Source organism: Pelecanus crispus, chromosome 10, assembly GCF_030463565.1.
Source record: "Pelecanus crispus isolate bPelCri1 chromosome 10, bPelCri1.pri, whole genome shotgun sequence".
In the NCBI taxonomy this organism is placed as follows: Eukaryota; Metazoa; Chordata; class Aves; order Pelecaniformes; family Pelecanidae; genus Pelecanus; species Pelecanus crispus.
Window position 1 is genome coordinate 990,973 of NC_134652.1, and position 71,873 is coordinate 1,062,845.

Sequence of the window (71,873 nt, forward strand, 5' to 3'; positions counted from 1 at the left end):
GGGTTTCCGGCATCAGCAGCACGCCATGGAGTGTCAGTGCAGAATGCCGGCGGCTCCTGCACCACGGTGAGGCTCACCCATCTTCCCTGAGTGGAGAGAGGAGGAAATCTGGCACAGACACGCTATAAACCGCTTCTGCTACAGCACAAAATAGTGTTGATCCTTTGATGCTGAATAGCGGGGGTTTTAAAAGCTGTTTCCTTCCATTACAAATTATTTTGGGATGTGGTTTAGTGGGCATGGGGGGTGTTGGGTTGATGGTTGGACTGATGATCTTAGAGATCCTTTCCAACCTTAGTGATTCCTAGTTCTACTTTCATTAAAAAATAATCCAGCCACCAAGCCAGGAAACACAAAATTGCTACTCTCCCCTTAATCGGTTCAGTGGTGGACTTGGTAGCGTTAGGTGAATGGTTGGACTGGGTGATCTTACAGGTCTTTTCCAACCCCAACGATTCTATGATTTATTTGTGATAAAATCTTTTGGAAATAAACTGGATACTATGCATTTTACACACACATATACATACATAGATATATATGTGCATAGAAGAAGGCTACAGCATTTTCTTTTCATGTTGGATTTTGAAGCAGTGTGTAACAGAATGAGAAGATTTATAATCAAAATTATTTGATTACTCCTACACCATTCAAAAAGCAGCACGTGACAGCATTGCCTTGGTTCTTGTACTCCCACCAGAACAGGTTAAATTTATCTATTTTAATCATGCATTGCTTTTAGAATAACAGCTGGTTCTGCACTGAAACTGTTTGGTTTGCCCTTTAGAAACCTGGTTTATGTTAATCGCTGGTATCATCCCCAAATTCTTGGGTGTATTTAATTTGGGGAAATGGTGCTTATGAGTGAATTTGTAATATGTTTACATATACTTTTCAAATAATTGATATTAGAATGCTTTTTAAAAAGACAAATCTATTAGAAGACAGTCATTATGGTATTGGAAAATATGGTACGATAGCTGTAAAATATTTTTACATCTTGTGTTATGTATATATTTGATAATATCACTATTTGTTACATACCCACAAGACGTAAAGAGCACCAATTTGTTTTCCAACTAAAGAAAAGAATTTAAAATACTCGTCTTCTATATTTGCAACAATGTGGATTTAAAAAACTTTCTTAGCACTTAACCCTTACAGACATCTCTATTTGTAATGTACAAGCAGTAAGTTTAGGGCTGGAATCCCTTACGTAGCATATGCATCCATCTGCTGCCGCGGCTGGAGGGGCTGAGGAGGCCCACGAGGATGTAAAGCCTTCAGCTGGGAGAGTCCCCACGGGCAGCTGGGGATTGATCGGGAATTTCATATTTGGGGGAACTCTTGTGAAAACGGCAGAGAAGCCACTCAGCTCCACGCAGCCTGGTCAAATCGCTTGTAATGGATTTTTTTTGTACTTTCAAAATTAATCTGTAGAAAATGGAGCCTTTTGACGGCAGCGACAGGCAATGGCAGAGCTGAGTGCGCCCGCCTTGGCTGCTGGGGCGGGCGGGTTGGTGCCGGCTGCTGCCCGGGGCTGGGGCTGGGCTGCAGCATCCACCCCTCTCCAGATCTGCTCACAAGCAGGCGTTGCAACGGGCCCTTCCGCCGCGTTAGGAGAACACGTGCTCCGCCGCTAAATTCATGGCCAAGTCTTCCGTACTGTTGGAAAATCGTAATTTCACAACGTAGCAAGGAATAAAAACATCCCCCCGGTTCACCTATTCCATGCTACGTCGGCTCTGAAGGGCAATGGGAAGAAATCATTGAAACAGCTCTTAAAGATAGAAAAATAATAAAAACATGACAATCCGTCAAGAATCTGGCTGCTTACAAGCAGCGAGCACAATTATTTCTCATTATAGATCACCGGGTTGCAGATACGAGATCGGCTGCAGCATAACACGTGCCATTAAGAAGGAAGGGTTTCGAAGCGGTGGGGAGCCTAGTCAAGCTGCGAATGCGGAGCTAAGGCAGAAAATGCAGGCTGACACCCCGACTGCAGCTCGGGCTGCTCCCGGGGGAAAGGCAGCCCAAGGGCGAGGGTCGAGGGCGAGACGCCAGCCCCCACCTCAGCCCTGACGAGGAACGCCGGGGTCCTCTGCGCCGAAGGCAGCTGCTTAATCTTACCGAAACGTAGCTCTCTTTCCTAGCTGACCTTTTCACGACAGTTTTTAGGAAACATAGCTACAATTATCGCCCTCAGAAATCTGTTAAATTATAAATGTGCAGCCCAAAGGATTCCACAGGCGCTCTCTTGGTACAATTAGTGTAGGCTGAAAAGGTTGCTTTGATTTGATGATGTGTGAGTGTCTTTCAGTCCTCTTACCTTTGTGACCATCATAGCATTGCTAACGCATGCTGGTATCTCCTTGACAGCCGTTCTGACACTCATTTCATCAATTTGTTGTATCCCTAGGGTGTGTTCTTGTTTCTAACAAGAAGGAAACTGGCCATGGGGGCAATCTGTCTTCAGAAAAAGCCATTGGCAGAACAAAATTTCCTGCATCTGCCTCTCCAGATCTGCAAAAGGCTGCTACAGGTCTTAGTTTCTCGGACATAGAATCATAGAATCATAGAATCGTTCAGGTTGGAAAAGCCCTCTAAGATCACCCAGTCCAACCATTAACCCACACTACCAAGTCCACACTAAACCAATCAAGGGTAGACCAGACTGAACCATGTCCCCAAGTGCCACCTCTGCCCATTTTTTGAACCCCTCCAGGGATGGGGACGCCCCCACCTCTCTGGGCAGCCTGGTCCAATGCTTGACCACCCTTTCCGTAAAGAAATTTTTCCTAATTTCCAACCTAAACCTCCCCTGGCGCAGCTTGAGCCCATTTCCTCTCATCCTATCGCTAACTACTTGGGAGAAGAGACCAAGTTCTCCTTTCCTGGGGGAGATTTCTCGGGGATTTCTAATGACCCAGCCGTGCGGGTGCATCCACTCTGCACATCAACCCCACCGCATACAGGCGCTGAAGACCACCTGCGCGCAGGCAGCCACCGTGGTGGGCTTGGGATGTGCAGGACCGGCGGCAGGCACGGAGGTGGATGAGGGGCTGACCTCGTGAGCTGGACACAGCACACGCATGAGGGAAGCCCTCACATTCGTGCCACCGTGCAGCAGATGGGAGGTGCACGGAGACATCCTGCTCCCTGGATTCAGCAGAAAAATTCTCTTTGATTTTAGTGGAGTACGGTGACAGCCAAACCCTCTAAGCAGCAGGGTTTTATGGAGGAAACAGAGCACCATGCCAGCTACACCCTCACATTAACCTCCTGGTGCTGTCTGTCTGGAGCCGTCCCGCGTCCGACCCACCCCCCGGCCAGGCTGTCCCCTCTCTGCCCTCAGGCCAGCACCCCTGAACCCCAAACCTGCCTGCAGCGGGGTCAGCTGGGCAGGCAGCCACACAATGTTTCTGCGTCTGTACAAAACCAGACCAAAACCAGAAAACTGGAAGTTTAAGACTCGATAACACAGCATCCTAGTAGCTAATAATGCTAAATAGTAAGTCAAATTTTCATTATTCCCACCTAATTAGCTAACCAAAAATCTTCAGAATTGTGACTCTTCCCAATACATCTCAAAACAAAATCTTCACAATACGTTTTCATGCTTCTACATATGCACATTATAACAGCATTGGAAGGGATACGCAACGTCTCTGATATGACACTAGCAAACAGCTGTATCACTTTTTCAGGGCTATTACGTGAGATCTTTATGAATAAAGAGCATGAATTCACAAAAAGTTGTGCCTAACAGCACTGTGAACTAGTCACAAAAAATTAAGTTTAACCTAGCTAATTTGCATTTATGCTTAAAATTTGATTCCATAGATAATATTTAAGTGTTTTGTTGTGCGTCTTGGCTTTCTATCAGAAGTGAAACGATGAGGTCCCTGACAGGAACCAAGAAAAGGTTCCTGCTCATTTATGCTAGAGTATGCTCAAAAATCTATTTTTTTCTTGCTTTGCTATTGCGTATCAGTGTCACAACTTCCCCAAAGGGTTTGACTGCTGCAAGCCTTGCAAATTAATGCTATGCATATATAAATATATTTGTATATATATGTAGGGTGTGTGTGTACACAAACATATTAATTTACAAATATAAAGCATTTTTTAAAAAAAGTTCGCTTTATAGTAGATTTTCCAGCTAATTAATTCTTCAGGCTAGTACTGAGTCTGGTACATTATAAAAATCTGTGTCCTTGTTATTTACAAGAACTCAGCAAGAATAAAATTAAGGGGAAGAACACTTCAGATTTAATGACAACTGAATCTGCTATGCCCAGGAGTACTTTGGAAAAGGAATTAAATGAATTATTTTCTTTAAAACCAGCTCCGTGGACCAGGCTTTTACAATGCAAATCTCAGTTCTGCACTGAGTTATGCCAAATGTCTATTTCCATTACAATTACTGATTTGTTGTTTTTCCCCTAACAAAAACCCTACATTGCTGATATGATACAGATGTGAAACAAATAGTCGCTGCGGAGCGTGTCTAGTCCATGAGGCATGCCAGGAACTGGTCAGTTTATGTAGAAATGGCTCCATGGGGATTTGTTCCAAACTCCAGGCTCTGCCGGGAGCATGTCTGCAATTTTCTTTCTGAGAGAAAGATATGGGATGGAAGCTCCCGAGGTTTTGAGGGGGAAGCAGACATGACACAGAATTGCTGCTGCTGTGCACAAATTTACAGGATCTTTACACTCCAGGAAAGCTCTTCACTACTTCTCACAGACATAAGAACACCCGTATGAATTACGCTGTGTATCAGATACCCCTACAACAAAATAGGAATGTGAGCTGCTGGATCATAGAGAAGGGAATGTAAAGAATCGCCCCAGGTACTGCCCTTTCTTAACCTGGTGTCCTGGTTTGGGCTGGGATAGAGTTAATGTTCTTCCCAGGAGCAGGCACAGTGCTGTGGTTTGGATTTAGGAGGAGAATAACGCTGATCACACGCTGATGGTTTAGTTGTTGCTCAGCGCTGCTTATGCCAGGCAAGGACTTTCCAGCTTCCCCTGCTCTGCCAGGGGCACAAGGAGCTGGGAGGGGGCACAGCCAGGAGAGCTGACCCCAACTGCCCCAAGGGCCATTCCATACCATCCGGCGTCATGGGCAGTATAGAAACTGGGGGGGTTGGCCGGGGAGCAGCGATCGCTGCTGGGAACTGGCTGGGCATCGGTCGGCGGGTGGGGAGCAACTGCATTGGGCAGCACTTGCTTTGGATATCATTATTATTATTATTTTGTTGTTACTATTATCATTATTATTTTACTGTATTTCAATTATTAGACTGTTCTTATGTCAGCCCAGGAGTGTTTCTCACTCTCACTCCTCCGATTCTCTCCCCCATCCCATCGGGGCAGGGGCAGTGAGCGATGGCTGCGTGGTGCTGAGCTGGGGCTGGGGCTGAACCCCGACACCTGTCCAGAAAGCACAACGAAAAGTTACTGCCTTAATAAAACAGAGGTTCTACTTAGAAGGAAAATCTCGGCAGGTCTGCTTCAAAGTGTTTTCCCGTGGGAGTCAGCAAAGCAGTAAACAGTAGCCTCCTTATAAACGGAGACCTCTCCATGATCCAAGAGCCTTCCCAGAGGCGCCTCAAACCTGCACTGTGCCCAAGCTATCCTTAAGCACCAGCGATGCCGTTATTCCTGCCCGAGGACCTCCATCTCATCTCATCTGTAAATTCAGACTGACATTGTCATTTTTATGCATTTCAGTTTGTAACAACCCCTGAAACGTTAAAGCAGAAATACTGTGCAATGAGACAGCCTACGCTTCTGTATAAATTGACAATTATTAATCTGCCGGAAATCACTTTATTTTTACTGAGCCAAATTCTGCTCTTTACTGAGATCAAGAAAGTCACACAAGATTTCCATCGCAGTAAAAATGAGCATTCTTTGAGTCATTTCCTCCGTGTCTTCCCATGAATGCCATTTACTCAATTGGAGTCGTCTTGGTGGCTTGAATTGCCCCTACACAGTTCACTTCAAACAAAGATGTTTTGGGTCACCCTGCACAGCAAAGATTTGCCAATTAGTATTCTAATGATGCAGCTCATTAGCCTTATCTCAGTACCCCTGTGAAGAAAGCCATTTACAACCCCTCTCAAAATGCATGAATATATATATCCACGCAGAAGGCAGCTGACAGGACATTACAGGAAAATTTAAGCTCCAGTAGCTCATCACCTCCCCTGTGGATCATTTCTGGAAAAATGTGCCGGTGACCTTAGAAAAACCCAACCTCTTCTGACAACTAAAGCACACCAATAAAAAAGCAATTTGATTATGGGATCAATGTATAAAGTAATTTAAAGAAAAGTAATTAGCTACAGACCCAACAGGCTCGCATGGGCAGATGCAGCACTGGTGCAGAAGAAGGTGGCCCCAGCGGGAGCTCTGCAGGCGTTCGCTGGGAGAAATGCCGCCCGCCCCGCCGCCGTGCACACTCGCACGCACTACCCACCGCTAAATGAAAAGATCAGAGTCTGAAGACTTGAAGTTGGTGTCTCTAATTGCTGCCCACTGTAGGAAACACGTTGTATATTCTTTCTTAAAAATGTTAAGACCACTTCTAAAAAGAATTAATACCGATGTAGGAAACACAAGGGCTAGAGGATCGGAAAATGCATGGGTCACTGTCTGAAATCATTGTCCACGATGAGCCTAGAGCTGGTTCACTGCCAGTCAACGTCAACAGTTCTGGGGGGAGAGGCATCTCCCCACGCTTCTGGAGCACGTGCTGCTCCACAGGTGCCAATTAAACACGGCAACCATCTTTTAGACTGAGGTCTTCCCTCCACCCTTCTGTCACTGAAAAATGTGAATAATCTTCTTTTAATATTAATATTTTCAATGTTTTAAATTAAGATTAAAATAATTAAGAATCTAATTACAGTACTATCTTACCAACAGGAAACTGTACAGTCATGAATCAAACTGGATCACCGCCCAGATGTGGCCCTTCTTCACGGAGGGAACATCTCTTTGTAAAGGTGATCACAGGACCTATTTTTGTCATTCCAATTTTATCCGTGTCAGTCTTCAGTCCAGGTTAACATGATGTAAGGCCTCAAATGTATTTATCAGAAGGAATTTATTCACAAAAGATATTGCGCGGTAGCGATGGGCAACTACTCCTTTCCCTCAAACGCACACATTTAGGGACTCCTTCAAGTTCAAGTCTCACAGCTCTCCATTTTACATACGTGTACACACCCCCCCCAAGTGTATGATATTAGGTAAGACTTTTTAGCTATAAAGGGAATAATTGCATCAATACACTGGAAACAACAACCTAACAGCCTACTCTGTGTTTGCAACAATTTTTCTTACTCAGATAGCTAATGCTGGCAAGAGCAGAGGAATCATCACCAACACTGTACAGCCGCCCCCATAATTTCTGCTACGAAGCTCTGCCCACCCCGACCATGGAGAAATTTGGTCTGTGACCACCCCCTGCTCAGCAGAGCTGGCTGCGGGCAAGGGCGTTGCGCTGGAGCTCTTCCTTCGTGTTTATTTAAGTCCCAGTCAGGGCCTGGGGGTGATCCTGACTTTGCATGCGTCTGTCTCTCCGCACCCCCAAAGCAAAGGCAATGCGGGAAGGGTAGGGAAGGACCGAAGCTCCTTCTTCCAGGGGCACAGCTCCCCACCGGGTTGGGGAAGCGGGACACATCCCCATCGACCTCCCATGCTGTTTGGGTCCCTGGGGTCCCCCCTCCTGCCGCACCGGTGGCCCCGGGAGCCTTTGGGACCACGGGGCGTTCCCCGAGGAGGCTGGGGGAACGGGACGGTCAGTAGCCACCTCCTGCAGGGCGGTGGATGGGGCCACAGACCGGAGGGGTGTATGCACCTTGTGAGGGCGAGGGGAGCGGGACAGGAAGCTTGTAGACAGCAAAAAAACCCCAGGGAATGGGGAAAATTGTCTTCTGAAACGCAATAGCATCATGTCCTGAGCAATTCCAGCCCAAGGGACAGGCTTCCTTCTGATGATATGCATGGTCTTAGGGGTGTGCACCTGCAGCCAGAGCGCCCTTGGCCAGACATATGAAATGTGAATAATGCTGGGATGTAACTCCCAACGTTCATTTAGGATTTGACTGAGTATATGCTTAGACACGTGCCACTGAATTCCTTCAGTATGTGCATTCAAGGACAAGCTTGTGCATCAAGTACAGATTTTCCTTACGGAAACCTGGGCTTCAGCATGTTTCAGATGTTATTTCTTTTGAATAAACAAATATCAAATAGAGTTACAAGAAATGTTGGGGTTTTTTAATTAAATTAAGATAACTGGGAAAAAAATTTTTTTGGGATGCTCGAGCCCTTCTATCAAGAAAAAATTCTCTTAGCTTAACTGACAGCTTATGTATCTGGAAATATGCGAGTGCTACCTATCCCTGGGATTCTCCAATCTCCAGTATGACTTAAACGTATACTGAAAAATAACTGAGATAACTGCCTGGAGCAACTCCCTAGAACTGCTTAAAACAGCAAAGTAGCCCATAAAGCAGCAGTTTGTTGCCCTACAGCACGCACTCTTTCCAGTTTCCTTTCGCCTGCAGCACCCTGCAGTGACTGATCCCGCTGACCCTGCCGTCGGGTCTCTCTGCGGTTCGGCACCCCCGGGCTCCCCCGGTTCTGCCGAGCCCCGCTGCCCCACGCCCTGTACGGCGGGGCGGGGGTGAGCCGCGCTCTGGCTGCGGTTAAGTTCAACCCAACAGGACCGCTTAATCTTGTTGTGAAGTTTAAATTTGGTGCATCATTAATGCATAAATTTGGTGCATGAATAATACTTTTATAAAATACTTGAAACCGCAACTTTCTCTGTGCCTGCACATCTATATGTATTTATCCAAACACATATTTATATCAAAATGTTGTTAAAAGTATGCTGAGTAGTTAAGCAGTCATAAACTAAGAAAAGCCAGAAAAAAGGCACTTTGACCTCAACTGGCCTCCTGCGCCGGTGCCAACTCTGACACCACTGTCCTGCCTTGCCCCCAGCACCCCGTGTCACTCACAGCCTGTGATCCCTATTCAATACTTCTCCCTTCCTTTCCCATTTCTCCGGAGCACATTCCAGCACATCCCAGGCTGCACCGAGCACCCCGCTGGGAAAGGCTGGGGTGCAGCCCCCCTGCAGCCTCCTCCGCACCAGCTCCCACCCATCGCTTCAGCCCCCGCCTTCGCTGGGAGATTGTGCCGCGGTGCGATTCCCGCTGCACACGAGCGCTCCTGAAACATGGGTGTGTAGGTGTGTTGAGGGTGTAATAACGGTATTATCCTGCAAGCCTCCAATAATAAGCACACATTAAGATCTATCAACTCAGAGTCTATAGGTTTGCCAACCCCATGCACTTAATGTTTGCTTTAGCACATGTCCACGTAGCAAGGCGGAGCAGTCTGAGACCCGGAGGTTGACCACCCTCCGGCCAACGCTTCCGGAAAGGCTCACGCCACGTCCCACATGAAAGAAAGACTTGGGTAAGTCTTTCTTCTTGGTTTCAGTTTGCCACCTTTGTAAATCTGTTCTTATTTTTAAAAAGCCCTCCCATTGTCACATACTCATCTCAGCCATTTCTTGATTTAAATGATTTGCCTCCTTTGACTGCATTAAGGTTCTTTTTTGGGTTACTAAACACATAGATCTCCTTGATCTTACTGCCCAGGAAACACCAGCCCCTCAGAGGCTGGCGTGACACTGACAGACACAAAGGATTTGGACCCCTCTCCAAAAACTAGCAGGGCTGAGATGTACAACTGCAAGTTTTGAAGAAGAGCGGGCATCATCGAATCTAACCCTGAGCACAGATTACCTCAGTGAGCACCATGTAAGACAACTAATTCCCAAGACTCCCTGTATGCACCCCTCTGTATGTAGACATCCTATGTCAGATTGACTTTAAAAGCAGCAATCCTATCTAGAGCAGCAAATCAATGACCTGCAGCCAAACACCTTAAGATCCAAGAGATGTTCAAATTCAGATTTGATAGACATTCTGCTTAGAAATACTATTTGAGGGGGAAGAAAAGAGAAGAAAACTGATGGGATGAAGTAGAGAGAGACAAATCCTCCTTTAAAGCAGAAACAAGTCCTGTGAGAAGCACTAGGTGTAAGTATGACGTTAACAAGTACTGGGACAGCCCCAACAAAACCAAAAAAAGAAACGGCCTCCAAGCACCATCACGAGTGCTCCGACTTGCCTGTTGGTTTGCCTGCTGACTGAGTTATCCTGAGCATTAGCCACAGCAGTGACTGGAAAACAAGAGTTCTATCCCAAGTTGTTGTTTTTTTGAGATTTGAGTATTTTCCCTCATTCGGGGAGAGAGATAACGGAGTCCAGAGAGCACTAGTCTTTCTGGGCATGACAAACTCCCGCAGACTGCGGTAGCAGTGATTTCTCGTCAACAGTCTAGCTGGGTTCTGGTCCCCTGTTTAATTTCCCCATATTCTTAAATATTCTTGAAAAAAGACAGCTTCAGGCAGTGCTAGGGTGACCACTGCTACAGTCCCCCTCATGTTTACCAGCCAAGTAACTCATTACCAAGGTAAATTAGGAAACAAAAGTGCAAAAAAAGAAAAAAAAAATAATGAATTAAAATACTTTTCTGAATACTATTTGTCTTTTCAATCCAAAATGAAAATTATTTCCATCCATTGCATTTAACATACACATTTTTAAAGCAGCATGAGTGCTTGCTGTTCGTACAAATTTGACCATGCATTTCAGTACCTACCTAGTACTTCTTTGTTAGGAGTGACCACTGAGCTAAAGAAATAAAGTTAGCATTTGTGATTATATCATACTGAAATTCAATACTTAAATTACTAAAGTAAAAGAGAGATAGATAAGTAAATAATGTTTTCATAAAGTCTTTGGTAATTTCAAAATTTTCTCTGCATTATTATCAGAAACATTTTAACTTGAGCAAGAGGGACTAACAGCCGTGTAAAGGAAGTTGCATAGTGTAATATAATAAATTGGTTTCCAGCTAACCAGTCTTACCTGTCCGGAGCTCTGGTTTTGCTTCCTGCCTCGTGCTTCCAAGGGACAGGCAGCTCCCGCCTGCATCCTGGGCCTCGGGGACCTTCGTGACACCGCAGCCATGGAAAGCTGTGGACGGGAGCTTGTTCTTGCCCTTCCTCGATGCCCCAGGTTTGTGCGCTCGGCCGCAGTTCCCATTTGGTGACTCACACTGGTGGGATTTCTTCCGGATTTTCCCTCCTTCACCTGTTTTCCTAGAGGATCCTTTTTTCCTTCCCCGCTCCTGTGCCAGCCTCCTGGGCTCGGGCTCTGTGGTACTGGTGCTCCCTTGCCTCAAGGTGATAAAATCTCCTGTTCCCTTTTGCTGCCTCCTCCAGCCCAGAGCATGCAGATCAAGGATGATGTGTTTTCCGTTCACTCTTTTCCAGGTTGAACTTTTTACTGGGACAATGTTAAGTCTTTTGTCATCATTTAGTGACAGCAAATTATAAATTATTGTGCCATTTTTCTCATCACGCTGTGGGCCACGGTCTACTGAAAATTCCCCCCCAAATTACAATTTCATTTCTTGAAGGGTTCAAACATAGCTTCACGTTTTTCCCTAAAACTGGGCTTGCGGGATATTCAACCAACCATTGGACATACCCTGTGTTATGAAGAAATACCTCGGAACAAAACACTTCATTTTCTTTCACATTTATCTTTTTGTGAGTTGCTCCTCTGGAACTCTTCCTAAAATCTTCTTTCAAGACAGATTTTTAAATAACTATGAATAACAAATATAAATGCGTGACATATAAAACAGGACATGGTCACTTCTACAGAGAAGCAATTTACTGCCTGCTTAGCAGGGAACCAAAATATATTCAGTTTATCTGAATTAGTATACTGCTCCTTACGTAAAGCTGAGAGCTATTTCAAGCAGCAGAGCCAGGACTCCCACTGAAAGTCAGTTCAAGCAGCAGAGCCGGGACTCCGGAAAGGAGCCTGTGGCTGTAGGAGAGGGAGGGGGTTTTTGGCTTTCTTCTTTGTCGGCTTCGTTCTAGCTTTTCAGAATGCTCAGTCAGAGGTTTCAGTGGTGCAGACACCACCTGTGCAGAAATTTCCATATTCCCTAGTTCAGCTTCAGTCTGAAAGGGTCAGAAAGATCGCATCTTCCATCACCAGTAGCAAAATATGAGAGATATTTGGGGAGATATTTGGGGTTTTTGAAACGGCAATGTCTCTTTCTCTGTCTTGGGCATCAGTGCTGTCTTCCTGTTAGTAACAGTAGAAGCAATTCCAGCTTCCTCAGTAGGCTGAAACAAAAAAAAAAACCAAAACAAAACACATGGATAAAAAAAAAAGTATACCTGGGCAAAAATAACATGCACGAAATTTCTGTAAGGTTTATATTTATAACTATCTGTTTGAATTGTACAACTGATAAGGATTTGTGTTGTACTCTGTTGACTTTGATGACTAACGGGGAACGTTCCCCTCAGTGCCATCCATGACCTGGCAGTTTCTACCATCTCTGGAAGCACAAACAGATTGGCATTTTATCTCCTATTTAAATGGGAAAAAGGTGGGGTTGGGCAATATCTAGGGCCCAAAGGCATGATGCTGGGAGAAACACACATTTGTAAATGACATGTCCCCCCCAACCCTGCCAACCATTCTGGGTTTTTAGCCTGAAGATAGGACAAGCTAATGCAAGGGGTTTAATCCAGCTGTGAGCGTCAGACAGTCCAGCCGTGCAGGGAGAAGGAGCAGTGGCTTTAGAGGTTTCCATTTTGGGGTCATCTGGGGCACCCAGGAGACCCCCTCAATACTGCAGAAGCTGGAGCAGCAAGGGGAAGGCTCTGATGCTTTATAAGAAGAAGAGGGGAGACCAGAGGTGATCCGAGGGCTTACCTTTTGCATGTGGCCTGAAGGACTATGACCAAAGAATGAAAGCTAAAGAGAAAAATAAAAACAAAAATAAAAACTGAAAAGGGGAGGGAGGAGAGGAAAAAATGGAAGAGAAGAAAGAGAATAAGAGTTTACAGTGTGTTTAGCTGAGAAATAAGCTGTGGTTACAGACAGAGTGCAACAAGATTCTCAGTTGAAAAGAAATATAAAGTGTGAAGTAAGCTCCGAGGGCTCGAGGCTCAGCCCAGCTCAGCCAGAGCCCAGCAACCCTCGGACTGACGAGAGTCGTCTCCTGCCCCAGCCCAGTCACAGCCAAGGGCTCAGGAAAAATGGGGAGGAAAAAATTAGCTGAATTCTTCTGATACCTCAAAACCCCCCCCAAAACCTTCTGATACCTCAACCCCCCCCCCCCCCCCCAAAAGCCACACTGCTAAGGTTTGGGTTTAGTTTCAGGTGAAAGTCCAGCTCAGTCCCTGTTGTACCTGAACAAGTTCTCCCATGGCAATTTCACTCAAAATAGATGGTTTCAGATGGGGGGAATTTTAGGGTAAAATTCAACAGTTATGGCTTGACTGGAGAAAGCTCGATGATATTAACCACGGTGACAGCGACTGCTGTGGCTGCAGGAGAGGAGAGGAGAGGAGAGGAGAGGAGAGGAGAGGAGAGGAGAGGAGAGGAGAGGAGAGGAGAGGAGAGGAGAGGAGAGGGAGAGGAGAGGAGAGGAGAGGAGAGGAGAGGAGAGGAGAGGAGAGGAGAGGAGAGGAGAGGAGAGGAGAGGAGAGGAGAGGAGAGGAGAGGAGAGGAGAGGAGAGGAGAGGAGAGGAGAGGAGAGGAGGGGGAGCCTCCTCATTCCCTTTGGGGAAGGCAGGTCAGTGCGGCTGCACGTGCGGATGCTGGAGATGGGAGGGAGAACAGATCCCTGGCTCCCTCCCCGGAGCACCTGCAGACCTCAGCCGTCAAGCAGCTCTCCGTCAGTCCCTTTCCAGGGCAGACGGACCCCTCCATCCTCGCCAAGTCCTGTGTTTCAGACTTTACTGAAGGATAACAGAAGGGAAGAGTCAGTTTAGGCTGGTGACCTGTCCTTCTCAGAGGGACTAATGCAAACGCAAAGTGGTTTCCTGGAGCGCTCTCACATTAGCCCACTGCACTAACACAAACTTTTTATGAGATTGTTTTCTTAGCCAAGGTGAAATGAATATATGGTCATGTGCACATACAACAACCGTTTCATCTGCATTACCTTACCTTTTCTTCTAACTCTTTTATTTGTCTTTTTTGGCCTTCAATTCTTTCTTCCAGCTCTTTAATTCTCTGTCAGATTTCAAATAAAAAAATATTTATTAACCAACCAAATACAGATGTACTCAGAAGATGCATTATTTTTGGAGATATAAATTGTATGTGCTGTGCTTCTAAAAAAAAAATAAATTGGGTTTTAAGCCATAGATGAGTCGTCTGTGTATGTCACTGTGTATGACAAATTCATGAAAATCGAAACGCCCAATTTGCAGGGATTATCCAAGGCAAATCAAAACCTGGCCACAGGACCAGCCATTTCTGGTACAGCTCTATGAGGAGATGCTGGTGCTCACAAGTTGATTACATTTCCATCTGAGGGACCGCCCCACCCCAAATCTCGTCGTGCCCGTGCACCGGCGCCTACCTGCTGCGCATGCTGAATGAGCTCCATCCTTTCTCGCAGGATTTGGGCGTCCCTCTCCCGGAGCTCGCTCATCACCTGCCGCTTCCATTGCTCTACAGCGCTCTTCAGTTTCTCTTTCTCCTCTTCTGAAAGAAGTTCGGAAATTTTGGCTCCAGCTTCTTGCTGCAGGGCATCATAGAGCATGGCTTCTAATTCCAGAATTTGCTAATCAAAAACAATATAAGGCTGTCAGCTTGACCTTCTCTGGTCAGATGAGGATTTTGTGAGGAACTGAAAATCCTACCCGGGTAAGGCAATGGGAGCGGTAGAGGGGTTGGTGCTGAGCCTCCCGCACAGGACAATGCAAAAAACTCAATCCAGGGGGAAAATACTTCAGGCTGCACTCATCCTGTGGGGCTCTCAAAAAATACACGGGTGTCAACTTCTCCTTTCTGAAGATGGGGAGGTGGCCGTGGGGAGAGAAGGCAAAAAGAAAAAAAAAGAAAAGGGAAAAGGGAAAAGGGAAAGAGGTTCATAAAAGGCTCGTTTTGTGAGTTACAGATATTTTTTAAAGGTAACGTTCAGTCTCTGGGTTCACCTTTCCCAGCTATTCTGTTCGCAGCAGCAGAGGATACGGCAGCACCAGTTCATGCTCCTGCCGGAAAGGGACACCCTGTTGGGTGCTTGCAGCGTTTTGTACCGACTAGGTTAAAATGCCCCACGTGAAGGTATTTCCAGCACTTCCTCTGGCAGAGCTGTCAGCTCCAAGAGGCTTTCTGCTCAAGAAAAATGTATCTGGTAGCTGGGCTCTGTTCCTGCAGTCTCAGGCTGCAGAGCCTGTACTTCACTCCATCTGAAAATGTCTCTTGCACAAAGATGGATGTACCCTCCAGATTTATTGATATAGAAGTGTATAGGAAACGCACCGGCAACATTTCCGCGGGGTCACCGGGCCTGGTACCCTCCTAGGGCAGACAATGTCTTCTGCTTCAAAGTACAGCATAAATGCTATTCCTTCACGCAAGCCAGAACCAAGACAAAATCTTTTTTGGCAAATTTGATACAGAGCAAGAGACAAAGCAGCGAATGATGGCACCTTTGCACACCCTCTCCAAAGCTGGTGGCATCTTGCAGAGCTCTCCGTGGCTTCAGGAGAACAGGACTGCTGCGGCTTGAACATCTAGACAGGCTGTTTGAAAATGCGATCTGTTGTGGTAATTCAGCTCAATTCAAAATCGACAAGTTTTTCCACCTGAGGCTGCTCGTGGTGTTTTCTTACTATGTCTTAGCAGAGTCAGGACAGAAGAATACAAGCATTTACAAGAATAACAGCATCATGGCAGGAGTTACGGATACCGATAACTGAAAGACAGCAACCATGGTACCTCTGTGGGGAAGAGCAGATCATATCTCAGAAGATTCTGCTTTCACTTTTAAAAATAACGCTAACATCCTTGCCAACCTTAACTGTGTCAACAACATGCTGTTATTTGAAATACAGATTTCTGTTGGGCCCCAAACCTCAATTATACAACTGTTATCCCTCTCTGATTATATTGACTTGTGAAGAAGGAAGGGTGCAGGGAAATTCACAGTCTCCAGACCAGCAGCAGCATCAGGAGTCTCTGTGCGAGCCACGTGCTTCTTGGAGCAAAATCCCCTGCCAGCAACCAAAGGGAGTGAAAACCGTGCAAAAAGCTTAGCGGTTACAGCTGGTAATCTTGTTGGCTCTAGTTAACGGGGGAAGATTAGCGGTTCCTCATCTCAAGGGGCACAAAGGAAACATGGAAGTGAAACAAATTATAGAAATCAAAAGAGCTTTTGACACTTGAATTTCAGGGCAGAACAAAGCTTTCTTGCTGCTTTCAGGCTGCATTTGTGCTCGGGAGTAAAGCCCACCGCTTTGCCTGGAGACACGCGCGTGATGCATTCAAAGAACACAGGAGAACGCAAATAACCCTCAGCTACTTCTGCATGGGCTGCAACACGTTCATTATGCTCGTTCCTTCTCCACAACCTGCAGAGCCAAGTGGCAGGTAGTTGTTGGACCCTTTGGTAAATTTGGGATCCTGGAGCTGGAGATCCATCTCATGGATGGAGAGTGAGTGGCTGGCCACGAGCTGCAGGAGTGCCAAGCACACCCTAATCGACAGCCACGGCTCCGCGTCTGAGCTCTCCTGCAGACTCCATGACGTTACCAGCAGCTTCAAGCGATGCCATATGATTTTTCCCACTCTGCTGCTGTTGCAACTTTCTGCATACTCAGATTTATGGATCTGTTTCAGGACTTGCCCAAGACCCACAGGATCACCTCTCTCCGGGCTGATCTTTGAAGATGAATCCCACAGGCTCAGCCTTTGGCTGCACCAAACTGCTTCTCAGAGCAGCTCAAGGCTGCAGGAGATTATCTGCCATTAGGGCTGAGATGGCAGGTAAGAGAGGCTTGTGTACTTTCCAGGGTTTCCACTGTGCATAGACAGTGGTTCCAGACAGACCTCAGCATTTGGCAAAATCAGTCTTAAAAATCATCCTCACAGGAGCAGAAAGTGTACTGCGTAAAAGCTCCCCCAAATGGTTTGAGACACAAATAGAATCATAGAATCATAGAATCGTTCAGGTTGGAAAAGCCCTTTAAGATCATCCAGTCCAACCATTAACCTACACTACCAAGTCCACACTAAACCAGTCAAGGGCAGACCAGACTGAACCATGTCCCCAAGTGCCACCTCTGCCCGTTTTTTTGAATGCTTCCAGGGATGGGGACTCCCCCACCTCTCTGGGCAGCCTGTTCCAGTGCTTGACCACCCTTTCTGTGAAGAAATTTTTCCTAATATCCAACCTAAACCTCCCCTGGTGCAGCTTGAGCCCATTTCCTCTCATCCTATCTCGTCCTATCGCTAACTACGTGGGAGAAGAGACCAACACCCCCTCCCTGCCCCCTCCTTTCAGGTAGTTGTAGAGAGCGATAAATAGATAATAGGTATCCAGAAAAAGAGGCATAAATACTCATTGCTTCTCAGAAAGAGTAACTGTGCTAAAGATTTAAATGGAGCTGAAAGAACGAGATAAATCAATATGAAAATCTATGCATTTATGTCTTTCATGAGTATATATTGAACTTTTCTCTGACAGAAGGAAACAAGACAGCTGATGACTGAAGAGATGGTGAAATGGGTTAGGATCAGCTAATGATGAACCTGACCTAAAAGCAGCTTCATTTCAAATTTACAGAATCACCTAATACCTCCAGCTGTTTTGATTACAGAGGCTGTAATCTAAGATCTAAGGAAATGTCTAGGTCAAAATCTCTGTTTTGGAAGGAAAAGAGAAATTACTGAAAACGTCGTTTTCTTATCAGTAATTTACCAAAACCTCTGCTAAATTACAATTTGTGTTTAATAAATCAGTATTTAGGTCCTAATCCTGCAAGGACCATGCAAACACGAGGAACTTGGTTCATAAGGAGCTCACTGTCAGCTCAGGATATAGATTGTTTAAAATTCAGCCGATTTAGTCCTTGGGTCACTCCATGAGCGGAGAGTTTTTCTATAGAGAACAGACTACACGTATTACACAAGGTAAATTAATCCAGATGGCATAATTCCGTCAAGACTGGTTTCCCTCACCTTGTGAGCTTGGTCCAAGGACTGCTTCCTGAAGTCGAGCTCATCATCCAGGTATCCCTTTTGCTTGCTGAACAGCTCCTGGGGACACAAGGGAGGGGCGGTCAGTGCAACGGCCGCCGCCCTAACGCCACTGCTCCTCCTGCTGCCCCTCCCGCCGGCGCGCCGCCCTCCTCCCTCCGTACCTTCTCATTCTCAAGGTCCAGCATCTTCTGCTGCAGCGCGGACTCCGTCACTTCTATCTGCTGTAGCCACTGTGCACAAAAACAGAGATGGGGTGCTTAAGCCTAAAGAGCAGGGGCAGCACGCCTGCATATTCGGCTTTCACTGCGACTTTAGGGTGTGTCAGCACACGCTGCAAGTACTTATTTAAATTCACTAAATAAAAGAGGAAAAATTAACTTTATTATTACATGTTTTCTTTTGTACATATATTGGTGATGGAAAAAAGCATTATTTCAAAGCCTTGCCATTTACCTTCTAACATCATTTTGCTAATTAAGTAACATTTTAAAGTAAGCAATGTCTGTCTGTATTGCCTGAATGTTGCCTTTATTTTGACAAAAGCTAGTGTAAGTGCAATTCCACATAAAGAATCAGGGCATTTTGTGTTGAAACTATCATTTACATCACCAGTGCCTTCAAGTGAGCTATTCTGAGAGGGTGAGATGCTTTCATGACATGCATTTACTGAGCGATGCAGGATGCAGTTATTACCTTTTCAGCCAACGTGAGAACTGTCCTTGCTTGTATGACAATTACTTGCTCCTCATTGGTCAGATTCTGCACCAAAAGCAGAATATAATTACAACAAATCCCAGTGTCTTGTTATTAATCCACTACTTGGGCTACTGCTGTGTTAAATACATATGAAATCAAATACGATCAAGGAACAATAAACTCAGGCAAAGAAAATTAGTATTGTAACGCAACATTGTTGTAAAAACAATTGTAACTATTCATGCTGAACTGTTATCACACATATAGTTAATTCTTCTAAAATTTCCACATTTACCAAAAAAAAAGATGTTGAGACTGGATCTGCTTTTTCCCACCAGGGAATAAACACGCAGTTACACAAGACAAAATCAAGCTTAGCACAACGTGCCATTAAGAAAAGAGACGCACTCTTAAGTCTTCTGTGTTCCATTATACGCACAGCAGGTTAATACACAGTCCTTATTCTGCACAGCCAAAAGTCGTGATTTTGGCAAACACTTGTTAAGATGTTAGTGTTTCAATTCATGTTTTGGGTTTTTTTGTTGGGTTGGTTTTTTTTTTTTTTTTAAATGAAAATACCGAAACTATGTTTTGCATTTCATCCCAAACCTCGGTCTTACTCTGGCCGCATCTACAGTAGCAGAAGGGAATCCTTCTAGTTTGGGACCCATATTAGCTCGGATCTGGAGAGCCGAGCCTGACCCAGGGCTGTCAGGTGCAGGGGCATGGGCCGGGCTCCGTGTGTTCCCATTCCCACAGGGTGATTAGGAAGTCGGTGAGAAGGGTGGCTGCGGTGAACTTCAGTTCAATGCACACGGCTGGGGACAGTGAAAGCGCTGTCTGGCAGGGCTGGGAGGAGACCTGTCCTGAGGACCCCTGAAAATCGCCTCTTCCATAAATGTAAGTAATTTTTTTTTAAAATAAGTTATGTCACATTAAAAATGAAACCATCCCCATAGAATACTAGCGGTGTTCTTCCCTGTTCCGCGAGTTATGCCCTGACTCCCCTGTCTGTGGGGAAGAGGAGGGCAGTTCCTCAGCCCCCCTTTCTCTGTGCCCGTCCCCAGGGACCCCGTAGGCTGCAGGGGATGCATTGCACCCCTCTGACCCTTGCTGCTGCTCTGCTCCTAGAGGTTTGCCTTACTCAAAGCAACATTCAACTCATGACAGTTCAGCGGGAAGCAGCGAGAAGCTGCCAGGGGGCTCTACAGAAATGCACGTGCGAAAATGCTCAGGAAAGGATGGAATCACTTGCACGCAGGCGGGACACAGGTTTGCTTTCCCAGACTCTCTAACAGCCAGACATGAGAACATCACCCACGGGGCAGAGTCTGCCATCGGTGGCTGAGTCTGTGGTGCTGAACATGTGAAAACAAGGGAAAAAACAAGTGATAACAACGGTCTACAGTTATCTTAAAGCTATCTGAGATGAGAACTGCGAACTCCCCCTTGTGTCGCATCTGGAATTAACTTCTTGTATGTAACACACAAAAAAAAAAAAAGTCAGGAGGAAATAACATTCTAGACTAGATATCATTAATATAAGTAAAGAAGCCAAGAGGAAAAGAAAGGGAACAGAAAGCCAGAGAAAAGCTATCACTTTTCTGTTCCTTTTTGTCTCCAAGTTGCCTGTTTGGGATGCTGTCCCAAAACACTCTGCACCGACTAACCTGACATTAGTAATGCCATTGAAGACAACATTAGCACAGGCATTAGCAGATTAGTGGGTATTATCTTTCTGCACCTTAGTAGGACCAGTCTTAGCTCACTGGTGATTAAGCTTATGTGTATCTTTTTTTATTCTTTGCACACAAAAGATTTTAGGATTCTTCATATTTCTGCCAGTGTGAATATCATTAACTGCAGCAGTGGTGAAGATGGTTGGGCTGATGATCTCAGAGGTCCTTTCCAATCTTAACAATTCCTAGTTTTTACTTTCATTAAAAATAATCCAGATGCATAACTATAGGTATAATTAATCACTTCCGTTTGCTAATGGAGAAACACTTTCAATTTTCGTATTACTTGTTTCTTCTTTTCATGCTGCTGTTGTAATTTTTTATTTAATATCCTGTTTACTATTGAAGGTTTATGGGTTATTAGGCAAAATTAAAATACACAGCTGCTGGAATGCAAAAGCAAAGCAAATGCAGAGTAAGCAAATAAACCACCATGTGTGAACAGTGACCAGAAAAAAAACCCCACCAAAGTTTCAAAATATTTTCCAAATCATTGAAAATTTGTAAGCAATATTGTGACACCAAGATCCCACATGGCGCTGCTCAGACGGCTATTAACAAAATCTTAAAAAGCCAGAAAATGCTTAGCTCGTAGCCCAGTACTTTGGCCACAGGGCGGACAGGTTGTGCAGTAGCAAAGCAAGAAGGCTTTGCTAACATAACATGAGGACAAATATTTACCAAAGCATGCACAATTTATTAAAGGAACATACACTTACGGCGTTATCCCCTAAAATGTCCAATTTTTTCATCAGCTCTGCTACTACTATGTCCTGACAAGAGAGAAACGGAAAACCAGGAGTCAGAGCAGAGCGTCTGATTTTGTTTAGGGAAAGGAAAGTACGAAACGAGAATCCCTTACTGTTACACCTTCTGCCTCGCAGTAGACTTGGAGAGGGCTCTTCCCCTCTGTAAAAGGACCGTGGTGGAAGTTGATGGCAGGCGATCGTCTTTCTCTCTCCTGAAAGGACATTAATTGCTTGGTTCCCTACCACAGTATGATACAAATGGCAGCTTCGCCAAGAACTTGATAAATATGGCTCGAAAAAGGCTCACTCCAACCGAACACGCTGCAAAGCCGTGCAGTGGCTTTAGTTTGGGTGCACAGAGCACGGAAACCCTTCCTCCTGCACCCTGTAGCTGTTGGCACTAACAGCCAGGGGCAAGAGCCACTGCTCTGGCCAGACCGTGTGCGTTTGTGGGGGCACTCAGGGCTGACAGCGAAGACCTTCACCTCACTGCAAAGCAGCGTAGACATACGCATCCACAGCGCGAATATTTTCCCACCATGCTTCTTCGCTGGGCACTGATCATGACCGCTTACCTATTATTTTGACCACATAATATATTTGAACAAAACTATACACTTATACCCAGTATAATATAAATAGCATTTAATTTTTTCTTGTAAGTAGCTGCTTTGTTAATCTCTCTTTGGAGAATTTGGAAAACAGTTTCCAAGAGCTTATAGATTCTGTTCATACAGGTAATGATATGGAAAGCAGAAGGCTCAGTGCAGTAAACAGAGCAGTCTAGGCCACGCGATTCCTCCTCTGCAGGTTTAGCAAGAGGTGAAACACAGCAATGATTTTTGGCAATGAAAAAAAGTTCCTTTTTCTTGTTCTTTCCCACATATGATCTGTTCTGGTTTTATCTCTTTGCATTGTCAGAACAGATGGAGTACAGTAAAATGTGGATCTACTGCATGCCAGTGCCAACCTTCTGGATCTTAAAATTACTCAAGTAGTAAGACTGCCAAAACAACCTATCAAGAATACCAGTATTGATCCCTGGGTGTTTTCTGGTTTTTTTTCCCCTCTTTTTAGCACTTTGTACCAAACCCTTTGGCCTCGTTCAGGGCAATGCAGGTCTTCAGAGTAAACGTGGGCGAGTTCCCACGGCCACGGTGCCCCCGGCCAGGGCTCATGCAGCCCAGGTCAGGCAGGCAGGACCGTGGCTGCAACACGTGCTTACTTCAAGCTCCAAGATCCTGAACTCCAGGAGCTCGTTTTGATCCTTAACGTCCTGGACATCATGTTTTAAGCGAGCTTCCTCAGCTTCCATTTGTTTTATCTGCAAAATAAAGCAACGCGTGTTAGCACCGTTCGCAGGGCGTCACTCAAGATCTGCTGGGCTTTGGCCGCGCCGGGGAAACGCCAGGCTCAGCGCGAGCGCCGAGGGTCCGAGCCCACCCCTGGGGTCAGCACGAGTGGGGACTGCAGCGCCAGTGGGGGAACGCGGGGCTTTTCCCCACAACCACGTCCTGACACAGCCTCACAGCGGGACATCTTATGGGGCAATAGCGTTGTCCAAAGCTGACGCTGCTGGAGATGGCCGTTGCAAGGCTCTACGCTGACTACGCTTTTGTTCGCTGAACAGATTGTCCGAGAGCAGTCAGCGTGCCAGGCTTAAGGCTTTTATACAACGTGCTTTGGTTTAGTTAACAGATCGCCCGAGAGCAGAAGTCTAGGTGATGCATTACTGACTTGATCGGTAAACCATGAGAAGTTGCTTAAGATCTGCCAAGAAGGAAATGAGGGGAAAGGTAATTCCAGCGGGGGAGATCGCGACCACCGACTCACGAGCCCCCGACCGCAATTACACCCCAGACTCAAACTGAAGGACAAGGGAGCATGCTCATTAATTTAAATAGTAGGCGAAGAGATTTTAACCAGTCATGGCACTGCATATGTATTAGAGAATTAAATATAGTAATGAATGTCTATAAATAGAGGGTGACTGGATGATTCGGTGTGCTAGCTTTGTGGAATTGCCACCTAGCACCCAAACTTGTGCAACTTTGAGAATAAAACAGTATCTCGTCTCACTGTGTGAAGATTGGCTTATCCACACCGGGTAAACGAGCCCTGTTTGGGACAATAGGGAATGCCAGAAAACCACTTTTTCTGGAAGTTTTATAAGGATCTTGTTATTACATGTGAATTATTTCCAGCAGAGTTGTGCTCCTTAAACTACAAATACTATTTGAATAGTACAAATAGAAACACTGAACACCTTTTCTACCAGTTCTTGATTTCTTCTATACAATGCTTGCTTCTCCTCAATCCACTTCATGTCCTTGAAAAAGAAATGACCAATATTGTAGGTGAAGCTGGCAATGTTTAGCACAAACACAGTGGCAAGTATTTCATTAAGTCACACATCTAGAGAGGAGGGACAGAATAATACTGCACATGAAATTGTAATTCTATTATTTCCTATCATACGAAAGCTCACCCTTTCTGTCTTACTTTAACAGTCTGTAGCATACAAGTGGAATAGAAACACTCCAATGATTAAAAAAATGCTTTCAGATAAAAGATTGGTTTACATTAAAAGGGATATTTCTAGCTATGCAGTTACTATTAAATTTCAATTATACTGAATACAAATTACATATTTCTGAACACCAGGAAAAATAAGCCTTATTTTGGAAACTAAGTTCTTAGTTTGATGGATATATAAAAGCCACAAATCCCAGAATATTATTTATCAGTACGGTTAACAATAATGAGAGGTTAAGCTGGAAAAGTAACGATCAAATGACCTAGTATTATTTTAAAGTTCTCAAATAACGTTTTATGTTTCTGTGTTTGGTTTTCTGGTTGTTTGGTTGGGTTTTGTTTGTTTGTTTGTTTGTTTGTTTGTTTGGCTGGAAAAGTAAGACACAAGCTAGAAACAGCCTGGGAACACTTCCTGTATTTCCAGCTGGGGGTTGGATATTTGCAGTCTGCAATATTCCATTCTCAAGGCTAGAGGCGTGCCTGTTTCTTTATCACCTTCGGATGCCAGCGTGCAAGGTGGTTTTAAACTCTGTACTCTTCCAATTTAAGGTGCATTTTCCTTTTACCGCTTTCCTGTGTTACACCGTTTTCCGCACACCTCCAGGCTGTGTAAGGGCGGTGCCAGGACTGGCTGGTTCACCCCAGCCACGAGGAGGAGGGGGTTGCGGGCTGGAGTAGCGGTGCTTGGCTTGAGTTGCCACCCCGCTGCCAGGATGCTCCCGATGTCGGAGGTGTGGATGTGGGCGCAGGATCCTCCTGCATCCCAGGGACTGCGCAACTGCAGTGTGAGCGCTCAGAGCCGCTCAGCTCTGCAGGCAGGGAAGCAGGAACTCCCGACGCCACAACGCCTTTTCTGTTCGGGGAACGTGATGAGGGAGAACTTTCTAACACCAGCTAGGTAAGGACGTGTGTGAACGGCAAATACTTGGACCTCAGCACGGCAGTCCAAAGGGATCCAAATGGCGTGCAACAGCCACATGTGCATGTGCAACACGCGGTCTGTGCCAGGGGCTGTGTCACCCACCGAAAGCTGCGGTGGCACCCAAACCTGCCAAGACCTTGAGCGGGGCTGGCTTTGCAGAGTGAAATCCCAAGGTCAGACCAAGGTGACAGAGTGCAAAGCCAGCCCTGAATGAGCCAGTCATGCAAAAGCAGACACCTTGCAGTGAATTCAAATTAAAGAAATTAAAATTACCAAGTGTAAGCCCTAAAACATCAAAGCAAAAAGAAGACATCTTAATAATGCCTGATGGGTTGAAAAAGACAGCGCTCAATGTCTATTGATGTTTGGCTGAATGTGATATGCTTCATGTTAATCATTTACACTAAATTTCCTAGAGTGCAGTTTCATAGATTATTCAATTGTATCTCAAATTAATCCTTTCTGAAAGAACGACTGAGATGATTTGACAAGCCATTGCATGAACAGGCTGCCCGGTGAACTACACAAACAGCTGAACTGGACACTTCAAATAGCTCTAATACACAAATTTGCTCTGCCCCTTCCCTTGAAATGTTTAACCACTTTCTAATTTAACACCCGCCTTTCTCCTTTTAAGAAAGTAAAATCTTGTGGAGCTACAAGGAAAGCTGCTGGGAAGGAAAGCTTACTTTTACATTCACTAAATAAATGTTTCGTTAGAAAATAAATATAATTCCTTTATTTTACCTTCCCAATTTTCTCCTAGGTATCAAAAATAGTGGTAGTCTGTGAGGTTTTAGAGGAGACCAACTTCTTGCCAAACGCAATTGTTCCCTCTCTTTACCATAATACTTTCCTGGCATTTATATGCATCTTCAAATTGACAAGGGAACTGACCTGTTATTCACTGATTTAATTTTCAGGAGATGCATAATAAAACACCAGAGCGCAATGTTAAGCTCGGGACAGTAAAGGGATCGAGGAGGACTAATGGCACGGCGGTCCGCTGGATGCAAAGCAGACCCTGTGCTTTGGGACTTCAGGCAGTGACGCTCAGCATGGGAATTCATTTCCTCTCTGCCTGTGGAGAGAAATTCCCAGTGTCCTATAGAAACGCTGCACCTGGTTTGACTTCACAGCTGCACGCGTACCGAATTCAGGCACTCCTTCAGCTGACTTCTGCCTTCCCTTACTGTAACACCTGCGCATCACGGATCCTTTCACGCAGGCATCGTCCGCGGCTCCCTCCGTTACGCTGGAGCAAGCGAGGCGTTTAGGCTGAGACCGGCAAAGATCTACGGGGCTTTAGTGGGCGCGGAATTCAGGAGTTGGCTCGGAAGCACTGACAGGGACCTGGGGCTTTGGGGACTGATGTTTGAGATGCTAATGCACGAAAATGTGGAGCGTGGGCTGTTTAAAAGCCCTTGCATGCCTGACTCTCCTCGAACCCAACTAGACCACATGTATTAAGTGCTTTCCTTTCAATTCATTGGCGCATTTATTGAAATAGTACTCGGCAGGTTGCAGTAGTGCCTCCTCAGTCAGGGGTGCCGTGGTGACGGGGGTTGTACAGGGAGGGTCACCGCAGCACACGCTGACGGGAACGCCGATTGCTTCCCTAGTGTGTCCGCTTTGTAGGAAATGAAACAGCTCTTGAGAAGTCGCATCGGGATTGTTCTATACATAGATAAACACTCACTAGCATCTGCAGTATGACAGGGTGACACGAACAGGCACCTTTGGAGAGCCCCCTCCCGCCCCCAGCACGACGGCTGGAGCACGGGCCGGCGCTTGGCCGCGTGCATTACCTGCCCCTGCTCAGCGAGGGCCTTCTCCAGGTCTTCTATCTGAGCCTGAGACCGGTGTATTTCTGCTTGGAGCTGCTCACGTGTCTGTAGGAGACGAGGGGAAAAAGAAAAAAAACAATAAATCAAACTTTCTCTACAAGACAAAAGCTAACACAGGTGCAGAAAATACTTAAAACATCAAATACTTTTAACAAATACTTTTTAAAGTTCATTGGCAGAATGAATTTGCAGCTAAGCACATAACATTAGTCATTAATGATAAAAAGAAGTCTGTAAGATAGGATAATAATTTTGAGACTCAAGTCAAGATTAACATTAACAGCATCCCATTAGGCAGACAGGAGGACAGCAAAACATCAGTGGCTTCTTACAGCTGGTCATGACGCCTGCAGTGAGCAGCCTTCCCTATTCTAGAACAAGGTGTTTAAAAAAGCCAGGGTAATGGAAAGATTCACTCCTCCATGAAGACAAATGAAAATTATTATGCCACAATTCTGGGCACACTTGATTCCTTTAAGTTTTTGATGAGCTAAAAAGCTCAGAACCGACCTTACATATGTAACATGACAAACTGGCAAACTGTGCTCCTCCTTATCCATTTAGTACCCTATCTTATGGTCTTACTGTATTGTGTGGAATTTTTTACTATACCTGTAGCTTCATGCTTATTTAAATACACACCGCCTTCCTACATGTGTTTTCTGGAGAATAAATGTCATTATTATTAGCTGTTTTATTTGTTAAATATTGTCTTATAGAACATTTTCTTTCCTCAAATGATTTATCTGCTATTTATCTTGTTATTTACAATGAAAACTATCTTATTTGTTTGCATTACCTGCGTTGTTCCCTCTTCTTGTCTCACTACGGAAAAAGTAAAATCAAGTAACTTTTCAAGTTTGGCATGTCCTGTTCCATCACGATTTTCTTCACATGTGCAACCCCTAACACTTCAGAGCAGAGCGTGTGCTTCTGGGAACATTATTTTTAATGCAGTTTGAGCATTCAGAGAGAGTGAGATGATCTGATTGCCAAACAGGGAGGTTGCTGGGAGACACGGGATGCTGCTAAATCTGGGTGGCTGAGAGGTACTCACCAGTGGAGACAGTGGTGAAATTAGAAGTTTTTTAATTATTCAGTAGAAGAAAACCAGAGTAGTTATATAGCTAGGAAAGCCAAAATATTACTGTGATGACGGACTTCAGCTAGAGGAATTTGGCCTTTTGTTTTGTGTCCAGCCGGGGTGAGGGACCTGCCGGCGGCTGGGACAGGCGCAGCGGGGCGGTACGCGGTGCTGCGCCGCAGCTGCCGGAGGCGTCCCCACCGGCGGCACCAGGTTGGATGATACGGGCGTCTATTGTCAGCCTTACCTTGAATGACCGCAAGTGGTCCTGGATAACACGTTCACACAACAGATAGAGACCCCAATTAAGACTTTGCAGCTACATTTCTCCTGGTAAACTCCAAACAGTTAGTTAGCTCAGAACAGAATTTGTCCCTTTATTTATTGTATTCACCCTTGCATTCTGTCCATGGTAAGGCCTGCCAACTCCTTTTAATATAAAACATACTCATAATAAACGTAACATTTTATGCCAGATGTTTGAAGCTACGTGGGCTGTGTGAGGCAGACAGGCAGGCAGAATAGCACAGGACACTTTGCAACTTGATTAAGAAAAAGAATCTCAGCTATAAGCCTTCCAAACATTTTATAAGGAATCATGTAATCTCACAGAATCCAGAAGGAATTAAATACCAAGCATTATATATTTAAGGCTATCTGTCCTAGATTTCTATAGAAAAAGAGCTTAATTTTAAGGATTTCCCATAAAAATTCTCTCTGAATTTCCCTTACACTGATCAGAGGTGAAAAGATCAAAGCGCAGCAATGGTGGTTCCTCCGGCGGCCAGCGCTCCGTGGGGGGTGCCGGACACGCTGGCTGGAGTTAGAGACCCTGGAGCCCACCCCGGCAGCAGCCCGGCCGGGTCCCCTGCCCCGCGCTCCCAGCCGGCAGCGTGCTGGAGGGGCTGGCTGACCCCACCTTGGCTTGAAAACAACCTGAGCAAGTACAATTGGAAATCCCCATACAATTACAATCCTTTATTTTCATGTAATATAAGCCATTTAGACCTTAACTTCTCGTTCTGCATCCAATGTTCCTCCGACCTGTTCTTGCAATAGGGCGTATGCTCGTTGCAGAGCCTGGTACTCCATCGTCAGCTGCCGAAACCGCAGTTCTGTCTCTTCCTTGGCCATGCCCTGGGATTAAAAACAAATATGCATTGCGCCAGTTGCTTTTTTTTCTCCACAATGGAAGTAAAAAATATTATAAGAGTGGATTACGTTTGCTTTCTCTTAAAAGTCCCAAAATTATTACTTTCAAAATGCAATTTGGGAAGCACAGTACTAAGGACCTTGTTTACGTGCCCTCAGACCATTTCTCTTTTGTCCCTTAAACATCTCTTGCATATACTCACTTCAAGAAAATGCAATATGGAAAAAAAAAAGAGAATTCCCCCTGCTTTGGAAAGATAAAAACTTGCCATCCATATCATCCATATAACATACTAATGACTGAATTGCCCTTTATCACTGTAACAGGCAAAGTCATCACATTTAAAGATGAAAATACAACTTTCTTGAAACAACAAAAGGTTTCCAATCTGGAGAGTCAGCCAAGCCTGACAGTCTCACTCAATTATTAAAACACTAATCTAGAGTTAATACTTGTAGAAATGGTGACATCAACGTGAAAAGAGCCCTTCATCTTCTCCTTTCTCCTTGCAATATCCCGCATTGAATGCTTTCATGTCAGGTTGACCGGAATATTTCATTTGACATGAAATGAAATTATACTGCTGGTTGCATGCATAAACCTCATACTATCTGAACAGGGAAAAAAATGTCAATACAGGAATGAAAAATAAATAGGCTTATACATACAAAAATACATTCCGATTCCCTGCAGTGCCGCACACACCTGGTAACCAGTCATGCATCTTTTATGACGGAGATAGGAATTCTTTAGGTTCCTTTTTAACAGATCTAATTACAACCCATGAAACAGGTGAAATGGCAGATGAAAAATTGCAGCCAGCGTACCACAAAAAGGCTGCAAGTCATTATTAGCAATTTTTTGTTTATTACAAGATTCTTGTTAAACCCAGAAACATGTAGTGGTGCAGTGATCTGACACACGCTCAGGAACGCATTTGTAGGGAAGCCCTGCAAAGCACCAGGAACAATCACTTCTATTTGTATTACCAGCTAACTGTGTGCTCTGCGTTCAGAGCCTCAGACAAGTCACGACCTCAATCTAGGGGTGAGGAGACAGCCTTTCCTCCGCAGACGGGTGCTTGCTTCTCCTGCCAGAAACACAAACCTTGTCGCTTAAGGCTGCGCCCCGTGCTGAGGTCAAAACGCCAAATAGAAGGACCTGAACCAAACCACACGTGCACAAACCTCCAGTAAATCTCAGTGTGAACAGATCTTCCTAGGGCTGTCCAGCTTCTCAGTCTTTTTAGACCTCTAACCTACAAACCCATTGTAAGTCTAATATTCTTAGGATGTAATGTCTCCAGCTTGGCTAGAAGTTGTGAAATTACTGAAGACTTGAGATCCAGAGATATTAACCAACATGCACAGTATTAAATTTAACATAGATTTTTAATTCTCTGGTCAGAGGTGACAAACGAATGATACGGCAGACCAGGAATTTCATTAAAAATTAGTAGTGAGGTTTCAAAACAAAATAACATGTATTTTTAATGAATACCTCTTCCAAGTCATCCTCAGGAGTGCAAGGGGTTTGATCTGTCCGGTCAGTTTGGTATGAGATAGAGGAACCATCAGACTCCAAGGAAGCTTCTTCATCGTAGCCAAAAAACGTCTCCACAACCGGCTTCTGACGGAGACAGGGGATGAGCGAGTGCGGCCGTGCCGCGCGGCCGCGATGCCATCGGCTGCGCCAGCCCGACGGCACCGGGGGGACAGCAACAGCTCTGGCCGCATGGCTAAACCCTGCGCCTTTGTACGATTTGAACATGCACGCCCCCAGAGGAACCTGAATCCCAGATTATTGGTAATTTTCGTTCTATTGTTTTTTGAAAAAGCACCCAGTTCTTTACATATATTCTGTAAAGCTTTCTCACCCCAACGGTAGTGCTCTAACGATAGCTAAAACTATTCAAATCACAGAGTTGTCGTATTTGTTATTGGGTATGGTGTGCAACCTCAAAGCCCCTGTCTTCTTCTAATGTATTTTCCTCCCAATTTCTTTTCTAAGGAAGATCACCCTTTTTACTTCTTTGTGTGTTCATCTCAGCGTGAGGTGGGAGTTGTGCATTGAAATGTCTGTTAATCCATCATCATCACCACGATGTCCCTCCTGCCATTACCACAACTGTCACATGAAAAGTTAGATTTTCAAGAAATATTCTACTTGAAAATTTAATCACCGCAGCAACGTTTTTACAGTTTGAAGAAATCAATTTTTCCACTCAAATCTGCTTTCTGTTTAAAAGAATTAGTGTAGTGCTGGTAAAAAAAGATTTACTGTTAAATGCTTGAAAGTCAAAGACAACATTTCAAACACAGTTTTAAAGATATTTTTAATTGTTGATTTACAAAAAACATGTCTAGATTTTGGCTTTTTTTTTTTTTTTTCGATTTGCAGTGGATAACTTTTGAAGGAGACGGAACGTAACTCTCCTTCAAAGGCCTGGCTGCCATTTGCAGGATGACAGGAGGTAAGGGGTTATCTCACATCGCCCGCAATTTGTTGTTTATAGATTCATTAGCTCCATCACCGCCTTAATTCTTCCTATGTAGAGCACAGCTTACTCTCAGGTCACTGACATTATACCTTACGATGCTGTTACAGTGTTAATATTTATATTAACATCCTGCCAAGTCTTCATTAACTAACATTTTTTTTACCCTGAGCTCTAACCATTGCTCCTTGTAACCAGCAATTTTTGCATGTTACTAAACTCCATAATGAATTATTTACAACCTACAAACGTTTTCAGGCAGTGCCATTAAAAGATCATTTTGAGACATGCTAATTCACAAAATCTGTCTCATCTTCGGACAATCACACACCACGGAAGTCCCACGGGACAGCGAAATTGCTTGGGGAATGCGCAACGCAAAAGGTTCCCCTACCCCTACCAGATCTTGTCTGAATTATCCCAATACTGTCTATGAACGTCCTTGACCCCAGATTTAAGATTAGGACCCATTTCTAGACCCTCGAGGAGAACATCCCCCTGCGTGGCTCTGAGGCTCCGAGCACCCCGGGAAGCCACCGTGCCCGTCAGCATGTCATGATACAAGCTTTTTTTTTTTACCTTAGGAATTCTTGTCATTTTTTTCCTTTGCTTCCTATACCTTAAGAGCTTATCACGTTCCTGAAAGAAGCAGATAGGTACATTAGCTGTTTCCAGAGAGCTGTTAGATGAACGAGGTCAGCGCTAGCAGTCATGAGGCAATCAAGCAGTGATGTCAGCGCTGTGCCACTACCTTCAGCCCAATGGCAAACCCTACCACCAGCAGCAGCGACAGAAGAAAACTGAGTACCTGTTCTGCTTGACAACACAGGCTTTGCCGTACACTTGGCAACGAAGACAGAACAGTACACATTTTATCTATACAAATTAGTGGGTTAACTTCACAAAATTTTTACCGATAATAACAAAAAGCGATGAGTCGGGCAAGGGCAGTGGCTGAGAACGTGCCAGTATGGGTGAGACAAAGCTAGTGGCAATCAGACTCTAAAAAAATTCCAATGCGGCAGAGCTGTCCCGGAGATGGGGGACACTCGCTATCAGCCATCAGGACCGGTGACCACGCTGACCTTCGCCCTTCGGGTAATCCCATTCCTGGTGGGAAAAAGCTTTCCTCTCTCACTAGAGCTTTCCCCACCACTATCACTGATTTTTTCTCTGCTGGACAACTTCTGCTGATACAGCCTTTGACAATATCTATGTTGAGAAAAATACTGTGTTACCTTGCTGCCTGAATGGAGACGTAAGCGATAATAAATATTATTCTATCCTGCATGCTTTTGATGAACAGCAATTTAAAGCATACGAAGATGAGGATGAAGTTAACATCATTCTTACCATGACACTCTTCACGTAGCCAGCAGTTTCCAGTGTCTAATGAAAAAGAAGGAAATAATGTCAGTAAAAGTACAGACTTATTAAAAAAAAAAAAGAAGGTATTTTCTTGAGGTGTATTAGGATTTCAGTATTTTCTTTTTCCAATGACTGAGAACATGTTAACAAAGCAGCAAAAACCCAAACACAGCATTGCAGAACACCCTCCTTGTACACAGCAATCTTTAGCCTTGCTGCTGTCTCCGGCTAAGGGGGCTCTGACATTGTCTCTCATGGGTGCAGGGTCCGGCCATCGGCATATCTACTGGACGTGCTGCAATGGTTCTGTCACGCAAGGGCAATGTAGATTGAAAGGATTTTTCCAAATACTATGCTACAGATAACTTATATTCAGTTCAATTACTAGTAGTCATAGAAACACCTACCATGTTCCCTTGATGCGAGCTATGCCCCTTATGTGTTACGCCCCTTAAGTGTTCAAAAAACGGGCAGAGGTGGCACTTGGGGACATGGTTCAGTCTGGTCTACCCTTGATTGGTTTAGAGTAGACTTGGTAGTGTAGGTTAATGGTTGGACTGGATGATCTTAAAGGGCTTTTCCAACCTAAACGATTCTGTGATTCTATGATTCTATGATTATCACAGAACCCCAAGCACCCCTTGCTTAGGCTTCCTGTTCTGCCTCAGTCGACCTCGCATGAGAGCAGCAGTATTGCACCTTACCTTGGAGAGCTCATCAATGATATTCTGCTGTTCAATAACTTGCAGTCTCAGGAAATCAACTTCTCTTTCTTCCTGGCTGTGGTCAAGGTCATTTAAAGAGCTCGGTCTCCTTATTGTTCCAGCTCTTTGCCTCTAAAAGAAACCCACACGGCAGAAGAGGAAATGATGAGGAGGCTTTGCCAAAGGACAGCACCCAACCCTTCCCTGTACAGCTAGCCATGCAGCTAACCTAACAGCTGTTCTAGCAGCCACCCTGCTCCGCTTTCGCTGGGCGATACAGCTAGACTGCAAACACACCGGGTGCTCCTGCTCCTCAGACTGCCACGAGAAGCTCACGGTCACCGGGGAGGGCAGCGAGCACGGGGGCTATCGCGCCAGAGCGAGGGGCTAGCAGCACCTCAGCTGCGCCTGCTCTTTAGTTCTGCAAGAGCTCTGTGTCTTGCTCTGGGTGGAGAAGGAATTCAGGGAGCTGGGACCAGCGTTGCTTCTCTCCGGGACCAGCGTCGCTTCTCTCTGGGTTCCTCTCGCTAGTGTTGATCTGCAGCAGTCCCGCAGCCACGGGGATGACCCCAGCCCTCCTACATTCGTGCAATGCCATGGCTACTTGCTACCGGCTATTGCCCACTAACTATATCCAACTGGAAAAAAGGGAAGGGAGTCACAAGTGCAGATCTCCTAGGGATTCCGAGGTGATTCTGGTACAAAAGCCAAAGGTGGAGCGGGGTGATTTGTGCTCACGTGGAAGCTGAGCAGCCAGTGACTGAGCAGTCTGATCAAAATGCGCAAAGCTCACGTGATTTCTTTTCTTCAGAACTATTTGTTTTTAAAGATAAAATAAAACATTTATGTAAAACAAAACATGTTCAAGCCACAGACCGCTCAGTAGTGCACCACAGAGCATCTCAGCAAGCACTGGAAAGGGGAAAGCTTCCTATCGAACTTGCAAGTTTGGGATGATGCCTGACTTCATCAGCCCCGTGAGTACTAAATTACACGTTCTTCCCGGAGCATACAGAGACCTACCATTGCTATATTTTCTTGTGTTACAAATTTTAATTTATTTTCCATTCGACGTAAGGCATGTGACAATTCTTCATTCTTCCTACTAAGGCGTTTATTTTTGTCCAAAATGGGCTTATACTGACTTTCAGCTTCTCTAAGACGTTTTAACTGAAAGATAAACAGAGAATTAACACCTCCAGAGCTGTTATTTTTCATCAAATATATTAATCATTTTCTTTAACCAGCACACTAGCAGTATTTTCTCCTAATGCAAAGCAGAATTGATCAAAAATTCTTGGTATTTTCCATTGGGAAGCAGATTGTTCCTCCTTCATGAGGTATTCAGTCTGTGCAACAAGCATACCATAAGGGGAAGGTATTTATTTTAAAAAAATAAATAAAAATTATTCCAGCTAATGCCATCTTAAAAATTTGTTGTTATATAACCAAAGATGAGTGTAACGTGGCATACCACCAAACACAGAGTGTAAGGATGAGCCAGCTGCTCCTGCAGTGATTTCAAAATGGCATAGAGGAAAATATCTCGATATTTTGGGGGTAAGGCACTGCCACGGCAGCGCATTCACGAGCAGCCATTGCCACGCTTCGCCGCTGCTCTCACCAGCTCATTTCTCTCCTCCGACAGCAGCGCGTTCCGGTCCTCCAGCTTCCTGATGATGGCACTCAGCTCAGCGATTTTAAGTTGGAAACGCCGGGCATCCTTTTCATCCAACTGCTGTTCCTAAAACAAAGATCAACTGCAAATAACTGTTCATAAGTTTACACGCAATATCAATATTTTTCAAAGCTCAAACTTTTTCTTATCCCAAATCCAAACATTCCAAAACATTACACGGCAGAGTGTAACCTACGTAACCTAACTGACCACTGAAAGCTGCAGGATGAGACCAACAGAAAGTTAGGAGTGAAAATGTAACAAAGTATGCAAATGCAGAAGTATGTATATGCAAATACAACGTCACAAATGGTAAACTTGGAAAGAGAAAAGAAAATATCAAAAATTAAGGCAATGTTTCCAACGTATGCCACTGTTGAACTGAGTGCTTCAGACACATCACCCACTCTGAGGACTTTGTTATAAGAAAATGTTATTAAAAATACTGAAGTACAAATGGGGAAAATCCATGCAATTATACCATTGCATAAGCTCTTCTTCCATAAAGCTGTGGCCCTTGTTGGGTTCTAAAGGGTCACTCGCAAAGCCAAAGGGGTAGCACTTCATCTGAGTGAAAATGCTTAAATCGAATTCTAAATGAATGGAGGTATAGGTAGACATGTTCTCGTTCAGAATCAGAGAGAAGTTACATCTGTTTACAAATGTGACAGACTTTTCCCCCTTCTCTAGGCCTTGTTCTGACGTTTGGCAGAAGTCGAGGACAAATCGAAACAAGCAAATTAGTGTCCGTAGTGCTGGTGGCACTTTTGGGGGGTCTACGGTTCCTCATTCAACAGGTGCAGGAGAGGCTTGGGACAAAGAATAAAATAGATTGGTTTGCTCATGTACAAGTATTTACACTTCTACTGAGAAAATTAAGGCTGTTGCAAAAGAAATCTTGATGAGAATCAGCAATGAAGAAAATTTGCATACGTCAGATATAAGAGGTCAGTTAACCGAGGGTTTTTTAATATTAGCAAATTAAGGCAAAAGCAGAAAGGTGCCATAGTTATATTAAAAAAGCCATTGTGAAAGGGTGACTAAAATTTAATGTTCTGGATATTGCGTTGCAGAAGAGAATTAGGAGAGAACAGGTTAACAGGTGTTTAATTCACTTTCTGGTCCACTGAAAGCGAGAGCACGTAGCAGCATGAAAACCCGAGCTAGCAGCGGTGTTTCAGGAGGACCAGGGGACTTCCCGCACTTCCATGCACCGATTACCTTCCCCCATTTCCCTTTGTAAACTGGCCTTGTACATCTGCTCACAAAATCCATTGTTAGCAGTTCTGAAAGCTAGCACACATACATTACTTGGTTAGAAATGCATTTGCATCATTTGTTGGCAAAATCGTGTCAAACTGTCAAATTAAGGCAGGTGGCAGAAGTATGGTACAGTGAGGAAAAGGAAGAGAAGAAGAACAGAAAAATTTCACCCTGCTAACAGAACCAAACCAAACAAACCGGGAAACAAAACAACAAAAAAGCAAAAGCTCTCCCATAACAAGGTTTGATTTTGAATCCCAAAGGTTTGGCTCGCGAACGAGAGCGAGAAAGCGGTGCCTGGGGGTTTCCCCTGCACGGCTATGGGAAAGCTGTTGCTCAAGGGATGCACTCATCAAGATTCTGTCACTTTGTGCCATTTTGTCACTCCGTCTGCTCGTTTGCGTAGGTGAAACCACGTGAAAGTGCTTACGGGGCTTCCCGAATGATCTGAAGCGTCTCCTGCACCACTTGCATAAGGAAGTTCCCGCTTGGGGCTGCTCAGATGCCGATCAGACTCTTTGATCTGGGAAAGTTGTTCATCTAAAGCCTCCTTTTGGAGCTGCAGTCTCTGAGCATGCCCGGCTTGAACCCCTAACTCTCTCTCCAGCACGTAGACTGCTCTGTCTTTAAATTTAATCTCCTCCATCTACAAGGAGAACAGAACACAATCACACAGGCAGGCAGCGGCTTGACAACAGCAGAGCATCTTACGACCCCAAACGCGGCCAGAGAACAGTTGCACAGAGCCGACACCCCTCAACATGGAAAATACAACAACGGCCTCTTGGAAATAGAACAGCAACGAGTATTTGACAGTGAACATGTGAACCGAATCGCTTAACCAACTCGTGAGCATTACTCTTCCTTCGGAGGCCACCCAGAATAAAATCTCTCTTTTCAGCAGGATTTTTTTCGTTAAAAGGACTGGGAAATAACCCACATTCTCAGTACCATTTCAGAATACCTTAAAAAAAATTAAAACCTAATATTTATATCACAATTTGAATTAGTTCACTCAAACATTTCAATGATTTTGCAGCATCTTGCTTGAACATCACCATCTGAAAATCTGGATTCATCATTTTAAAAGAAAAATATTAAAACCTGAATATCCTTTTACTTTTCAAAATACAGAAGGAATGCGAGTTTTTAAAATCCTTTTTCCAAAAGTCTCCCATGCGAGCAATTTGTTTAATTATCCCCTTTCCATGAAAGGTTTTGCTTATGCATAATAAACATTATGCAAAATCATTAAGCGCTTGAATGACAAGCGCCCAGCTATCCCGAATTCTCCTCTGTCCTGTTCGCCTGCACTGTTCTCGCTGAGTTCAGAGCCACGCTCATCACCGTTGGATCGGGCACATCGAATTTGCGGGTGCTCCAGGGATATTTTCTGGATATTTTTCCCAAATGCTGGTGTGGAATTAAAGCCTCCGCCTGGGAGGCGTGCCAGGGCCCGCGGGGCGGCTGGCACTGCAGGCTGGGTGCACGTGCCGTGGCTGGCTCCTGGCTCAGACCCTTGGAGTCCGTTCAGAGAGCTCAGACAGGCATGGCCCGCGCCCTGCCTGGCGGCGAAAAATTACTGAGCCCAGCCCAAAATCTCCTTCAGCGTCTGCGACGATGCACAACGCTGCAACGGAACCTCAGGCTCTTCCCAGCTGGGCTGCGTACACACACGTTGCACGTGAGTATAAAGTGTTAATTACACTCGCGCCACAGGGTTGCACAGGTGCTTACGGATAATGATTCTACGCAAACAAAGAAATCGTATGCATGCCCTAAAACATCTGTTGATCTGGTTTCAGACACCATACATGCGTAAGATTTTTTGGCATAAGTTTTTGAGACTTTACACGTTTAATTTAAATGATCAGTTTTTAAAATGCAGCCTGCTTGAAATAAGAACTTTTTGCCTTGCAAGAACTGCACTGGATGCTTTTATCTTTGATAGCTTTGTCTGTAAACCTGGAAGAAAAAAAAAATGACATTGCGAATTAACAGATAAACTCAAAGCACTTTGTTTCCAATAACTGCACAAAAGGCGCGCCCAGGGAAAAAGCAAGCGATGGCAGTTTACACACACCGAGCAAGGGCATCGGGAAATTACTTCCGCTAGGTGTTTTTGGGTGGCGGGGTTGCTTACAGCTTCAGGCTGTGAAATAATTACGCAGGAGAGGACACAGAGGGTTGGGGCACGACGTCGCTCCGCGGTGCAGCGTGGAGGCTGCCTCCGGACCCCGGCCAGGCGCTGGGTCGCCCCGTCGCCCCGTCGCCCTGCGCCCCAGGGCAGCTCCGCGGTTCCAGCTGCAGGCGAGAGCCAAGGTGCTCCCCGAGGGCCGCACCGCCCGGGGCAGCGCTGCCCTTCCGTAGCTGCGGGAAGGGGGAACCGGGCTGCAAACCCAGAGGGATCCCGCATCGCCCCCGGGGGAAGAGCCGGCTTTTGCCAAAAAACAACACAGGACAACTTGCAAATACCTGCGGGGGAACTGTGTTTCAAGGTTGTGCAAAATTTAGGTTCTTTTAGCAAAATGGAGCAAATAAAATGTACTTTGGGTGCCATTTTATTAAAGGTGCTTTCAACGATTTCCATTAAGGCAATGGGCTACTAACTTTGAATGAAACAAAGACATGCCCCCTGAGGTCCTTCTGCCAAATACCTAATCAGGTAGAATTCGAAATGGATGTATAAGATGAAAAGGTAACACATCATCAAGTGATTATTTGTTTAAAATAAGCAGAATATTGGGTAGTTGATCCCAATTTACATGAAAACAAAGACATATTACAACATAGGCAACACTTTAAATTAGGAGGAACAAAGAAACTGGAGAAAATACAGAAGATTCCACAGTATTTCACTAACGGTTTGTTTTCCAGAAAAAACCCCAAGCACAATCTTCATAAACAACAACAGAAACATCAGTATTCGCATTTCCCCTCATATGATTAAATGCATGTTCATGAAACATGCATCAGCGTGATGTTTGCAGCCCATTATTAAATAGCAACGTTTAGAAATAGTACAAACGGAAGGAAGCATTTCACTGGAAAAACATCTAGCACATTTATTCCTAGCTTTAGCCACATTAAGAAAACGTAAAGGCAAGAAACAACTCACAACTCACGGGAAGAGGCGCGCACCCCGCCAGCTGTCGCCCGCCCCGGCCTCATCCTGCGGCGGGCGCGGGACCGGCGGGGCTTCTCCTCCCCACGCGCCCGCGATGGCTGCAGACACCGGCAGCGCTTGGGGAAGGGCATCGGCATCCAACCACCGAGAGGATGCGCCGCGCCGCGCCACGCCGCAGGTGTTCCCGCTTCGGTTCTAGCAGGCTGCCTTGCCTTGGGGTGAGTATTTATGTGGGAGTGCTAATTAATAACCAGCCTGTGCGCACAGCTGATGCCAATTATGCAAACATAATCCCCTGCAAAGTTAAATTCGTTATTCGCTCCTTGCGCTACCCAGCGCAATGCCTATCACGGGTCTGACGCGCAGCTGGTCTTAAGCCGCGCGATTCTTTTGAAGTGTATTATTTCCATCATGATTGTAAAGTGAACGCGTAGGTTCCCTGGTTGGGAAATCTCTCCTTGCGATGTTCCTGGAGCCTTTGCCGCTCTGCAAATTCACAGACGCCATCAGGAGCGCAGCCGCACGCCCCAGAAATAATGGTGGATAAAAGCCGGTCGTTCGCGGGCAGTGGATTTAAATGCAAACGAGAAGCCCCTTTCCAGCCGGAGCTGTTACATGACAAATGCATTTCCCCATGGGCATGGTGTCAGAGCCGGCATTTAAGACGTGCGAGGAGAGCTGCCCCAGGCCTTGGCCCTCGGGAGCAGGGGACTGAGGCGCCAGCCCCCGTCAGCCCCGCGGACAGCAGAAGGCCCAGATGAAGGAGACGGAGCCGCCCCTCCGGCGCGATCACCCCCCGGGAGATGGGGTGCACGCACGGGCTGGCAGACAGGGACGCCGGCGGTGCTCACATCCACCTTCCCTCTCCATTTCCCGATCGCTCTCCTTAAGGCTCTCAAAGAAATAAATGCAATTGCCCCTTTGTCCTGGTGACACAGGTCACTCACCAGCGACAGCCACCTAGACTGACTTAACCTTTTTTTGCCAAATACTCGACAAGAACACCTCAAGCTGGTGTTCTCATACCGCACGTTTATACGAAACACTAAGATTTATGTTTTACGGATGGCTTGGGGGCGCGGCAGTAGCATACCCGCCGAGTGATACGCATACCTGCCGAGTACTTGTTGGCTTGCTCATGTTCCTAACTCAAGGCGTTTAAACTCCCCTAACGTGCTTACACGCCGAAGTCAGGCTGTCATACAATGCTGCAGCACCAAATCCGCATTGATTCCCAGCATCGCAAACGATGGGAACACAGCCGATGCAATACAGGAGCAAGCTGAGATTTCTCTTTTTTTGACCAAGGGAAATTCTCCCTATTTCGGTACAGATGAAAAACAAAATGCAAGGCGTAATCACCTCTCAGGCTATTGTAACATCTCGTTACAATATACATGACAACATATATTGCAGTAATAAGCTGCACATTGCAAAGTACATGATGTACTTTTAGAAGAGCAAAATGCTCCTTACAGCCACTTGTGTCACTCCCGTGCCCATGCTGTGGCTCCCAGGAACACCCCAGCCCGTTCTACTGAGCCTTTTGGCAGAGTGGGGCCAGAAACTGATGCATCTCCCCTGTTCTTGGGGGAGGAGGTGAAAGCTGAGAGCGTTTCATGCTGACGTTGCTGCTAGAGGCATTGCAATGAGCGGCAGCTCCTCAAAAGGATAATTTCTCATTGCGGTTAAGCTATGACACAAGAGCAAAGCCCCCCAGAAGAGGTGGTCCCGCACCCTGCCTCTCCCTCCCAAATGCTATGCCAGTGCTGGGTCATGCAATAGGAGAAGTTGGCTCATCATATCGATCCACGGGAAAACCGCTCTTTTTCGCTTTCACGGCTAATGCCAAGGCAGCTCACCGGGCTGGCTCACCCTGTGCATCCATGGCCCAGTGCAGGAGCGGTGGGGTGGGCACGCCGCCGCGGGGAGCACGGCTGGGGGCTTTGGTAGCCTCGCGCGCTGGGCTTGGCTCTGCTGTAAGCTGAAAATACACTCTCTAGGCTCTGAATTAGCTGAACCTTGCAGGTGGCATGGGTTTTTAGGAGTCAACATTAGATGACGTTAGAAAAAAAACCTGTGGCTATCCCATTGCTTCTTCTGAAGCAACGAAGCAACCCTTACACACTGGCAGCCATCGCCCGTGCCTGGAAGCTGCCGGGCGTAGCCCCAGCAGCAGCGTCCCGCAGGACAGCGCCAGCTGCGGTTCATCGCCCGTGCAGTCGCACCTCCCAGGATCACCCAGGAAACTCCTCCTCTCACACCTTCTGGAATTAATCCTCATAAAAAGGTGATCACTGCCAGCAGCGCATGGCTGTTGTTCCAGTAGCCTTGCCAACCCGTCAGACACGAGAGGAGACGATATGTCACCTGTTTTCGGTTAAACAAGGACACGTGCGACATGCATTGCCAAAAACTTCATTCTGCAACGTGATTCCGCTACAACTTTGGCCAAAGAACGATTCTGTTTCAGACTGATTAAATCACGGTTATACTTAACCAAACAGAAAGCGTTCATAACCCACGCAGTAAAGGTAAACGTGCCCATTTCTGGATGGTTAGCGTGCTACAGCAAGTGTTACAGTCACGCACGACCCGGGACCTGGCGACACGGCAACCGCTCCTCTAGCAGGACACCCATGGCGCGGGGCCGACGGCGCAGCTCCCCTGGGATCGCACCGGCTTCCGACGCTTCCCCGGGAACAGGCGCTCGAACCTGAGCGCCGCGGCTGCCTCGCTGGCAGCTTCACCGGCTGAAACGGCTGACACGGACGGGCAGGGGTTGGACCCTCCTCACCCTCCTGCACAGCACCACAGTTCCATGAAATCACTGCAACGATGTTGAGATGCACGCAGTGTTAAGCTGTTAAGCATAGAAAGGTTAAGTGGTGCAGGTGAAATCGTAATTTGCTGCCCCACTCAGGCTATAAATAACCAAAAAATTTCCTTTGCTAGGTGACTAAAGGCTTTTGTTTCTGAAAACTGGTTCCTTTTGGAGACTGAGGTGTGAATTGCCGTACACAGAACCGGTAGCGTTGTATGTAAAGCTGCCCATACCAAATTGCTAGATACTTCTGGATTTATATTAAGATATATTCAAAAAATTACTAATCAGAGTAGATTTTTGAATGAATAATAATTTGCACGGTTGGTAACAAAAATTCTAACAGAATTATATGTAACACTATATTTGAAGAGTAAAGTACATTGGATGGGAGAAATAACCGTGCATGAAGAAAGATTCAAAGATTTCTCCCATACTCGCCTTATTTTGCATTCCCTCTTTTGCTCTGCCTTCAGCCGTACGTCGTACTTGCCTCGCACTCAGGCCATGCTCAGGGCAGCGTACCTATTCGGGGCCACTGGTAAAAGCCATAAGATGAAGCGTGCGGTGTCTCAGAGCTGCGCTGCCAAAAGCAGAAACCTCACGTCCGCTGCCAACGGTTCCAAAGCGCTGGCAGACGTAGGGGAGCCCCGAGGCCTGTGCTCGGCGTGCTGCAGCACAACGACAGCGCGGTTACAGCACAGAAGAGAGCAGACTTCTTGTTTAGGACTGTAGAGAAAAGCTTTTTTAAAAACTGGATTGTAAGACACAAGAGGAACAGCTCTGAACTAGGAGGTTTATTGACCCTCGAAAATGTAGGAGTAATGTCGTATAGTTTTTAATATAAAACAAAAACCTTCAGTAGTCTGGGTTTAGTTGGAATAAATACTGTTGTAAATAAGGTTCAAACCACAAATGGTAAAAAATAATCCACATTTGCAAGAAGAAATTATTCACCTTGAATAATTTGTCTGCCTTTCAGTATAGGATGACTGCTGACATACCTTTATAATACCAAATATGGCAATTTCTCACCATACAAGGGAATAAAAAGGAGACGATAAAGACTAAATCAATCACCCATGAAATTAATATTTAAAAAGTCAGCTTCCTACACTTTTCATCTGATATTGTCCTTTGAATCACACATCTTCAGTAATTTACCGCTGCCTACCAGAGAAATCTCGGGGAAGCGCCTGTAGACATGGATGCTCAGTGGCACTGAGATTGATCTCCTCTCCGTGGTGTTGGATCACCGCACGGAAGCCGTGAAGGTCTCAGCGGACAACGGTCTTACATGAGGTATCAGAGCAGGTTATTAAACCTTTTGATAGTCATCATCAACTGAAGCATCTTAAACTGAAAAGAAACACTTTCCAGTCTCCAACAAATCTAATTTCTTCAGTTTTTTTGACTTCTGCTTTAGTCCCCTTATTAACAAGACAGGAGGAAGGGAGGCTGCAGTGGCCATTGCTGTTCAGCACTCCTCCTTTCTGACCAATCTGCATTTAAGTAAAATTTAAATGCTCTTTACCACATTGCATTTTAGTCCCCATTAAGCAAAATTCGAGGCCGGTTGATCTGAGGGAGCCCTCCTGACTGAAGGGCTGTTTTCCCTGGACATGCACACACTAACACAGGGTGTGCTGTTATTAGTGGGAGATTAAATACATTCGTGTAGGATTTTAAGCTGTTTTAAAATGCACAAATTAAATTTAAAATAAAGTTTACTAAAATTAGAAATTCTTTAGAAAGAAGGTCGTTGCCATACTTACTTGTTACCATCTGCAAGGGACTTTCATCTTTTACATTAACATTTTTTAAGATTCTGAGCCAGGGATAGCTTAACTGGGTTAGTTGTACTTCTCTGGAGAGCATCACACTCAGACTTTACAGACACAAACAGTACAAGCCATATGTGCAAACAGAAACACGAGGCCAGAATAATCTGAACATACACTTTTGCAAATCACGTTATTTCCTTTCCTACGCTGCTCACAGAACTGGAAGATGCTCAGCTCTGCTGTATGGGATTAGTCCAAAGCCATCAGCATCAATGAGTAATAGTTACCCTGGCACCTGAAAAATAACTAGAATAAATAACTAGAATTTTTATTTGGTAAATGCTAAGCAGGAACTGGTTCTAAAGAGAGATTACACCTGGTTAGCTCTTGCAATCTGCAAGCCTCTGTGTGCCCGTAGCGCAAAACTACCCAACTTCCCACCCGCGAATATTGCCCCTCTACTGCAGCAGCCTCTTTGCTCTGTACGTAGGGTCTGCTGAAAACACGTCCTGGCGCGAGAGCGCAAGCTGGGGAGGAGCCAGCTGGCAGTTGCATTTGGAAGCCTCCTTCTGACCACAAGAATATTTTGGATTCAGTTTTCCTGCGGGAGATGAGTACAGCGCAGGCAGGCACAGCTGGTTTGACAGGCTGCAGTGCAGCTGTGCCTTCTCCGAGACCTCTTCTGGAAGAGGGCAAAAATGCAGGGATTCCCCGTAGAGACCTGGGGAGGCCAAAGTTCATTCACTGGCATGGGGTTTGGCTTGATGCGACAGCTTAACTGCATTCAAAGTCAACAAAATTGAAAGGTTTGCATTAGAGCTGCTTATTTTGAAAGCCTGAGCATATATACCCTGCATCTCCCTTGGCAAAAGAGGATGATGCCAAAGACCAAAATAAACTCCGATTTACTTGAAGTAAATTTGATGGCTGTACAGTTTCTTTTTGCATTCTGGAAGATACATCTGGGAAGATACAGCATTCCGTATCTTCCTACCACATCTGTTACTTTAAAGGCCATCTAACATTTTTCCAAAAGTCTGCAGTGAGACATCAACAAATGTATTCCTATCTGTCCAACAAAGAAAAAAAACTAGTTTTAATTTGAAAGGAAAATAATGGATTAGTACTAACTCACCTTTTTAAAACAATCTTTGTCTGACTGTATGGAAGTATTTTCCATAAGCTAAGCCTGCGTAGATGTACTTGACTTGGAAATGAAAAACTGTACCTATCAGAGATAAATAACTTCAAAAAATTACTTTATGTTAAAGGACTTTGCCCCATGACAAAGCTAAACATGAACAAGTACTACTTGTCTTTCTCTATTCTGACTAAACAAAAAAAGCAGTATTTTTCTAGGCGTGAAAGAATAATTTGCTCGAATGTTACTTCCCCCCTTGCTTAAAACGGCTAAATAATGCATTGTACATGAATCACGGAGCTTTTAAAATCCTGATGTGAATCCATTAACAGCTCAGGGCTGGATGTCTGCCACAGCTGCTACACGAAGGTGCAACGCCATCGCTCTGCTGGCTGGACGCGCCCGCTCTCGTCGGGCTATTCTGCGTTTCTACCTCGTTGCAACCCCAGTGAGGTTCAATGAGTGTACTTTGTAGATGTCCCCTGTCTGAAAAAGGGGAAAAAGCACTGGTTTTCAGTCATAGTTGAAGTGTTTTGAGAATTGGCTCATTTTCATAGAGAGGAGAGCTTTCATCAGATGACGTGGCACCAGCCTTTCCCCCCCGAAATGGCAGGGCCCTCCCCTGCAAGGTGCCGGCAGCCCACAGCTCCTGCTGGAATCAATGACAGCCGAGCCGATGGGGCTGAGCGTCCTTCCAGCCATTCCGGAAGCACTCAGGGCTTGGTAAAATGATGGCATCATGTAATTGAATTAGTACAGGTAGATAATCTGATTCTTTCAAGCAGGACTTAAAAAAAAGTTTGATTTTCAAAGGCAATTTAGAAAACAGAACCTCAAACCACTCTATTCCTTATAAGTAAGAACATATTTATTTTATAGCTTCTACATTAGAGGCCATTAGCGTGGACTTTTCATGTAATGCAGCAAGTTTATTTAGGATGTACATTAGCCATCCTTTCATTCTGGTGTATTAAATCAATGCATCTAGTAATGTATGTTTGGAGAAGAAAGTACTTACACTGCGGGATATTTGAACAGTATCAATGAATCAGTTGGTTATAAATTATTTTAATATCCTCTTCATAAAAATCAAATAATCTATGAGGGGGAAAGAAAAACCTTAACAGCCTAAAGTCTGAGAGAACGAGTGGCTAATAAAGGGTACGTAATGCTCCGCGGAGTAACGGAGCAGCGCGCGGTGCGTCCGCCGCTGCCAGTCGCTTTGGTTCGCTAGGACACAGACGACGCTGTACCAACCCTGTGGCGGGTCGGTTCTGCAGGGCATCCATGCAGCATGGCTACGCTGCCATGCTTTGGCTTGGGGCCAGTCTGTGAGCTGATTGTGCGTTTTTAAGGTTTTTTTAGGATTTGGATAATAGTCAAGGGATAATGACTTAGAATAGACATGGATGAGTTTATACTGACACGCTGAATGCTATAAAAAAGCAAGGCGAATGCAAAAAGATGGTAACTTGAAATAAATACTGAGACAAAACCCAAAATATGCATCACGAGAGTATGGGTGTTGCATTTGTTCCCATGTCCTTGGGAATGGCAGCAAGTTAAGGGATACAGTCCTGCAAATCAGCTGTGCACTCACAAGACTCTGAATCGTAAGGCAAGCGTCTGAGATGGCAGCGGAGAAGAAACCATCCTAAAACACAGAAAGTGTTGGTGGCCTGCCAGGCTCTATGCAAAGACTTCCCTCTTGGAGGGAGCTCCCGCCCGCAGGGACTTCTCCCCTTTTCCGAGCAACACGATCCAATTTAATCTCTCCAACAGGTTTCCAAACACAGCGGAGCAATACTTGGAAGCCATAAGCATGCAGCTATTGCCTTTGAGAGTCACGCAGCTGCACCCGAGACTCGGAGGGTTGGGTTAGGCGACTGCAGGCTGATCGGCATACACAAAGACCCGGAGAGGACGAGACGAGCAGTGATGGGTGAGGCACCCCAGTAACCCACTGAGGCGGGGAGCCTGCCGAGTCGCTGCTCGCAGGGCCCCCGCAGGAGGAACGCCGGCGCCTGTCCTGGGGGAAAGCCACCAAGGCGGGTGGCAGAGAGGAGCCCCTTCCTGAACGCCTGGCAGGGTGAAGGGGGCCATTGCCTACAGGGCATGGGACTCGCCGTGGGATGCAGAAGAGCGAGCATTTTGGGACTGTGTAAAGCTCATTATGTGATGTTTACGGGGACTAGCAAAGGCAGGGACAGCGAGGGACCAAGGTGGGTTGGCAAGGAACAAATGGTGGGGAAACAGGCATGGGCCAAGAAGCCTAACTGTTTTGTAGAATTCCCCGAACCAGCTAGTAACCCAAGGCCTCTTCCTGATATCTGAAATGTGAACAATATTAATAGGCACTGACATGGATAAAGAAGTTCATTACAAAACATCCTAATCATTTTTTAAAAAAAATTTTGACATCTCTACTAGTAAATGTAAAACAGATTTGAAGCAAGCTCCAGAAGTTTGAGTGCCCATCCTTATCTATTCATCTGAGTCCAGCACTGAACTTTCATTTACCTACTATCAATAACATAAGTGTTAGTAAAAACATAGATGCAGACAGCAACACGTACCAGTCTACGAATTTCTCTCTCACATTCCCTCTTAATTCTGCTGATTTCCTCTTGATGCAGGTGATACACACTCCTTATCTCCGCTGCTTTAATTTTGTCAGCTTGGATGACCATAGTTAAAGCCTCTTCCACCTGTTTCTTAGCCCCTTTCAGCTCTGAAATTTCTTGCTGCATTTTTATTTTCTCAACTTCAAACCCCTTCTTGGCCTCCTCCTTCGCCTCCGTGAGCAGCACCGTTTTCACCTTGTCAGGAGCCCCATCACGTACAGCATTGAGAAGGGTCTGTAGCCTCTGGATTTCATTATCCTTAATTTTTATTACTCTAAGTAGTTCAGCTTCATGCTGTCTCAAAAGTGCTTCTCGAACAGCTTGGAGCTCCTTCATTTTCTCTTCATGAAGTTTGACTTTGAGCTCTGTTACCACCACTGTACTTTTATGCTGTTCGTGCTCTTTGATCTGCTTAACTTCCTGATTTTTCTCTCTTTCCAACTTGCTGACCTACAAGGAAAATTAAAAAAAAGTATTTTTAATCAACAATGATTAATACAAATTATGATATTATCTAAAAACGGTACGGATCACTTTACAATATTAGACCTTAAGGTTGTATGAGCTTTCACTCTAAGACACAGACAACCCGGTGAGTTAGTGTCACCAGACACAGACCTACACATTTGGCATTTTGTCCATTCCTTATGACCTAGTACTTTATTATATATTAAACATCCCTTTTTTAAGGAGGTTCCAGGTAAAACTAAGGTCACTGAGCTCCGCCACACAGCCTTCACACCGCAGCCTTACGAAAGAGCCATTTGCACTCGACACATTTCGCGTGAAGAAAATACACATTACAACCCCCTGTAAAACATTTTCACAGGGAAGTTTTTTTATAATTTATGGCGAACACTTTCAACGCACTGTCACAGCTGTCATTGCAGTCGAGGTTTGGCAGGCACCTGTGGGGTCTTCAGTAACGCAGTAATCCAGCAACACAGCCCGGGGGATGCGGGCTCATAGAAGTGGTTCTACATCAACCACAGGTGCTCGGGGCACAGCTCTGCCCTAGCCCCGACAGACCCATCCTCTCTCCAGAAGCACCAGCGGGTGCGCCCCTTGTCATCGACGCAGCCACCGCAGCGCCACGTAATCCAAATCGACGGTGACAAACCGAACCCTTAAGACCCAGCCTGCGCTGCGGGTGCCATGGCTACGAGCCACCGCACTTCATTAGGCGCTCATCGTGCTGTCTGTGACCCCCTCCATCGCGCTAGCGACTGCACGTCCCTGCGCGGGAGGTTACACCTGTGCACACACGCCGGGAGAGCCGACAGAGTTGGGTCGTCAGCGGTTTTCTGGGGTACAACTGAGAATCCCGTGTCTTAGGGGAAAATACGACCCACCTCAGCTTTCTATTGCAGCGGCTGCTGCAAAACGGCAGGTATTGTGCCAGAAGGTACTCCCAGCGTGTATCTGCAGCAGCATTTGCAGCGTTTGCATAGCTGACCCTCTCCTTTGGCAGGTTTATTCCGAGGCAGGGAGCGCACATCTCTTTGCTCTGTCTTTTCTGTCCTGTAATGTTTATCAGAACAGCCTGTGCACATATTTAAATGCTAAAATTAAGAAGTGGATATTCACTACATTGTAATTAATTACTGAAGTGTTCATTGGGAAAAAAATCTTCAGGTCATTTCTCTTTACTAAAGATGCATTTTTCTTTCCCCGTTGACGCAATAAGGTTTCCTTCTAAGAATATGCCTAAGCCTGCCTCACAAATGAGAATGCTGCAGAACCAACCCATGCAGGTGTAAAAGAAAAAAATGTGACATTACAGAGAACTTTGAGAAGTCTTCTAAGGAGAAAGTAATTTGTGAAAATAAGAGAAAGAACCCTGACAAATCTGTAGAAAAGACTTTTCTTTCACTGGAGACCAGCATAAGCAGAAATATCTGCATATCTAGAAAAAGAGAAACAAAAATGTATCACTGTCATTTTGCAAATTATTGATATTGAGGATAAAAGGCTAGGCACCAATGCTGATTTTAGCATCATATTCTATTTTTATAATTAAATAACGATGCCTCGCAATCTTATTGATTCTTTAATTTGCCCAATTCAGTGCCCTAAAAAGCATGAGTTAACACAATATAAGGAAGTATCATAAAGTTACGCAGGAAGCACAAAACCCAGCTGAGCTAGCCACCAATATCCAAACACCGCAGGAAGCGTATGCTCAGAAACTAGCCTAACGCGTGTGTAATAGTTGCTGGAAACAAACTAATGCTTAAGATAATACACACTTAGCAATTAGCCAGTATCTTGGGGAGTAAGTCTGAGTCCGTACGTCATTTTTCAGCTGGGTATCTGCAGAAGCTGTCACACTGCATCCCCGGAAGAATACGTGAGAAACCAGACGCTAAGCCAGTATTTGGCATGCAGATCCAAACTGCGCTGGGCGCACGTGCATATGCAAGACAGAAAAAGCTCTGTGCAAGCTACTGTGAAGCCCCAAACAATTGCGTTTTATCAGATGCTTTTTCAGCAATGAATTATGCATCATGGATAACTAACTGTATCTGACCACAGAAGGGTCAAATGATATTTCAATTTAAAACCATACCATGAACTCAAGAGGAGCCATGATGAGAAGTGTTGTATCAAATGGACTGGGGAGGACAGGGGCGAGGAAAACAGGGTCCTCGATCTTAAAACTGCTAACGCTGCTTCACAACAAAAGGGTTAATAGGTGTTCTATTTAAATGTACATACACCCCCACACCCCCCCTTAGAAGCTTCCTTAAAAATTAGATTCATAGTCTACAATGCCAAATAATGATGCAAATTAATGGAAAAATGCAGAATATCATTCTGTCCCTGGCATGATAATGCATGTCTCTATTAGCATTCTGGAAGCAAAAAACCTCAGAGTTTATCAGTGGAAACTAATTTGGGGGATTACGGAAAAGCAAATAAATTTTTCATGCCCTCACTGAGAAGTCATCTGAAGGCCACAGCTAAAAGCTCTTAAAGTGGAGGCTCCAGCTGCACTGGCCGCTGCTCTCTCCAAGGCTCAGGGTGAAACTGCGGCTCCTTAAGTTTTGGCAGTCAGAGGGGGAGGCAGAGCTGAGGCCTGTTACCGCACATCTGAAAATTGTATGCAGCCAGTTTGAAGGACTTTAGGCATAAAATCGAATTAAATTAGTGTAAATGTGAAAAAGAATAACAAGCAAAGAGAATTTCTGAATAACACAAAATTGCATTCAAAACCCTCAATGCAGGCATCCTCGTAAACAGGTAAATATTTACTAGAAGTTCTAGCAAAAGAAACAAAGGACATGGACAGCTTTCAGCCCACCACTACGAGTGTGCCATCTGTTTTGAGCAGATGTTTTGTTTTTCCAGAGCTTTTGCTGGCATTTAGCTATGCAATTTTTCAACTTCATTTCCTCCTGGATGGCGGGAGCGAGCGTGCTGCCCGCGGCCGAGTCCTGCCTGCCCAGGGACTGGCCACCCTCGCCGCTCGCCTTTCCCACCGGGAGCTTGTCCTGGTTTGGGCTGGGATAGAGTTAATGTTCTTCCCAGGAGCAGGCACAGTGCTGTGGTTTGGATTTAGGAGGAGAATAACGCTGATAACACGCTGATGGTTTAGTTGTTGCTCAGCACTGCTTATGCCAGGCAAGGACTTTCCAGCTTCCCCTGCTCTGCCAGGGGCACAAGGAGCTGGGAGGGGGCACAGCCAGGAGAGCTGACCCCAACTGCCCCAAGGGCCATTCCATCCCATACGGCGTCATGGGCAGTATAGAAACTGGGGGGGTTGGCCGGGGAGCAGCGATCGCTGCTGGGAACTGGCTGGGCATCGGTCGGCGGGTGGGGAGCAATTGCATTGGGCAGCACTTGCTTTGGATATTATTATTATTATTATTATTATTATTATTATTATTATTATTATTATTTTACTTTATTTCAATTCTTAAACTGTTCTTATGTCAGCCCAGGAGTGTTTCTCACTCCTCCGATTCTCTCCCCCATCCCATGGGGGCAGGGCAGTGAGCGATGGCTGCGTGGTGCTGAGCTGGGGCTGGGGCTGAGCCACGACAGAGCTATACTGCCGAAGCACCCTCGCCTGCAGAGATCTTTTGTCCCGTATGCACATTATAAATACGAGGAGAACAATTTAAAAATCTGCAGTGAAGGGGTTGCCTCTTGCTTCCCACAGTAGCCTTGTTCCTGGTGCACGCACTCCGATGATTTATTGTCCAGGTCATGTACAAGTCAGCTACAAGTGGGCAAAGAGCGGTGAGCAGTCGGAAAGAACATACTATCCTTATTTTAATTCATGGGGGAAGGAAAGGAAAAGATGCACACCTTACTCTTTTCTTGCTGGAGCTCTATCTGGATGTCGGTGAGCTTGGCCCTGAGCTCTTCATTGGCAGCCTGCAAGGCGGCCAAGGCGTCCGGCTTCTCCCCCCGAGATCGGCTGCTGGTGCCCTTCTTGGACATGGTGAGGCTGCGCGGCAGGGAGGGGCGTCCCGCCCGGAGGCCCTCGTCCCAGCGCTCGCTCGGGCCTTCTCGTCCTTGCCTCCGTCCCACTACATTTTCTTACTTGCCTGGAAGGAGGGAAATCACATAACCGCTGTCAGAGCGCCGGAGGCGGGCAGGTGCTGCGGTGCCCAAGTGCACAGTGAGACACGAGACATTTCCAGCAAGCACGAGGTACACCTCAGCCAGCTGAAGTGGCTCTTCCCTGGATTAGGTAAGAGCTAGACACATTGTCAGGTGTGATAATATTTTGTATTACACCTATATAGAGCAAAACGCTTAAATCACAAACTAGGAGCGTTTTCTGTCACTACATTTGCACTGGAATTCACACAGTGCAGAGGATGTGGATGTTCGGGAGGGATGTCCAAGCACCAGCCCCTGGCACCGTCACGGCTTGGAGACAGCAACAGCTGGGAAAAGTATTTTCAGTAGAGACAGAATAGTTTTATGTTCTTTAAAAAAAAAGTCTTAAGAAAAACAATGTTTGGTTTCCTACAAATACTTTTCAGGGTTTCATGATGTAAATAATAAAAGTTAAAAAAAAACGTCAGAAGCTACAGAAGCAAGCAGAGATTACCCGAAGGCAACAGAAGCTTTCTCTACAGGAGTGTGCAATGCATCATCAAAACAACAATTAAGATCTATATAGGTTTATCTAATTCTGGTACGGAGAGTACCAGATAGGTAATATGGTAGGAGTTTTATTTCCACCAAGAGGTTTTGAGTCAAATCTAAGCAAACGAAACCAAGACAAGCAAATTCATTCTATTAAACAGTGGAGAACTGGGCAAAAGTGGACCCAACTTCACAGAACTCATATATTGGTATAGTTTGCACTCTATGCCTACCCATTAACCCCAACACATTCATAAACTATACAACACACACAATTTATATTGATAACTTCAGATTTGTCAACAAAACATAATATTAAGTACTAAAGTACCAAGTGCTAAAACCTACAGGCATTTGTTGATTTTTGTTTCAAAATTCTCCAACAAAGACTTTGCCCAAGAATATACAGCAGCATTCTGGAACGGGTAAGCATTATTGAAGTCTGTAGAGACTGTGCCAAATTTACAACATCACATTATCAATGAAACTCAAAGGTCCTTTATAATCAATACCATTAAGGAAAGAGTATAAGAGTTATTGAAAACTCATATCCTTGCAAAAAACATTCTAGCTTAGTATAACTGTCAGGCATAGGGAGCCTAAGAGCAAAACTCAAACTTACTCCAAAGAATTTGCAATCTGAGACAAAGACAGATAAAGGTAGGGAGAAAGATGGCGTTTCCTATCTGTTAATGCCATTTTTATGCTGCATCCGTCCCATGGTTCAGAAAACTCTATCGGAGAAAAGTCTGATTTTTCTCTACTGAAAAATAAAATCTAAAATTGGTTAGCTTACTTGAAGAAAGAAAGGCTTGTATGGCAACATTTGCTCTGGACAGCTCTACAAAACCTTTAAAGATGATTTGGAAATACCAGCGAGGTGCTCCCTGTTGTCCCCTAGAAGCAGCCCGGGGGCGAGCTGAACGCCTGCGGGGGCTGCAGTTGCCCCCCAGCCAGGCTCCGCCAAGGCTTCGCCGGCCACAGCCACCGCCTGTACGCGGCACCCATGCCAGGGGACTCGCTCCTCCGCGCGCTCCGCTCTGCCTCGCGTCTGCATGGCCCGTGGGAAGTTCGAGGTGACAGAGGAAAGGGCACAGCGCCAACGTTCAGGTCCTACAGGCTCCCACAGCGTGGGCGAGGGGGCCGGCATTGGAAATGTCTTCCAGGCTGGAATGCCGAAGCCTTAATGAGATTTTCCCAGAGAAAAATCAGCTCCCTTGCCAGTACTTCAAGTAGTAAGATTGCTTCAAAAAGAACTACACAGAAATTAGCTGAGGACTCTTTCAATTAAGTCTTTAAGGATGAAAAGAGACATAATGATAAAGCTTGAACGTAGCCAAGAATAATATCCAAGGATTAAGAGATTGTCCTGGTTTGGGCTGGGATAGAGTTAATGTTCTTCCCAGGAGCAGGCACAGTGCTGTGGTTTGGATTTAGGAGGAGAATAACGCTGATAACACGCTGATGGTTTAGTTGTTGCTCAGCGCTGCTTATGCCAGGCAAGGACTTTCCAGCTTCCCCTGCTCTGCCAGGGGCACAAGGAGCTGGGAGGGGGCACAGCCAGGAGAGCTGACCCCAACTGCCCCAAGGGCCATTCCATACCATACGGCGTCACGGGCAGTATAGAAACTGGGGGGGTTGGCCGGGGAGCAGCGATCGCTGCTGGGAACTGGCTGGGCATCGGTCGGTGGGTGGGGAGCAACTGCATTGGGCAGCACTTGCTTTGGATATTGCTATTGTTATATTGTTACTATTATCATTACTATTTTACTTTATTTCAATGATTAAACTGTTCTTATCTCAGCCCAGGAGTGTTTCTCACTCTCACTCCTCCGATTCTCTCCCCCATCCCATCGGGGCAGGCGGGTGAGCAAGTGGCTGCGTGGTGCTGAGCTGGGGCTGGGGCTGGGGCTGAGCCCCGACCCCGTGGGACAAGCATCATTGCTGGGAACTACAAAAGTAGTTATTTGTATTAATAAAAGTGCCAGCCTTGTAACAGAGAGACAGCAGTGACTGCTGGTGCATGCCTGTGCGCAGGAAAGCCATCTGGGGACTGGTGGGCACGTGCCAGTCTTAAAAGAATATTTCTCCCAAATACCGGGAGAAAAAACTTTCCACAAAAAATGTTTCCAAGCCAACATCATCGCGCCGATGCAGAGCGCAGCAAAGAGGTGGTTCGTGGTGCGGGCGAGGGAAGGCAACGCCGCCGCTCCCGGCTCGCTCGGTGCTCCGGCGGCTAGCTAACGTGCCGCTGGGCGCGGCGGCGATCGCTGAGCGGCCAAAGCTGACCAGAGGAGCCCTGAAAAGTCCAGGCCCCACCGGTAAGAGAGCAGCGCGGTGGGGCGCCGGCGTCGGAGGGCTGGGCAGCAGCGGGCAGAGAAGCCTTCTCCCGTAAAACCAGTTATGTTGCCTTTGTATTTTTACATTGGGGTTTTTTGGGTTTGGGGGATTTTTTTCCAATGAGTTATGTAAAGGGGGACATCTAAGACACATCATCTTAATAGAACGGAAAGGTCTTCATATTTTTGATTCAGGGAGAATATATTATGCATATGATTCCCGGCATGTTTGATATTGAAAATAGCATTAATAATGCATCATAAGCTGCCTTTAGCAGGGCTCATCATTCTTTTTGCCTCCTGACTTGCAATTCAGACATCAAGGCTAATTGGAAAATGTGTTTTCTAGATAGTAGTTTCTGAAATCAATGCTTCACAGCACTTAAAAATAAACGAATAAATCCCTGCCCAGGGTACCAATATTTTAAGCAAAACATAGCTTAAACAAAACGCTATTCTTAAAAATACTGAAAATCTTAAATGCATGATACAGGCTTGTGGACACTGTTGTTTTCTATTTTTGACAAATTGTTATAATAAATTCGTTTAGACAAACTTTTTTGAGTCTCTGGTGCATCTCAAAATATTATAATAGAAAGAAAATGTAATATTGTCTATGGCTGAGTTCCCACTTCCTCATATGGGGAAGCTCTTCTAGAGTAATCTCATTTTTTCATTTAGGATTTCAGCAGTCTGTAGATCTGAATGCAAGAAAATGAGTTTTACTCTGAAAAGGTATTTCATGCTAAGCCAAAGTGCTCTGCCAATGCAATCAAATCACGTACTGGTTTTGTGGTTTGGATTTTTTTTTTTCCTGTACAACCATTTGTCACAAATAGCATATTATTCACTCAGCTGCAATGTGAGGAGAAGAAAATCTGCTGGAAATTACATGGAAAAATACAGTAAGCAGGTAGCAAGTCTCGAAAGCGCCGAGATCAAGAAATAATTGCCAAGACATGTATTGTCATGTACATATGGTTATGTTGCATATTTCCTGTATACATCCCATCAGGATTTTTTTCTCTGTGCTGTTTAGATAATGATTAAATTGAGCCTAGTTTGATAAAACACTTTTTTTTGGTTGTTTTTTTAAATACCACCAAATGTGAGTAACTCAACCCAAACTTCCAAAGGAGCATATCTGCCTTGACCATGCTTTTGCTGAGGAAGTTTCAGGTTCAGAGCAAAACTCCTCATCAAAACTAGCACAAGACAGCAGCGCAAGCAAAGCCCGAGTACACAGGACACGCATTCAGAATGCGAGGGACTTGTGTTCAGGGCGCTGCTTTGAATCCAGTGCCATTCTCACTGGGAAATGGTGCCTTGTCTTGAAGATTTCCACTCTAAACAGAACCACCACGCAGCACCATATGGTAGCAAATCCCTCGTGGGCTACCCATATTGCAAAGTTAATGTACTCCTTTACCGACAGCTGCTGGTTTAGAGCAAATCTCAGTTTCCATGAGGGAAAAAAACCCAACCAAGCAACGTTTCCCAGTGTGAAATAAGTTCTGAAACTTGTCTTTGATGAAATAATGTCTGATTTAAATTAAAAATAACAACACTCCGCCCCTCCCCACAAGCCCACCACACAGTAATGAGTCTCCGCAGATGGAAGTCTAGCCAAAGTTTTCCTTAGGATTAGATCAATTCCAGCAACAGCTTTAACAGACACATGTCAAATCCGGACTGACCTGGATTTTCCTCAAAGATTAATCCTTCAACCATAGCTAGCTTTAACTCATTGATGGGTGGACCATGTTTACAAAACGCAAACAAAATCCAGCACCTTGTAAGCTACACATATGTAGTTTACACAGATTCCTATACGCAGACTTACCGTGTGTGTAAGGTACCTGTTTGCATCACACGCACACGTATCTAAATCACGTCCACTGATTTTTCATCGCAAGTTTTACACAGTTTGTTGGGTTTTTGTAAATGCAAAACATAGCTGGGTGTGAATTATGTGATTAATTAATGCTTTATAGTAAACCAGAAGAGATTAACAGAATTTCAGTACTGGAAGACATAACTGCTACTGAATCTCAACATGTGTATTATAACACCACAAGTTTAATGTCACCTAAGCACACCACCTGTTTAACTTCTACTTCTTTTATGGCTAAATTGCAGAAAGTGAAATAATTAATTAGAAACAGTGGCTAGTATTTAGGAAGCTAATTTTTCTTTTTTCTTAGATACTCCACAACACTTAAGGTACAAAAATACGTTGGAGTTATTGCAATAATATTACAATAGTACACCTATCCAAATTTTCAGTGAAACGGGAGCAACTCAGAATAATTCCACTGATTTGTGGAGGATTATTAGTGAGGAATGCATTTCAGACTTAATTCCGTCAGTTTAATATTGTGTCATTCCATTATCTTGATCACAAACAAAATGTTTGAGTAATACCATCCATTTTCCCAAGGAATTCATGCCTGTGTAATTAACTACAATCAACTGTAACACAGATGGCATCGTATGATCCAAAAGCACTTTATGGAAACATTTTAAGCATGTTATTAACGTCCCTAAATAACTATTTAATGCTACCTCTCCAACCCTCTTCTGCATGAACACACAACACAGCTGGATTTGAGAGTGGAAAAGGCAGTATTTAACTGCAACACTGTTATAAAAGATTTTCAGTTCTTGGATTTATTCAATTTATAAATGAGCTTGAAAATAACAGACTCTACTGTGGCAACAAAAACATTGCATTTTAGATTTCAGAATTAAGCCTGATTTCCAGAACAACTCATCCTCATCAAACTCAGCTTTGAGGAACTGGGCAGCACAGGAGGACACTGACGGGAGGAGGAACCTCTCTTTAGGCTGACCATGGTTATCCAAAAAAGATATTTCTATTTGACAGTTTGGTTTATTTCTCAGTAGATGTGTGCCCAGTTCTAAACTAAGATAAAAATTTACATTTAACAGCAACAGACAAGACCTTGAATGGAAAGTCGATTAATCTCCCAAATGAAAACAGTTGCAAGTTGTTAGATGCCCGTCAAGCTCTTAGGAAAAACTGCTCCTTCAGCCTGAAAAAACTGAGGATCAGATTATTTCAAATCTGATTTTTCATTAGTTTAAATAACCTTTTCTTGACAGTTGCTGAGACTCCCCTCCTTAATTTCAGCTCATCTCTGCCCATTTATTTAACAGCGAGCATGTCCCTTGGCCCACAAACTGATTTAGAAAGAAAGCAAAAATATGATCAAACTAACAGACTCGTCGGAGATTTATTGTGACGATGCTTTAGGGGGACGGGCTGCAGTACCCACCGAAGGCGGCAGCGCTGGCGATTAACACCATTCCTCTCCTGCAAACATCTGCTTGACGAGGGCAGTCCTGGTGGGGCTGGAGGTCCAAAATCTCATGGAATCAAGTGTGAGCCCTCCCGCATGATCTCAGATGGGAAGATGGTCCCTGGGAAAGACCAAGAGAGCTTTAGGTGAATTCTCACGAAAGGGAGATCTTTTGGATTATGGTAACCGAAGGGACAACGTGCTGCTTTTCACACTGGGCGAGCTTCTGGCAAGAACATTGCTAGAGAAGATAAAGCCGAGAGAGCTATCCAATTGAGAGATGGCAAATGAGTTCGGAAAAGAGAAGCTGTTCAAATATCACATTACCATCACGTAAGATTTGGTGCTCAGTATCACACAATGGGCCGCCTTAACATTTGAAGTGGGCAGCACTCATACAAATACAAATACTCGGTGTGAGAGCTGGAACTAGGGTGGGAAAACTGTAAGGAACAAAAGTCATTTATATGTATTGTCATACAACCAGCTGGAATTATTTTAGGTACACAGATTTCTATCACATGGTAACATCATAGCATGTGGAAGGGAAATAAAAAACAGTTCTGGAAATTATTATGTGCTCTGGGGGGTTTTAACTCAACCTTATATTCCTGCCTGAAGGAAGCTGACAATTCAATATATCAGAGCTCTGCAGGATTCAGCGAGAGCAGTGCTTTTAAATTATTGGTGTTCATCCATGTACTTGTACAATCTCTTATAAGGAATTGGGAGACAACAGCGTCGCTTATGTCTTCTTAAAGGAAAGAGCTGCAGAGACACACATAACAGGTCTAAGTTATACACAGACACAAAAGACAAAACAAGAGTGTTACTACTGTCAGTTTTAGTTAAAAAGCCAAGGTTTTCACAAGACAGAACAGCAGTTCTAAGCTGCAGTAGCACTAACTTCAGCACCAGCAAGCCATCGCTGTTCTCCTGGAGAACTGGGGCTCCCCACTGCCCTGTGGCAGCGACAGCAGGCGAATTTACCGAGTGTAAAGTTATACGAACAGCTTGGGTCCCACGGAAAATAATCTTAGGCATGGGACGGGCCAGGTGCCACGCCTGAAGTCAGGCAGAGCTTTGATGAGAGCTAGAAACAGCTCCGGAGCATCCCAGCTGCAGGTCAGCAGCCCAACCAGCCCAGGCTTCCCTCCACAGCACCTCACCCGTGTGCGCTGGGCAAATACTCTGTTAAAAATTACTAATGGAGACACTAAGAAAAAGAAACAAACCAAACCCTTGCTTGTAAATCTTGCTCAGGAGATTGGAACTGCTCTATTTAGCTTAGACACTTGGCTACAAAATAACAGGTTGGTTTTTTTTTTTTTTTAAACAGCAGAAAAGCTATTGAATTTACCACTAGTACCCCTAGGGACACCAGACCACTGTTTAATATGAACTGCCGCATAGCTGATTATTTTGTAGTTTTTCACAAATTTCACGATTCACCCAATAACCAGCACGTGAGCAGTGTCTTTTCACAGCTAATAAACATTAGGAAGAAGCAAGAAGTCAAAATACCCAGCTCATCGATACTGCACATTTTAAGTTATGCGCTGCATAAAATATATGTTAGGAGAAAATATAGAAATATTTAGCAAGTAGAAAGGGATTTGAAAAAAAAAGGAAAAAATATTGTTAGCCAACTTCATGCAAGAGCTCCAATACATCTTCAGAAAGAACGTATCTCTGCAAGGAATAAGGATGTGGAGAAGAACGATGCCGTCGGGAACAGCCGTATCCCCTTGCAGCCTCACCCGCAGCCCACGGAAACCAGGCTGCTTCTGTCTGTTCCACTGGGTTAGAATGAGGTGCTTGAGCCAAGCTCCACTTAAGTCAGCAGGAAACTTTCCCTCCACTGTAATGACCCAGTCATTAATATACTCGGAAGTCAAAAATAAGTGCCTAAAAGCCACTGCTCCAGAGCTTCAATTTCAAAGCGGAAGATGCTCTCTCCAGAGACGGACCAGACCCTAGACGGTGTAAAACGCCGGAGAGGAGTTGGTGCCGGCGAGGCAGAGGAGCAGGGGAGGCGATGTGCTGCCGTGCTGACCCCAGCGCGGGAGCGGGACCGTTCCCGGCAGCCCTCCTCCGGGCCGGGAAGGGTGGCAACAAGGCCAGAAGTGGTCTTGCCCAGAGGCTGGGCAACCCGCCGCCGGCGCACGGCCGGCTCCCAGGAAGGCTTGCTGGTCCTCCTTCGTACCTGCGCCCTCCTTGTGCCACGGAGAGGGACGAGAGGCAGCCGTGTCAGGATAAATGCTAGAAATTAAACAAGTGGTTATTTATTCTCAGAGCTGGAAATCAGATGATGCCCGGGAGCCAGCCATCCCGAGGTCGCTGCTCTTTTCCTAAGAATCTCTTCCAGTTTCTAGGGGCAGAGGGATGACACCCCTGAGCCGCACACGGACACGAGTCAGAGGGGCCTCCCCTTGCCCCCTCACCTCCAGGGCAAGTACAGCTGAAATGTTAGGAAAAACCAGAAAAGCAGTCAAGGAGAATGAGGACCGCAGAGTTGGCCAAGTGCTTTGAAGAAAAGCACTACATAAAGTTTTAAGCATCGTACTCAATCCTTTTAACACTGGATGAGTTTTCCTCCAGATGACCATGAAAAATATTGCCACCCTGAAAGAATTTTAGACGTGAAAGCAAATTCATATTTAGCCATGGCTGTACCAAGTCCGAGTAAGTTAACCTCCCTTCGATAATTTTTTTTGTATTTGACGTTGGCATGTACAGGGCCCATCCTGATTAACCGTTTTTTGGCAAATAAACTGTCAGCTTGGAGAGCAGAACTCAGACACACCTCTGTAAATCCCAGCCCCAGGCACTGGGGTGCATGGAGAAGGGCCCTACGGACACTTGTGCTATGAAGCAAACTCTAAAGCAAGAACCAGCAGATCCTATAATCCATGACAAGTACCAAAGTACTCAGTATTTACACTGAAAGGGAGACGTACTCCAATTTTACCTGGTTAAGTACGTATTTCCAGCTATAAGGATCCACTCTTAAAAAGAGTTTTAAAACAAAACAAACAAAAAAACCCCAACCCAGCCCATGGAAGATGATTGAATAAAATCCTAAGGGCAAAATGCCCTCTCAGATAACGAAAGAGAAATACTAAAAAACCTTGCAGTAACAAAGCTCGTGTTTCTCAAAGGAGAGGCACAGCAACAAGTAGGAAGGAAAATGCTGAAGGCGTGTAGGAAAGCACACACTGAGGAGCAACAAGTGCTGGGTGCGACACGACACAAACCCTCTTGTCTGCGAGGCCGATAACGGAGCCGCTGCCACGCTGAGGGCATGCAGATGCGGTGGTGGTTCACTGCTGCTGACCTTGCCAAGGTGATTTTTGTTAGTAGGTGCCTGAGCATTAACCAGATGTACATGGCTGAGAATTTTTAAGCTATAATCTGATTTTTTAAAGCTGATTTGATTTGAGATGCTGCATATGGGCTCAAGCTGTGCCAGGGGAGGTCTAGGTTGGAAATTAGGAAAAATTTCTTTACGGAAAGGGTGGTCAAGCATTGGAACAGGCTGCCCAGAGAGGTGGGGGAGTCCCCAACCCTGGAAGTGTTCAAAAAACGGGCAGAGGTGGCACTTTGGGACATGGTTCAGTCTGGTCTACCCTTAATTGGTTTAGTGTGGGCTTGGTAGTGTAGGTTAATGGTTGGACTGGATGATCTTAAAGGTCTTTTCCAACCTAAACGATTCTATCATTCTGTGATTCTATGATCAACCTCTCCCGTCAATTTGCTTGGCATGCAGATATCCATTTCTCTGTAGCTTCACAGAACAGATCAGCAAGGGGGTTGAAGACTTCCTTTCAGCATGGCAAAACCAGACCCATTCTCAAATATTGCAGGCTTTTAAGGGGGATAAAAGGGCAAGGGTTGTTTCAACCACAAGAGCTCTATAATTATTTTTAACCAAGACTAACAACAAGAAGACAGGCTGACTTTCACAGAAAACCACAGTTTGTATACATTACCATAATCAAGACATAATTTCAGCTAGTAACAAGCATAACGTAAATTGATCCCTCTAATGCTACACTAGATGTAATAAGCATTACACTGAATATAAATATAATTGGATTTTTTTTTTTAAATGTAAAAATAATTGGAATGAGCAACTCGGAAGGTGGACCATCCAAACCAAGTGTGTCTGCGTATGCGATGAGAAAGTTAACAGAAGTTATACTGTTATAGAGCCTCCTGCTACCAGGACCAAGAATGACAAATGTACACAGAGGGTTAAATCTCCAATAGCAGCACGTGGCCTCTACCTACATACAAAAGACATCCAGGGACCAATATACAAATTATTTTTAAAAAACCATAAAAACCCCTACCACAACAGCAACTGCATAACTGCTGTCGTAAGAGTTTCACGTGACTGACTAAGACTGAACAGCAACTGTGAAACCTCTCCTGATCTTTGTTGCTCTCCAGCTGCGAGATTATAAAGGACAAGACAGTCCTGGGCAGCACACGGGCACCACTATCAGCTGGCACCTGCAGAGCTGAAGTTTGGGTCCGTTTGCTGGTTCTGCTAAGGGACAAAACTGGGGCAATCTCAGGATACGTAAGGGTATGGAAAAGTCTCTCATTTCCCTATTGCGGGGGGAAAAAAAGAGAAAAAGAAAGGGAAAAATGGGAACCTCAGAAGCTGCTTCTGCTTGCGCTCTCTATTGAGTCACTAAAATTTACTTGCTGGAGGTCACTTCTGTGGCCACGCCACGCATTCCCAAATGGCATCTTCTGGCAGCAGAGCCTTATCGCCTGTCCTGGTTTTGGCTGGGATAGAGTTAATGTTCTTCCCAGGAGCAGGCACAGTGCTGTGGTTTGGATTTAGGAGGAGAATAACGCTGATAACACGCTGATGGTTTAGTTGTTGCTCAGTGCTGCTTATGCCAGGCAAGGACTTTCCAGCTTCCCCTGCTCTGCCAGGGGCACAAGGAGCTGGGAGGGGGCACAGCCAGGAGAGCTGACCCCAACTGCCCCAAGGGCCATTCCATACCATACGGCGTCATGGGCAGTATAGAAACTGGGGGGGTTGGCCGGGGAGCAGCGATCGCTGCTGGGAACTGGCTGGGCATCGGTCGGCGGGTGGGGAGCAATTGCATTGGGCAGCACTTGCTCTGTATATTATTATTGTTATTATCATTATTATTATTATTATTATTATTATTATTATTATTATTATTATTTTACTGTATTTCAACTATTAGACTGTTCTTATGTCAGCCCAGGAGTGTTTCTCACTCTCACTCCTCCGATTCTCTCCCCCATCCCATCGGGGCAGGGGCAGTGAGCGATGGCCGCGTGGTGCTGAGCTGGGGCTGGGGCTGAACCACAACATCGCCTTATCTCAGAGAACTGAGATGTGTCCCTCTCAGACTTGTTAAGATGATTTGGAAAAGTGCTATCCTTGCTTTTCATTGTGAAAAGTGCTATATAAAAGAACAGGGAAAACATGCTCACAGACATCTCCATTTCCAGATGGGAAACAGCTACAGAGGAGCTCTCTCCTAGCTATTTGTTTAGTGTGACATTTGGGTAATCTGGGATTTGAATTCAGGATTTTCCAATCTTTTAGCCTCCTGCACTTACTCCTTCAGAGAAAGTTGCTTCTCACATGGGTTGCACTGCACTGATCTTTAGCTAAGAGGATGCATCCATCTGGCTTCTGACTTTCTAGCTGATCGTTGCTCCTCACAGCAGGGAGCAGCCGGCACTGGGAGCGGAGGCACCAGATTCTGCCTGCCAGGAGCCAGTCAGGATGCCCAAGGGCACAAGAAATGCTGCCTGCTGGGGTCTGCGTCCCTACCAACTGCTGCCATGACAGCCAGGCACGTTCTCCAGCAGCGGTGGAGGGTGGAACTACGAGCCTGCAAAGCTCCGGGAGACTGGAGATGTGCAACATTACGTACAGCAACAGCTGCGGCTGCTCTGCTCCAGGGTAAGCTGAGTTTGTTAAAGCTTTGACAGAGAATATGCAAGAACTGTGCAAACACACATAGATCGTTCAAGCCATAGAAGAAGCCCGTGCCCAAGCAGACATGCTGGTGCTCCTGTGACCACCCGCACAGGTAGCTACTCGCCAGCAGGCAAGAGGGGTTCTGCAGCCTAAAACGTGAGCTGCATTTGGGCCAGCAGACGTGACCTCAGTGAAACCTTGCATGTAAAGGCGTAAGGGATGCGAGAATGTAAACCTGAATCTCAGTTTCACAGTGCACACTTAAGGGTTGGGCGCTTATGTAATTAACTGCTTAAGAAGCTTCAGTACCGTGATGTGTAAGAAACTCTAGTCATGGAGTAACTAGAATGGGCAGATTCACAGCTGCGAGCTCCAAGGACCAGAGCTAGGGCTGGCAGTGTTTGATATTCTGCTCGCGACCTGTAAAAAAGAGTAAAGAGCAGGATATCAGAACCTGCTGATAATAGAGGATTATTTAGGTCAATCAAGATGAGAGAGGAACATAAAGCATGAAAAAGGAAGAAAAAAATAAAACAATAACCTCAAACTAGAAAATTAGGTAACTAGGCAACATGAAATTCAATATGGGAAAGTACAAGATAAACTGTATTTAAAAATACAATTTGACATAGCCTGCACACAGAGATTTAGAAGGAAAGATCAAATCATCACTGAGGACATCTGTTGTGTATGCAACTAGGTAAATAAGATACTAGATTGTAATAGCAGGAGATGGGAAATAAGATGAAAAGCATTATAATGTTGCAGAGAGATAAGTGGTAGGTACTCATTGTTACACTCATGTTCATCTAAAAGAAACATAATAGGTACAACCAGGTAATAAAAGAATCAGGATCTGTGAATTTTTTGAAGAGACATTAAACAGGCAGTTATAAAATGATTGATATTATGCAGGCGAAAAGGATGTTCCATTTATTTTTTCACGCTAATGCAAGAACAAGGAGCCACCCTACAGGGCGTTGGCAGGAGGTAGTTACGCGATTTTCCCAGTGGAAAGATGAATCTTGCGTTTTGTATCACACGCCACAAACGCTGGCAGCGGCTCTACGGCATTCTGCTGCTCCTGGGGTCGAGCCACCACAAGCCAAATACAACGGGGGAGAAAAATGCTGCCGCTCCGAGTCACAGGGTGCAGGGCGAGAGCCGCAGAACTGGCACAGCATCCAGCCCCAACACGACCTGTAACAGCGTTCACGAAAGGTGCAACGGCAACTCTACTAGTAGTCTCCTTGGGTTTGGCTTCAAAGCAGCAGCGCAACAGGTTTTGCTGCAAACGCCTCCCAAGCATTGTCAAGAGCAGGACCATACTGCTCTGAAACCCTTGCTTTGAGTGCACATTGCATAAGTCCTTTACAAATGAGGAACCAGAGCATTCCCTGGGCTGGCGCATGGTTAGTAATGGAACCTCTGCTACGCTGGTCAGAAAACACCCTGCAACACAAACTCTCCGAGGCAACCTGCTGGAAACAGTAAAGCAGAATGTGGAAGAGAGAGCTGTTTTAATTTGCAGGTACAGCGCCTACATCAGCCCTAGAAGGTAAAGCATTAGGAGATCCTTGCTTCCCCAATCTGTTCTGGCTTTCACACACACACTCTGTGAAAGGATGCTAAAAGAAATAGAAGAAATATCATTAAAATTATACAGCCTGTCTCTGTAGTGCACAGGGTTTGGTGGTGGTGGTGTTTTCTCTTTTTAGGAGGCCTACAGTAAAAATGACTGCAGTTTCACTTTATTTTCAGCCACATATAATTAGTAAGCTTTGTTTCTCATAGTTAGCTATAATTTCTATATAGTTCTGGACATATAAACAAACTTCCACGTTGCTTCACTTCTTTAAAGCCTTCTCCCAGCATAATCAAGAGTTCTCCAGAAAACAACTCTGAATGCAAAGCTCACCAAGGTGCCTCCCCCCATTGTTTCAGTCAGGATTACCATTTTGCTCTTAATTCTCCTTCTCCCCACCACAGATGAAGCACGACCACCCCACCCCCGTTCAGCTCCGAGGTGTGTGCATGGACGATTGCCCCTCTGACCCAAGCTGACTGAGTCTGTGCAGCCCGTGCAGGGTAATATTCTGCTTTATAACCGCCTATAAATAGGAGCGTGGAGCCTCACAGCCCAACCGTGGCGCAATGAGGAGCACAGCAAGATTGTCCTCCTTTCTGGCAATGCCTCACCCTAATCCCAGCTCGCATCAAGTGTGCATCACAGACCTAACGTGTCTCTACATCTGGTTTTAAACTCATATTCCATTAAATTGCCCAACAGAAAAACATTATGTTACATCTTCTTTGTGTGGTCCAGCAGCACAGAAGCATCCCAGCTGCAGTCGGGTTGGATCGGTTGCTTTTCCGGCCTCCCAAGAGCGCCAACATCACCTCAGAGTTCCCCGCCCAGATTCAAACAAGCATCGGCGCTCAGCAGAGCATTTAAAACTGTTTGTACTAAAATCGCAAATGTTGGACCCAAGTACAGGCTGGATGCACATTTCACTTTTGGGCCATAGAGCTCCATGACAGAGGGGAGAATGAGAACACAGTTCACACGTATTTTAAGCCCAATTTGTTTTGACAGGCTGACGGAAAGGAGCACCACATGCACAGAATCAGGCTCAGAAGCTTACCTCAACATTGCCCTGAATCAGGCTATAACTAGGAAAGAATTAAAATATTTACACGGCCATAAAGAATACATACACTACGTCTAAGACAGTATTTTTTCCTTGACAACTGTTCGCTGCTGCAATATAATTAAAATTACGATCCTGTTCCTGCTGAAGTCAGTGACAAAGTCCCCCCCCTCAGTGGGCACAACAAATACCATTGTATTGGGAACGCAGCAGCCCCAGCGAACGGGAGGGAGCACGTCCCCGTGACACGGATGCCGTCGGGCCGCGCGGAGCCGTGCCCCCTGAGCCCACGCGCCCCGTCCACAGCACCATTGCCAGCCGCTCTGGCAGCTTCAGGACTGTCCCTACGCACCACCCTGCCTTCGCTTTTTTAAAATCAGCTGGTTAAAAAAAAAAAGCAGCTAGAAAATTCATTTTAACGCAAAATATACCAACAAAATCTGTCTTCAATGAACTTTCAGAGGTCGTGGTTGGCGTGGTTCAGCCCCAGCCCCAGCTCAGCACCACGCAGCCATCGCTCACTGCCCTGCCCCCATGGGATGGGGGAGAGAATCGGAGGAGTGAGAGTGAGAAACACTCCTGGGCTGACATAAGAACAGTCTAATAGTTGAAATACAGTAAAATGGTAATGATAATAGTAACAAAAAAAAAAATAATAATAATACTAATATCCAAAGCAAGTGCTGCCCAACGCAATTGCTCCCCACCCGCCGACCGATGCCCAGCCAGTTCCCAGCAGCGATCGCTGCTCCCCGGCCAACCCCCCCAGTTTCCATACTGCCCATGACGCCGGATGGGATGGAATGGCCCTTGGGGCAGTTGGGGTCAGCTCTCCTGGCTGTGCCCCCTCCCAGCTCCTTGTGCCCCTGGCAGAGCAGGGGAAGCTGGAAAGTCCTTGCCTGGCATAAGCAGCGCTGAGCAACAACTAAACCATCAGCGTGTTATCAGCGTTATTCTCCTCCTAAATCCAAACCACAGCACTGTGCCTGCTGCTGGGAAGAAAATTAACTCTATCCCAGTCCCAACCAGGACAGTGGTTCCCAGTACAGACCAGCGCGTGCCCTCCGCCCCGGGCAGCAGCACCCAATTCCCTGTTTAAGTTTGGACTTGCACAAACTGCATCAGGCAGGGCGAGGCCAGGCGTTAGGACTGACACAAAGAGGTGCCTTGGCCCTTCCATTTAATGGGAATACCTGCCCTTCTGGTTTACTTTTTTTTTTCCTTTTTTTTTTAAATTTCTGTGTTGAAATCACAGAGTTTCTTCTTTCCTCTTGCTTTGTGTAAAAGCCAGTGGGACAGGATGGACGTCCTGGTAAGGCAGCCTGGGAGCGGACCCGCCTGGACGAGGAGGAGCGGAAAAGGAGCGCAGGGGCTGAGGGGCTCTGGAAAGGGGCCGGAGGAGCGGCACCAGCGGCCAGCAGCAGCTTGCAGAGGGGAGCGGGCACGGGCCAAGCGGAGGAGCCAGGTGATGCTGATGGGCGGGCACAGGAGATGCACTGCATCCCACCAGGACGGATTTCGGAGGCCAGGCAGAGAGCTGGCTGGGGAATACAAGCAGAGCTGGTGGGACAAAACTGCAGATTATATGGAAGGGAGAGCAGAGGCGCAGGTTTCCATGGTGCAGCAGCAGCAGCAAAGTTTGTTCGCTTTACCAAACACTCATGCTGGGCCTGGGCACGTTACAGCCCCGCTGCTCTTCTGCCTGCAAAACACAGGAGCCCAGCGCGTCTCTGCCACCTCCCGTGCCGATGCACACAGGACAGGGCGGCAATGTCTGCTCCTGCGCTCGGGGGATGTCTGCTCACGCTACAGCGTCCCGCGCAGCCCATAGGAAGTTTGAGCTGGGCTGATTACCTGTGCAGCAGCAACATCACAGCCCTTAAAGATGCTGCTGAGCTTTTTGTTTACTTCTTAAAAAACTATTAAAAAGTACATGGAAAACATATATTCAGCCGTAGCATCTTAAGTTTAATATTTGCTTTTGAAACGTTCCGATTCTGAAATTACAAATCTGCAATTTATGAGTGAAGTGCCCACGAATTAAATGTCCATGTATATATTTGAAAGAATAGCCAAAGATTATTTTTCTGTCTAGATAACATATACCTTAGCAGCATTTCAACAAAGCCAGAATTACTTTCAAATGGCAAATGCTGTATTTTAATGGTGATCAGCGAATGCTCCTGCGTCCCTGTACTACCTGCAGTTTCTCTGTTGTAAGGAAACCTAGCTGGTTTTCCTCCAACTGTAACTCCCTCCTCCCCATATAAACTTGTTCTCTGGATTTGACACCCAGTTCTGTAGACTTAAGAAGATGAAAAAAGCTTCAGAAAGCAAACAATCTCTGACTGTGCAACCGAACCACTGAAGCACGGTATAGAAGCAAGTATAAACAAAGCTGTTACAACTCCAGCAAATAAACAACACTGCAAAGGCTAGAAAAGTACCAGGCCTTAGCTACAGAGAGATTTATAAATGTAAGGAAAACAGAACAGACTTGGGATGCTAAGAGAGGCCGCTCAAACAGAAAATCATTAGCTGCTTTACTGCGAAGTATATATCTAAGCAGCAGAGGAAGCAATGCACCTGGCTACCCGCGACCTCACCGTTCAACTTGCGAGAGGAAAACAAACAGAATTTCCCCTCCTGTCGAGAAGAAAGCTTTCCAGTCATGCTGGCCACCTCCTGCCCAGCAGATGAGGTCGCTCCGCGTGCCGCTGCTCCTCCCGCTCCCCGCCCTGGCGGGTACCGGCTTCCCTGACCTGCGGTGCCAACGCCCGTGCCAGGGCACACGGGAAGATGCAGCGCTGCATCCAGAACAAGTCCCTGCAAGAGCAGCGACAGCCGCTGCCCGCTGCCCGACGCGGGACTGCACTTTGCCTTCAGGGAGGGCAAGAGCTGCCACCGTGATTTACCCAGCGTTTGCCTTACAAGAGCCACGCGACCCCGAGCCCTGCAAGACAGGAATGTGACTGTACGCTTCTACAGACCGAATTAAACTTACAATATACTTACAATATACCTTAACGAGATTTTAAAACAAGAAATGCAAAGAAATGCAAAAACAAGACAAGAAATGCACTCGAGAAGGATTCTGGAAAGCCTTTCCTCACCTTTGCTTCAACTCCAGCAGCGCAGCGTCTCCCGGCTTGTCACAGCTCCAGCTCCGAGGGGGCTGTGACTCAGCAAAGGGAGCAGCTTTTTATTTTTCAGATGGAACTTACCAAACCGTGCCAATATTACGGGGAGGATCTGCTTCCTGGATTCACTTCTCTGCCAGTCTCTCCTGAGATATTTCCACTGAACCCTCCCCATCTGGCTACGTTGTGACAACAGGAAACAGTTTATTTGGGGAAAAATCAAATGCAAGCCTGCATGGGAATAAGGCTGAGCGAGAAAGAAAACATTCCCAACCTCTGTCTACACTGTATTTAAAAGAAAAGGTGGCGTCTTGTTATCAGCCTAGGAGTTATGCTGCTCCGAGGCAGACATCCCCAGATCCGCGAGCATCTGCAAGGCAGCTGAAGCGCGGCGGAAGAACAGGCTCCTGCCCGAGGAGCCCCCAGGCAGGCTGCCCCGTCGTCTCTGCCCGCTGAAAGCGTCCCTCCGGCCCTTCCACGGGCACAGAGCAGCTGGAGGAGGGGGTCACCTCGTAGCCCGCGGGCGGGCTGGGCACGAGCCCTGGCGCATGGCAGGGCGACGGGGGGGAAAGCACTCTTCACCCCAAGCACAGCCCCTGCTCGCAGGCCAGACCCCGCCGGCTCCCTCTGCTCCGCACTGCTGAAACCACGGAGAAACAGTGGATGGAAATCCCTGCGTAGGATTTCAGTCAGTTGTGCAGACTGAGATTGCTCGCTGTTAGGCTGAGCCTGCTAAGGCGGCGGTGCCGCGGCGGTGCTGCAGGTACCGGGTGTGCTGCCCCGACTGTGCTGCGACCCGCGGCTCTCACTGTTAAGACGCTGTGAACTCGAACAGCTCAGGAACAAAAAAAAAGCTAATCGACATTTTAAAATCCCAGGCCTATTCCAATGTAAATCCCATCTCTCACGTAACCGAAGCAGCCCAGCTCATCGTTGGGCAACACGTGGCAACACGCATTCAGGTACGACGAACTGTCTCCAGAAATGCCGAACATCCACAGCTCCAGGCCGGCTCCAGCGCCAGCCGCTCGTCAGGTCTGAGACGCAGACCCGACACCTACCCATCCCATAGTTGTTTTCCTCTCCCTCTGTGGTCCCGGCCAAGAGAATGCTGCTGTATGGGACGCATAGGGCTCCCGAGCCCCATGAACTCACGGCAGCTCCCAGGCAGGAGCTCAGGTGCTCCCAGCACCACTATATCGATCCTACAAGATTATTTTCCTTATCCAAGGTGTCCCAGTTCCTCATTACACCAGATAATAGCAAAGTGACTGATGTTTTTTCTTCCCCAGGGTTATTTTCCCTTTTTTTTTTTTTTTTAACTATCTCACTCTAAAACAATGATAAAAAAGATGTTGTCACCGCCACCATAAACTCTATTTGCTAATAACTCACAAAAG

At 45.7% G+C, this 71,873-nt stretch overlaps 1 protein-coding gene across 15 annotated transcripts; it reads right to left on the reverse strand.

Annotated features, from left to right (window-relative positions):
* Nucleotides 1–12,174: 12,174 nt before the first annotated feature.
* On the reverse strand, nucleotides 12,175–52,380 carry JAKMIP3 (Janus kinase and microtubule interacting protein 3). Of its 15 annotated transcripts, XM_075717258.1 has the most exons (22): nucleotides 52,246–52,380; nucleotides 47,884–48,381; nucleotides 36,862–37,077; nucleotides 35,115–35,234; nucleotides 34,514–34,660; nucleotides 33,491–33,622; nucleotides 32,772–32,807; nucleotides 31,998–32,057; nucleotides 30,422–30,550; nucleotides 28,777–28,905; nucleotides 26,646–26,729; nucleotides 23,647–23,709; nucleotides 22,606–22,704; nucleotides 21,494–21,592; nucleotides 21,345–21,404; nucleotides 18,890–18,955; nucleotides 18,358–18,426; nucleotides 18,176–18,253; nucleotides 14,571–14,774; nucleotides 14,153–14,218; nucleotides 12,911–12,952; nucleotides 12,175–12,312 (listed from the first exon to the last, which is right to left on the reverse strand). In XM_075717258.1, the coding sequence occupies exons 1-22, from the start codon at nucleotides 52,378–52,380 to the stop codon at nucleotides 12,175–12,177; spliced, it is 2,670 nt and encodes an 889-aa protein (XP_075573373.1). The 15 variants fall into 15 exon arrangements, with proteins under 15 accessions (XP_075573373.1, XP_075573380.1, XP_075573379.1 ...); XM_075717265.1 differs by lacking the exon at nucleotides 12,175–12,312 and having other exon boundaries at nucleotides 12,933–12,983; nucleotides 21,351–21,404; nucleotides 35,115–35,225; XM_075717264.1 differs by lacking the exon at nucleotides 12,175–12,312 and having other exon boundaries at nucleotides 12,933–12,983; nucleotides 28,783–28,905; nucleotides 35,115–35,228.
* Between the last annotated feature and the right edge of the window lie 19,493 nt (nucleotides 52,381–71,873).

Bases quoted from the DNA above. Each gene is read 5' to 3' on its own strand.
- JAKMIP3 (XM_075717258.1), bottom strand. From the start codon at position 52,380: ATGTCCAAGAAGGGCACCAGCAGCCGATCTCGGGGGGAGAAGCCGGAC. The intron at 35,235-36,861 runs GTAAGCACTTTC...TCTTTGTTTTAG, and splicing joins CAGATCATTCGGGAAGCCCC to GAACAGCAGTTGGATGAAAA. The intron at 28,906-30,421 runs GTATTCATTAAA...TTTTAATCCCAG, and splicing joins CTGAGGATGACTTGGAAGAG to GGCATGGCCAAGGAAGAGAC.